Source organism: Rhineura floridana, chromosome 4 (genome assembly GCF_030035675.1).
Source record: "Rhineura floridana isolate rRhiFlo1 chromosome 4, rRhiFlo1.hap2, whole genome shotgun sequence".
Classification (NCBI taxonomy): domain Eukaryota; kingdom Metazoa; phylum Chordata; class Lepidosauria; order Squamata; family Rhineuridae; genus Rhineura; species Rhineura floridana.
In genome coordinates, this window is record NC_084483.1 from 182,844,716 (window position 1) to 182,916,804 (window position 72,089).

General features: G+C 43.1%; 1 long non-coding RNA gene across 1 annotated transcript; it reads left to right on the forward strand.

The window, feature by feature from the left end:
• Positions 1 to 20,103: 20,103 nt before the first annotated feature.
• LOC133384511 (uncharacterized) lies at positions 20,104 to 28,640 on the forward strand. Its single transcript, XR_009762594.1, has 3 exons — positions 20,104 to 20,217; positions 24,475 to 24,552; positions 27,568 to 28,640. It is a non-coding gene; the product is annotated as an uncharacterized LOC133384511 (long non-coding RNA).
• The last annotated feature ends 43,449 nt before the right edge of the window (positions 28,641 to 72,089 follow it).

Here is a 72,089-nt window from a genome sequence, read left to right on the forward strand (position 1 = left end):
CATGCTTTACCTTCTAGCTCAGCCATTGGCAGACTTTGTTTCAAAAAAAGAAGGCTTAAAAACATATTAAAAGCAATTCCAACACAGATGCAGACTGGGGTAAGGTCTCAACTTAAAAGGCTTGTTGAAAGAGGAAGGTCTTCAGTAGGTGCCGAAAAGAGAAATGAGATGGCACCTGTCTAAAATATTAGGGGAGGGAATTCCAAAAGGTAGGTTCCACTACACTAAAGGTTTGTTTCCTATATTGTGCAGAATGGACCTTCTGATAAGATGGTATCTACTTGCTGAATAAGTAATGCACACTGCCTTGCCTCTGGGAGTTCCTCAGTATGAATGGCTAGCACGTTAAGTATCAAACATTCTAATCCAAGAGGTAAATGGAATCACAGATTCACCGGGGTTTGAAGGAAAGGTGGTGGCAGACACAAAGGCAAAAGTGCCATCCCACTTTCATTGCCAAATTGTTGTTTGTAGGAAATTCAAAAAGGCCAGAGAGAAATACGTGAATCTTCTTTATTCCAGCAGCTCACCCAGAACTGAAAGTACCAAAATTCCACCCTTTTTCAAAATACTCCTACCCCACCCTTCCTGTTCTTTTCCTCCCAGGACTTTTTCATGGCTTTTACTACAAATCCCAATATGCAACTGTCATAAGAATGACTTATGGTCCTTCCAGGCGGAGACAATAACCACTTTACACGGGTATTTCGAGTCCAAGGCACTCTGAGTTTTATTGCAATAAAGGCACACCATGCCTCACACAAGGGGTGAGGTAAGATGGAGCACGCTCACCCCTTCAAGCAGAAGGTTTTTTATACCTTTCACAGTTACACAAGTTAATTTCGTTAGAGCCCCTCTCCCTTTCGCATTGCTTCACTACCCCTGCTTTATTGGTTCCCCTTTTTCCCAACTGTTAACATTTCTACTTCTTAGCACAGTATTAGATTCTTTTGCCTTGCTAACCACACTGTTTCTCAAACACATCATGGTTTTGCATCACAAGCTTTAAGACAAACGGTTTCCAGGCAGTTAAACATCTTAAGCAAGTTCCCTTAGGTCATTAGGACTTTGCACAATCCTAAAGCATTTGACTTTTATTCTTGCAAATAATATTCATAAGCAGGTACTTTGGACTACCAAGGGCTAAATCTTTTCTTATTTCTTATTTTTCTTAACACAACTCACCTAGCACAATATCACACCTGGTCACAGTGACCTTTGCTGGGCCGCCTCCTCTGTTAGTGGGCTCCCTTGCCCCCAGTCTTAACTGGCTGAGGCAGGCAGCAGCATTCTGAGCACAACCACAAGACTTAAACTGGTTTAGCAATTAATCCCTTTTACCAGGGAATTCTGGGAATTGTAGTTCTATGAAGGGGATAGGAGCCTCCTAACGATTCCCAGAACACTTAATAAACTACAGGTAGACAGGATCTGGGGCGGGGGAGGGGGGAAATCATGACTGTTAAAGTGGTATAAAATTGATATCAATGTATTGTGTGGATGGGGTCCAAGTGGTGACTGAGTTTAGCTGCCATTGGTATTTCCCACAATGCTTAGGATGGCAAACTAAAAAGAAGAAACGCATCACCAAAAAGGAAGATAAAAGAAAGTATAGATTTGCATAACATTTGCATATGATAATATGTAAGTACAGTGCCAAACTGAAATTGAAATACAGTATAACTCACAGTAGTGGGGAAGATCAGATGACTTTCATGCAGACTCAGGTTGCTGTCCAGGTGAGAATTGTTAACAGGCAACTTCAAGGCCCTTCCTCTCCCTTCTTAGGGACCTTTCTCTTTGAACCAGGTTTCTGACCAAGCTTCATTTCAAGTAGAGGGCTCCTTTTTTTATTTGCAAATTTAACAATGAAAGGAAAGAAAAAGAAAACAAGATAAAAGTAATGAAGTTAAACAAAGTAAATAAAAAGATGAAAGATACAAAAAAGAACAAAGAAAAAGAAATTATATATGAATACTACTAACAACAACAATGAATCACCATCCGTTTACACTGTGGATACAATAGATCAATACATGCATCTTGAGCTAAGTGTATAAATTAATATAAGCCCTCCAGATATCCAAATAGGTATCCACTCAAAACTGACGACTGTATGAAATATTTTCAAATGTAGTGAGGGCAGTAAGGTCCTCAGTCCATTGAGTAATAGATGGTGGGTATTTATCCTTCCAGGCTCAAAATATAAGTCTCTTAGCTACCAGGACTCCTTCTGACAGTTCTTCAAATAGAGGATTGTCCACTGTAAAGTAGGGCACATGGCCACCTTCATGATGCTATGGCAGGGGAATTGTGAAGAATTAATATGGCAGTTAGCCAGAGATTCACAGTGCTGTTTTAAGCATTGGGCCATAACATTTTAAGGGGGTGGGTGTCCTGGAACAGGTATCATCAGTAGGTCCTGTTGGGACACTGGGGCCCTAGCTGCTTCCCAAGGATGCCAAGTACTGACACCAGTCTAGGAGATAGAGAGTTAAGGGAGGGGTTGTATCTCAGTGGTAGAACGTATGTTTCATGTACACAAGGGCCCAGGTTCAATCCCTAGAATCTTCACTTAAAAGGTTACATGGTAAGAGGGTTTGGAATGAGGAATGGCTCTGGCTTTCAGGGCTCTCTCAGCAAAGTGCTCTCTGGTGGCTCATCTTCAGCTTACCAGGTGGCTGGATTCAAGAGCCACCAATTAAATTTACAACCACGCCCCCAATGTAGTGTTGCTCCAGGACGCTGGGGGAAATTTAATCAGCACTGTCTTTCTAAAGGAAGGCCCAGGACAGACTGTGGTGCTCTGCCCTTCTGTGGCAGAGAAGCCTCAGCAGTTGCCCAAGGATGTTGAGCGCTGACACCAGGTCTGCTTAGAATGGTGTCTGCCTAAAGTGTTGGAGAGCAGCTGTCAGCAGAAATAGAGAGTGTACAGACAGTCTTGGCCTCAAACAGGGATAGAGAACCCATTTCAGACTGAGGGCCGCATTCCTTTCATGACAACCTTATGGGGGAGGTGAAGTTCCTGTAGCACGTGCTAGTGGTGGGTGGAGCCAGAAGCAAAAGTAGGTGGTGCAAGCCAGGCAAGCAAGAGATGCTATCAGAGCTCAGGAAACATTCCGGCCAATCAAAAACACTCAAGGAGGGAGTGAAGTAGGACCAAGAGGGGTGTGGCCTGTGCTGAGGGGTCGTGCCTGAGGAGATGTGGGCCGTGTACACATCATACATTTACAGCGCATTATTTCTCCCAAAGAATCCTGGGAACTCTAGTTTGTTAAGGGTGCCAGGAATTATAGCTGTGTGAGGGGTAAACTTCAATTGCCAGTATTCTTTGGGGGAAATAATGTGCTTTAAATGTATACTGTATACATAGCTGTGACCTGGGAAGAGCCCCAAAGGCCAGATACACAGACCTGGAGGGTTGCATTCAGCCCCCGGACTTGTGATTTCCCACCTTTGGTCTAAGTGAACATGACACATCCATGTTGCTGAAGGATAGGTCTTGTCAGCACCTGACTCAGAATCTGTTGCCAACCCTGTTTGTTCCACCCTGGAGTCTGATGATCAAAGAAAGGAGAAAGGAAATAAATGTAATTAAAGATGGAAATGGACCAATGGTCTGGCTCAGTATGGATCAGGTTTATATGCCTGTCCTAAAATAGTGTCCTGGCTTATATGGTAAGAAGGGTTCCCTGACTATTAACCAGGGCTCAGGACACGATTGACACAAGTAGCTGTTTGAATTTGTCCTTAGTCAGGACACCACTTACTCTCTGCAAAATGTTTCAGCAGACCACAGTCATATAGATGACTTTGCACATTGGTATAGAAAGTAAATGGCATGGAAGTGATAACTGGACACAAGTGGAAGTCCCCAAATAGTCTTCTTGATCTTAGACAGGAACTGAACTGCTGTATGTCCAAGGCTAAGAATAGTGAATGAGAGCATCCTTAGTGATAACTGGACACAAGTGGAAGTCCCCAAATAGTCTTCTTGATCTTAGACAGGAACTGAACTGCTGTATGTCCAAGGCTAAGAATAGTGAATGAGAGCATCCTTAATGCTTAATTCCTGGAGGAATCTTTCCATGGAAGTTAACTTGTTGCAGGCTTGTTTAGTTTTGTTTATACCTCACCAGAAGTCTATTGTTTTTATGGTGAATGGCAGAAATATTTTGATGTATAGAGGAAAATGTAATTCACAAATTATGATGATGGAACTTAGGCTGAAATCCTAAAACACTTTCCTGGGAGAAAGTCCCACTGAACTCGGTGGGGCTTACTGCTGACTGAGTAGACAAGATTGATGATTTATAATCTAAATCACTATGTATCACAAGCAGAGCTGAGACTCAGTTTCAGAATCAGTCTTCAGTGCCAACTCTTGCTGCACACAAACCTTCATGGCCTATTATTCAGTTTTAATTTATGCACAATAACACCCTGATTCAAAATTCACCGTCATATTGTTAGGCATCCCCAGTTCCAATCTTTGTTTAGAATATTTATATATCACTTTTTAACCAGACGTTCTCACAGCTGTTTACATGGTAAAACTGGGCAACAATTTATCACATACAAAACATCTTTTACTCTAAAAGTTTCCACTACAGTTGTTCTTGTTCTCGAACAGGATGTTCACCGAGTCTCATTGGTTTCCCTGGGCAGAAGGTTTTGCATTTTCCTGACCCTTGGAACTCTTAGAAGAGGGATGTAGAAAGTCCTCTATGCAGCTCTCTTTAAGGAATATTTTTTCTTTTTTCTTCTCTGGAAATATTTGCCTTCCTGTCTCAAAAGTAATACCTTTTTTAACCATTTCTGTTGGCTTCATTCCATTGTCACTTGAAGGGTTGTGATTCGCCCTTAGCTCACATGATGGGTCGAGTAAGAAATAACACAAGAATAAATAAAAGCTCTTACTCATTGATGCTGAAGTCATACGTAGGAGTTGAATGCTGTTTTTTCCTTAGGTTTCTCCAGCTTTGTCATGGTGACTAATGTAATGACATCAAAAACCAAGATCAGGGTAGCCACCACAGTGGTTCCTTCCAGGTGTTGTGGACCCCGGGTCTCATCAGCTGCAACCAGAATGGGCAACGATCAGGGATGATGGGAGCTGTAATACATAAAAGCTGGAGGGCACCACATTGGCTGTCCCAATCAAGATTATAACCGTTGGAGGGAATCTTCAGAGGCCTGTGGTTGCCATCTCTTTGTTGCTCCATCCCAGGCTGCTCCTGAAGTGATATTGAAGAAGTTGATTTGAGGAATGTACAGCTAAAGACTGTCTTTCCTTCCTTGGGCTAGACCAGGTGTGGGGAATCTTTGGCCCTCCCAACGTTGCTGAACTACAACTCCCACCATCCCTGGCTATTGGCCATGCTTGCTAGAGCTGATGGGAGTTGTAGCTAAGTAATATCTAACAGGGCAAAGGTTTCCCATCCCTGAGCTAGATGAATAGTTGGCCTGATCCACACTGATGAGGAATTATAGTCTTCTGGGGGACAGAGGGCCTGGTAGATCATAAAATCATAAAAATGAGCTGGAAAAAATGGGCAAATGCCCCTCCTTTATTTTTCTTTAGCCCATCTTATTGGCTAAAGTGACTGGCTGTAATGGTCACTTGGGTTATCTTCATATAACTCTGGCAGAGAGATGGAATCATTGTCAACCAGTGGCAGGATTGCAACCTAAAGTTACTGATTTTTTAATTGTGTAATGCACCACTGGAAGAATTACCTCATACTTCCCCCTGTGCACAAAATTGCCAACCAGAACTCCTGCCTGATCAACTGGTTCAACAAAGCAGGCATCCCAGTGCTTCAGATCATAAGAAGAGTCTGCTGGATTAGGCCAGTGGCCTATCTCATCCAGCATCCTGTTCTCACAGTGGCCAACCAGATGCCCACGGGAAGCCCACAAGCAGGACCTAAGCACAAGAGCTCTCTCCCCCTTGTTGTTTCCAGCAGCTGGTATTCAGAAGCACACTGCCTCCAACTATGGAGGCAGAGCATGGCCATCATGGCCAGTAGCCACTGCTAGCCTCAGCCTTCGTGAATTTTTCTAATCCTCTTGTAATCCTCAAAATTGGTGGCCATCACTGCCTCTTGTGGGAGCGAAGTCTATAGTTTATGCATTGGGTGAAAAATTACTTTCTTTTGGCTTCCTGAATCTTCCCACATTCAGCTGCGTTGGATGTTCACGAGTTCTAGTGTTATGACAGAGGGAGGAAAACTTTTCTCTACCACTTTCTCCATACCTTGCATAATTTTATACACCTCTATCATGGCTCCCCTTTCTCTCCTTTTCTCTAAACTAAAAAGCTCCAAGTATTATTATTGTTTTCATTAGGGGGGAAAAAGGGGGGGAGAGGAAAAAAACACTCCGCCAGCTCACATTAACAGTACATTTAAACATCTATTCATCCATTTAGTTTACATATGTAGATCAGCATATGCCATCCAAATGTCCGAATAAGTATCCAGATGAAGCTGGTATTTATAGAAAGTACACTCAAATGCAGCAAGGGCGTTTAGGTTGTCAAACTCTTGCCTAATAGTTGGTGGGTATTTGTCCTTCCAGGCTTGAAGTATAACAGGAATATAATTTAAAAGTACATGGACACCCACAAAATTCAAAGATTTCACCAATACAAAGTAATATGGACAACTTCAGACCAACAAGAACATATCACTGAACATGCCCACATCATGTGCCTCAACAAAACATTTCCAGCATTGCACTTCCAGCATCCATCTGAATTAGACGATGCCTTCCTATAAATACATTGTTGAGTCCAGTATACCTGAAATACCGATTTTTGATGAATCAATCTCTGTTTTAAATCTATAGAAACATTTTGTATATATGCTAAAGCTCCAAGCACTGTAATCTTTTCTCACTGGGGAGTTCATTATATTCTGTGCCATTATCTGTTCTTTTTAACAACTCTGTTTTAAGCTAGCTCATTGTGCATTAAAAATTGACACTTCTGAAGCCTGCTGTCTTGATTTATCAAGGGGAAAGTACAGTACATCCTAAGGAACATCAGCAGCTTGCTGATTCAGTAGTGCTCTACAGTTTTGCCCTGAGAAGACGCTCTGATGGGAGACGTTTGCTAAAAAATTCTCCTGTGCCCTTTTCATGCTAAAGGCTGTTGGAGACCCTTCAACAAAGTGCTCTTGGGGAGAAAAGTTTCTCTCCTGTTAATCAGAAGTGGGGAATGCTTTACAACCTGTGGGCTGCCTTTCCTTCTGAGCAACCTCCCAGGGGCCACATGCCCGTGGTGGGTGGAGCCAGAGGCAAAAGTGGATGGAGCAACACATGTAAATTTTATCTTTGCACAGTTGGCCTGTTTGTACACGCCCCTTGCTGTCTTGACAAGCAAGAGGCATTGACAGAGTTCAAGGATGCACTCCAGCCAGGCAAAAAACCAGGGAGGACGTAAAGCAGGGTCAGTGAAAGGTATGACCTGGGGAGGGGGGTGGCCTAGGGAGAGTGCCAAGGACCACATAGAGAGTACCAGAGGGATGCATTTGGCCCCCAGGTCTGAGGTTCCTCACCCCTGAGACAGATAATTAAGAAGCCGCAAATAAACAAACATGTAGTTTATAGTTTATTTATATACCACTTTTTGGCCAAAGGACCCCCAAAGTGGTGAACAACTTATTAAAACAAATTACCAAAAAAAAAATTACATAAGAAATAACCAGTAAAAATACAATGCAAACACAAGAACAATGCAACAAGAATAAAGTAAAAAAAATTGCAACAAAAGCAATGTTTTCCTTGTTTTCAAATGATGCACAGTTACCACAGCATGTAGGTGAAATTGTGTTTTGATTTGGTCAACGATTTAAAAAAAATCGACTAAGGCCATACCTTGGGGTTACCTAAGCTCCAACTAGGGTCCTACGCGACCTCTGGGGGATGCCTCATGTGATGAGACTGCAGGTCAGAGCAATTGCCTGAACTCCCAAGGTAAGAGGATGCAATTGCCCTCTTGCACTGGCACTGCCTACATAGGAAGTTGCCTTATACTGATTGATCTGTCTAGCTCAGTATTGTCCACATTGACTGGCAGCAGCTCTCCAGGGCTTCAAACTGAGGACATTCCCAGTCCTACCTGGAGATGCTGGGGACTGAACCTGGGACCCTCTGCATGGAAAGCAGATGCTCTGCCACTGAGCTACAGCCTTCCTCCTCTTTCTGGCCATTGTACCCTCCTAGGATGGAAGGACTATAAGGCTTTCTTGTGTGAATTAACCCTCACCTAAGCAAGAAGGCCTGCCTGAACTCTGGTGCTTTGCACTTGCTGGCATTTCTTGATGCTTTAGCAGCCATCAAATAGGAAATCCCACAAGTGGTCTGCCATTGCATGTCATCCATTAAATGCCATCAGATAATAAATACCAGCGGAAATTGACTGTCAAATGTCGTCATTATTACTGCATACAAACCAATCATTAAATAATTTCAGATGCTAAGTACTGCTGCACGCAAGCTATCAAAACACATTCAAATATGAAATGCGGAGGTAAGGTATCAAATGTAAATAGTAAACATTCAGCAAATGGTATAGAATAACCAGAAAATACTATTGATGGATAATTTTGAGGAGAATTTGTGGTTTGCCTCTATGGCTTTGCCTTTGAGGTTATTCACATAACAATTTTCTGACCAGACAGCTCTTAATCCTCTGCGATTACTGTACTGTAGGGCTAATTGGTGAGGTTCTGGGGAAGATCCAAATTAGACCAATTGGGGTCTTGAATTCTGGATCTAACCATAAGGCATGTATGAATATCAGGTCTCCAACTGCTGCTGAGCACTATCCATGCTCTGTAGCATGCCCTCCTCCTGCAGCACTGACACCATGCAGCCCAGTGGTGGCTGGTGCTCACTGTCAGTGAGGCAGTGGAATCTGCTCTGTGTTTTAGTCTGAACTGACCATACCCACTGCTACCCACCACCATTGTTCATAGTATTAGGGTTGGAAAAATCAGCCTTTTTTGTATTTCTCAGTGTCTCATTGTTCTCATCTAAAGTCCAGGTCATCCCGTTTCTCCATTAATTTACAATTAAAAAAAAATCTTTTAAAAAAATCATCTTTAAAAACATCTTAAAAAACAATTCCAACACAGATACAGACTGGGATACGGTCTCTACTTAAAAGGCTTGTTGAAAGAGGAAGGTCTTCAGTAGGCACTGAAAAGATAACAGAGATGGTGCCTGTCTAATATTTAAGGGGAGGGAATTCCAAAGGGTCGGTTCCACTATACTAAAGGTCCATTTCCTATGTTGTGCAGAACGGACCTCCTGATAAGATTATATCTGCAGGAGGCCCTCACCTGCAGAGCTCAGTGATCAACTGGGTATATAAGGGGCAAGATGATCTTTCAGGTATCCTGGTCCCAAGCTGGATAGGGCTTTGTATGCCAGAACCAGAACCTTGAACTTGGCCTGGTAGTAATGGGCAGCCAGTGCAATTCTTTCAGCAGGGAGTAATACTCTGCCTCAGTGAGCAATCGTGCCGCCACATTTTGCACCAGCTGCAGTTTCTGGTTGAGCAACTGCATCACAAAATTCAGAGATGCATCAATTTTGAAGGATTCAAACTTCATGTGTTGGTTGGGGAAGTGTGAATTCAGTGGGTTTGCATTAAAATGTGAACCAAAATAAATTTATCTCCCATCCCTGCACCATGCTCACCAGAAAAGGCCAACCAGAATGATCAAGGTTTTCACTTTAGAGAAAAGGCAAGTCAGAGGTGACATGATAGAAGTGTATGAAATTATGCAGGGCATGGAGAAAGTGGATAGAGAAAAGGTTTTCTCCCTCTCTCATAACACTAGAACTTGTGGACATTCAGTGAAGCTTAATGTTAGAAGGTTAAGGTTCAGGAGTGACAAAATAAAGTACTTCTTCACGCAGCACTTAGTTAAACGGTGGAATTTGCTCCCACAAGAGGCAGTGATTGCAACCAACTTGGATGTTTTAAAAGAAGATTAGACAAATTCATGGAGGACGAGGCCATCAGTGGCTACTTGTGCTCTGACACCATAGTCAGAGGCAGTATGCTTCTGAAACCCAGTTGCCAGAAGCCGCAGGAGAAGAGAGTGCTCTTGTACTCAGGTCCTGCTTGTGGGCTTCCCACAGGTTTGTGTTTGGCCACTGTGAAAACATGATGCTGGATTAGATGGGCCACTGGCTTGATCCAGTAGGATCTTCTTATGTTCTGATGATGATGATGATGACATTTTTAGCCTGCCCTTCTTCCAAGGAGCTTAGGGCTGCACATATACAGTAGGGCCCCGCTTTACGGCGCTTCGCTTTATGGCGCTTCGCTAATACAGAGGTCTCAATTAGACGCAATTAGACTAAAGCCCCACTCATACGGTGCTTGTTCCACTTTTACGGTGGTTTTCGGGCATCTTGCACCATTCTATTCAATAAGTTCCACTTTACAGCGGTTTTCGCTTTACAGTGTGAGTCCGGAACGTAACCCGCCATATGAGTGGGGCCCTACTGTAGTTTCCCTCCTGGTGAGACATGTTAATAGACACAGGGACAGAGGGTAGGGGACCATTGGCCATAGCCCAGACAGAGTGGGGTTTGGAAGCAGGAAGGGTAGGAGGGACAATGGGCACTTTGGCTCCTAAATCCCCACATCCCAGTGGAGGCTGGTACATTAGGGCAAATGGGGCCCTGCCTCACTATCCTCAGTCTGCCCTCGCCAGCCCTCACCTGCCTGCCTCTTACTTGCAACCAGTCAGGGAGTGGCTCTGCCTGTCATTTTATTTATTTATTTATTTATTTTAAAATATTTCTATCCCGCCCTTCTACCCTATAATAGGGCACACAGGGCGGCTTACAAAAATAAAACCAGACACGTACATTATAAAATTGTAAACAATAAAATCACAAAAACATTAAAATACATAAAATACAATTAAAATACATAAAATCTTATACACACACACACACACACGTTCTGTTTGTTGCTTTCAAAACTGTCTATATATACACACATATATACATATCTACATATATATAGGGAGTGGTACTAAAGGGACTATAAAGGTGAAATTTAATGTAGAAGGCATAAAATCAGTGTCAGGCTCTACCTTCAGTCCGTCCCAAAGGCTCTCCAGAACAAAATCATTTTCAGAAGTCTCCGGAAAACCAACAGGGAGGGAGCAGAGCGGACTTTTGGGGTAGGGTATTCCAAAGCTTGGGGGCCACAGCTGAAAAAGCTCTCTCCCGCGTGCCTGTCAGTCTAACATCTTTTATTCCAGGCATGCAGAGGAGCCCAGAGGCAGATGATCATTGGCTCTGGTTCTACCTATCACTGACAGCATCTATGCTCCTCCCATGCATAGCTATCATGCTGAAAGACAGCTTCTAAGATTGCCTATGGAGAAATGCAGGGAAGGAAACCAACCCGCCCTACTCAAGAGGATACATGTGTGTGGTGTACGAAAGAATATCTTTAACATCTTGAATTAATTTATTATCATGAGTGATTTTAACAAACTGCAGCTCTCTTGAGTTTATCCATCCTTTTACATCTTTCAATCAAAGCAAATGGGTAACTGAGCGAGATGGATATTGTTAACCTGGTCATTACTGTCATTTTCAAATAACAGCCAGTCACTGCGAGGCACAGTTATTAACACATTTGTGATGGGTTTTCAGAAATAACCTTCTGCTGAGGGAAAAGGGTATATTTAGTTTCAAATTGGGTCTGCGTGATAACAGCAGAAAATCAAGGCCACAGAGAATTTGAGGTTTTAAAAGGGGCATAATTTGGATAAGAGGGTTAAATCTCCCCCCTCTAGAGAAAAATGTCTTGGGATTTTATTAGCAATAAGAATGCAGACAGGACCTCTCATTTTCATCACATTCAATATAGTTTCTGACAGATACCCTAAAGCACTTCCAGTGATGAAATCAAAACTTACAAGTACTCATTAGTGAAAACTTACTGGAAGCCAGAGCCAAAAAGCTGGGATTTGATCTCAGTTTGATCACAATCCATCAGGGTGTTTGATATCATGTTCAAAAGTTACCAGGACTAATAGATAACTATGAAATCTGCAGTACAGCCTATTACACAGATAGAACATGGAGATTTTTTTCTAAAAAGAGGTTCAGTTCATGCTGAGGATACGTTCTTAACATGTTTCCTGCAAAAACAGCACTTGGGAAGGTTTCCAATCACATCAGAACAGGCTTTCCAAGGTCTGATGTGAGAAGAAGGCTTGGGTTCCATTAACGCCCCTGGTTAGCATTTTCTTTTTAATAGTGATGGATGACACCTCAGTCTCAACTCATGTTGGATTAGCTCAGGAAAAAGCCATCTCCCAAAGCAAGGAAATGTCTCAGCACATTTCTGAGATGAAGCAAACTCAGCCTGGCCTAACCCACCTAGGCTGGCACTAACAGAGTGAGGTGGATGCCTCAGGCAGCTGATTTTGGGTGTCCTGAAAAGAGCAGCAAGTTATTACCGATTTAATTTTTTGTTGTTTTACTGCCGGGGGGGGGGGAGGTGCTTGTAGACTTTTTTTTTTTGCTTCAGGAGCCAAAATAACATAGGGGAAGCGCCATGGCTCAGTGGTAGAGCATGTGCTTTGCATGCACAAGCTCCCAGATTCAATTCCTGGCATCTCCAGGTAGGGCTGGTAAGATTCCTATCTGGAATCATGGAGAGCCGCTGCCAGTCAGTGTAGACTATACAGAGCTAGATTGACCAACGTTCTGACCTGGTATAAGGCAGCTCCCTATCTCCCCATGTTCCTAACATGGCTGGCCTTGGGTACTATGTACCTTGGCTGGGGGTGGAGGTTTTGTTTGCTGCTCCATCACATGCAGTAAAATGGCTTGGGCCAGCCCTACCAACCATTCAGGGCGAGTCACTATTTTTTAGTCTAACCTAACCTATAAGGTTGTAGTGAGGACAGAATGAGAGGGAGAGAGCCATGTACGCTGCCTCAAGGGACCGGAGGCCATTCAAGAGGGAATGATTGGGTTTTGTTTCCCCCACAGCAGCGTGCCTAACATTTTACTTTTTACCACTGGACTGAATATTAGTCGCTCACTTACACGAGAGAAAGTAAAGCTGCTCATTGAGAGACTTACAGATAGCTTATCATAATTGAAAACAGCAGCCCTAGAATCATAGAATAGTATGGAAGGGGGATATAAGGCCATCAAGTCCAACCCCCTGCTCAATGCAGGAATCCAAATCAAAGCATTCCTGACAGATGGCTGTCCAGCTGCCTCTTGAATGCCTCCAGTGTCAGAGAGCCCACTTCCTCTCTAGGTAATTGGTTCCATTGTCGTATGGCTCTAATAGTTAGGAAGTTTTTCCTGATGTCCAGTCGAAATTTGGCTTCCTGCAACTTGAGTCCATTATTCCGTGTCCCGCACTCTGGGACAATCAAGAAGAAATCCCAGCCCTCCTCTGTGTGGCAACTTTTCAAGTACTTGAAGAGTGCTATCACAACTCCCCTCAGTCTTGTCTTCTCCAGGCTAAACATGCCCAGTTCTTCCAGTCTCTCCTCATAGGGCTTTGTTTCCATTCCCCTGATAACCTTTGTTGTCCTCCTCTGAACCCGTTCCAGTTTGTCTGCATCTTTCTTGAAGTGTGGAGACCAGAACTGGATGCAGTATTCAAGATGAGGCCTAACCAGTGATGAATACAGGGAAACTAATACTTCACGCAATTTGGAAACTATACTTCTGTTAATGCAGCCTAATATAGCATTTGCCTTTTTTGCAGCCACCTCATACTGTTGGCTCATATTCAGTTTGTGATCAACAACAATTCCAAGATCCTTCTCACATGTCGTATTGCTGAGCCAAGTATTCCCCATCTTATCTGTGCATTTGGTTTCTTTTTCCTAAGTGTAGAACTTTGCATTTATCCCTGTTGAATTTCATTCTGTTGTTTTCAGCCCTACAGCAAGGCAGAGAGGACAGGCAATCTCTAGCTCCCAAAATGTTTCTTATGCTATGGAGAAGTCTCTTGACTGAGGGCAAGGGTATATGAGGAGCTTCTGAATGGGCAACATGCCAGGCAAGCATATGGTGATAGAAAAATGCAAGAGGCTGTGCGTATGAATCTATGTGGATGCCAAGAACATTTAAACTGATTTATCTACATTAAAGAAGCAGAGGTGTGCTTTGGGGATATGAGACAGATTGTGCTTTGGGCTCAAGGGAGGAAGCAGAGAGCCAGACCGCGATGGAGGGCAAAGACGAAGGAGGGGAAGTCAGCAGCAGCAGCAGCAGAATGGAGAGTGGCTGGAGTGCCAGCGGGAATGGCGTCTATGGGCAGGACTCACCTGTGCAGTGGTTTGCTGGCATGCTGGTGCTGCCGGAGGGGCTCAACGCTGTCAACGCCTGCAACCCCCTCACCAACTTCAGTGTCTTGGCTGTCGTCACCGCAGGTATGCTGTGGTTCGCCCTCATCCAGCGGGGCAGCGGGTGCACCTTCTCTGAGAAGATCTACATGGCTGCCAAGTGGGGGGCTGCCGCCGCCATCTACAACTACGCCAGCAGGATGGGGAACAATATCCAGGCCATGACCCACCCTGCTTCTGCAGGACCACCTGGTATTTTGCCATCAGAGAAGCTGATCAGAAGTTCAACTGAAGGTGCCGGACTTGCAAGGATAAAAGGAAAGAGAGAGAACCAACTCACAGCTTTGTTGGGGGCAACCTGAGATGTTTCTGCCGCTGCAGGCGCCTGCACCACCCTGTATTTTCACTGGAAGTTGTAATTGCTGTTTTTTAAATAATGTTATTTGTTATTTAATTTTTGTAAACTGTATTGTTTTATTGATGTATTTCTGTATTTGTGTTTTTCTTGTAAGCTGCCTTGAGGGCCTTTTGGCCATAAGGCGGGGTATAAATAAACTAATAATAATAATAATAATAATAAATGTTCCAGTCTATCAAGGTCCCTTTGAATTTTCTTTCTGTCTTCCACGGTATTAGCTGTGCCCCCCAATTTTGTATCATCTGCAAATTTGATAAGCATGCTCTGTACCTCCTCATCCAAGTCGTTAACGTTGAAGAGAACTGGGCCCAGGACCGAGCCCTGTGATACCCCACTCGTTACTTCCGCCCAGTTTGAGAAGGAACCGTTGAGAAGCACTCTTTGAGTACGATTCTGGAGCCAACTGTGGATCCACCTGATAGTTGTTCCATCCAGCCCACATTTAGCTAGCTTGCTAATCAGAATATCATGAAACAGATTCTATCATCAGAACTCCACAATGATACGTGTATCTACAGAAATACATTACTACTTTTTCTTAGCAATACACTAATATCTATTAGTGAACAATACACTTAGGGCCAGCCCTACCATTAGTCAGTGTGAAATGAAAGTTTTTCTATTGGAAAACAGAGCTGTGTATATGTCACACAATCTGCCCTGGGCCCTGTAAACTGGCCTGCTGCCTCAGGTGCGGTGGAACATGCTATCCCATTGCCAGAGCGGAAGTAAAATTAAACTGTCCATCTAGTTGACTTCTGTATGTGGAATGGAGAGGAGATGCCATCTTCTTCCCCTCAGGCAGCAAAATGTCTTGAGCTGGCCCTGAATTCAGTGCATATCTTTCATTTGAGTGGGTGCTCTGGAAGGAATCTTTCTTCCCAAACTTGCCTGTTATTGCTACCCATGTGCATAACTGCATTCACAGACTGTGTACATGGTACTGCACAAAATAGTCTTGAGGAAAATCAGCTTAGGTGTCTCAAAATGATGGCTGCTGTTGCTAGCACTCCTACTCGTATTTAGCATTTGTTCATTCTGTTGGTGTGCTATTTGCTGCCTGGAACAATTGACATCACTATTCTACAAAGTGTTAGGCATGATCCAGCCCAGCTTAAGCGCTTTTAACTCTGAATAGTGTCAATAGGAGGATTAAGTATATACTGAACACAGTGCTTCATTCTGGCTGAATCATGTCCCCCTTCTCTGCATTCTGAGGGGATGCAGGGAGTCTTCCACAGAGACTTAGCACTTGGAGTTGAAAACAATACTGTCCAACTTTAAAAGATTTAAGAATTAATGGCATAGGAAATCAGGCTATAATAAGCTTTAGATCAGCAGTTCATGTAGTATCAAGGGATTGATAACCCCTCCAGGAGAAAGAGTTCCTAATATATACTGTAGCCCGCAGTTTTCTCCCTTGAAATGTCTTAGTTCCACAAGGCAATAAAACAGTCAGGACAAAGTTACTGAAGTTCTTTGAAGTACTGGAGAGACCAATAAATAAGGTGAGTAGTTCGGGGGTGGGGGGTCCTCTTTCGGTGGTATACATATACAACAAGTTCATAGTCACATTGATTTGTTGCTGTCTGTAAGTCATTTTCCTGGGGGCTATAAATCTTTATTCAAGTAAAACTCAAATGCCATCAATATTTATTTGATACGTTTTTTACACCCTTGCAAAGGAGAAACAAAAAGGGGGGGGGATAAAATGTCAGCATCCATGTAAAACTGTATTACGTGCTACTTGCAGCTCGGCCTTTTGTAGATTCATAAAAAATGTTTCATACTGAGTTGTAAACACTGGCTAGCCAATGTTCCATTTCATGACCAGAAAGAGTGGTAACTGTCAATGGTGAAATAAAACTGAGTGATTGTTTCCAGTTTCAAAAGAACAAGCAACAAGTCTAAAAAACTATATGTGATCTTTGTCCTTCCCCTGTGCCCCCCCCAGACACCTGCACCCTTCTAACATTTCACTGAGTCCTGAAAAATAAGTGCATAACTCCACTCTTCTAATCCATGTGGCTCCAGAGACCACTGTTACATGAGAACTTAAACTGATGGTGCTGGGCGTCGTAGGGGCAGCTTAATCTTTTTTAATTCAAATCAACTGAGTCCCATGTGGCGCTAGGATGATACTCTATATGCCACAATCAGACTGACCTAGACTTCTTGTGCTCTAAATGATTAATGAAACTGCCTCCTCATTTGTTTCTATGGTGATCTGAAACTCAACACGATGTAGGAATCTGCCATTCACACCAAATAAACTGAGAAAGAGGTAGCTAGAGACAAAAAAAAAAAAAACTACCCGCCTGTGGTTCAGAACATTTCAAATTGTTCACTCATTTTGGGATTGTTAACCCTAAAATATATGAGTGGGGCAGGTCCGTGTTGGGCGGATTTTATTGCATAATATAATGCTTAGGGCCTTGGACTGATGGGTACATGATGAAACAGAGTTCAGGGGCTTACAGAAACACTTTAGGTATAGTTGTGCCACAGATAAAAATGGCAGAATATGGATGTGCAGTTTGAAACAAGGAAACATTGAATTGAATGGGTCCCATTCGGGTTGGTTTTCATTCATTACAAAACGAATGGCATCAAGGAAAGAGCTGGTATGAATCATTTAAGCGCCAATTCCTGCCTTCAGGACTGGTTCCAGGGCTGGGTGAGCGCGTATGCCCTTCGGCAACAGAGTATCAGGCTGTGTACACACCATGCATTTATAAAGCACATTTCCAACTCTCCCTCCAAGAATCCCAGGAGCCTTAAATCCTGGGATTGTGCTTTAATTGTGTTTTTGATGTATGGCGCCTCGATGGGTTTTCTTTGGCTACACCAAAGAAACCACCATGCCCCTCCCACTTTGGCCCCTCCCTTTCAGCTAGGCTGGAGGTGGGCTTGGCTGCTGATCTTCCAGGGTTCTAAATCATGCGGGAGACCTCCACAAATAGAACAGGTTTCTCGCTGCAGACAAACAGAATACTGTTTTATTTCCCTCCAACTCATAGAGGGCGGTGAGGATGGTGAGGGCTGGCAGTGCAGCTGGTGCATTCCTCTCCACTCCATCACATGTTTCTAACCACATGAGGGATTAGGCTGCCCAGATAAATAGATTTGTGAATATGGAATTTCCCAATAGGAATAGATGCTCATCTGCTTCCCTCTGCACATCCCCAGAATATGACGTTATTCCGTTATGAACAAATAAGTGTTCCCTTTTGTTGTGTAACAATGCAAAACATGATCAAAGCAGAATAGGTTTTTCCCTGATTCACTGAAATTTCTCCCATCCTTTTTTTGGTGTGTTTTAACCCTGAGACCAGAAGGTTAGCCCAACTCCTAGCAGCTAGGCTGGAGAATGCAAAAGAGCCCCAGGATTTTTCCAAATGTACTTCTCAGCACTTGGGATGCAAACTGAGCAGGAAAAAACCCCAACCTGCCTAGTTGTCCCTCCCCCTTTCTTACCTACCATTGTTGCCCAACAAGGGAAGGGGAAATATGGGCTTTATCTCAACTAGTTTTCCTGCTGTCTTCATCAACTGATGTATTTTCCAAACATTTTTTATTTCTGCCCATTGTACAGGCAAATGGCTGTTTTGCACATAGTGGGCCTGCAAAATACAACATGGCTGCCTGTGCCATGTACCATTAGCAAGGACCGAAGGCAGTCTAAGGCAATCAGCAGCAGGGTCTGGCATGTGTGTATGTTGGGAGGGGCCATGGCTCAGTGGTGGAGCATTTGCCAGGTTTAATTCCCAGCATCTCCAGGCAAGGCCAGGAGAGAATCCTGTCTGAAACCATGGAGAGCCACTGTCAGTCAGTGTAGACAAGACTGAGCTAGATGGACCAATGGTCTGACTCAGGATAAGGAAACTCCCTAGGTTCTTCCTAGGTTCCTATGAGAGATGGAGAGACCAGAGGCTATTCTGCATATTTCATCTGGGTCTGATTTATCTTGGCCTGTTTCTCAAATGCATGATTAGAGAATAACATTGTTGTGTGTTTCTTACATCAGCATGTGCATGGTTGTGTCCAGGGGAAGGGCCGTAGCTCAGTGGTAGAGCTCATTACCATGGATTTCCCTGATTATCTTTGGGACCAGTCTCAAGCCTCAGTGTTCCCTTTCTATAAAATGGGTGTTTTTTAGATGCTAAACTCCATAACTCATACATTGCATGTGCACAGATTGATCTGTAATCTATGGATTGGCTCAGTTTGACTTATCTGCTCCTGATGTAGGTAGTTCTTCATGCACTGCCGTAGCTTGGATGGTGTTGTAATCTGGTATTGCTTAGCAGCAGGGATTTGTAGGCATGTACAATAGATGTATCCCTTAGCTGAACAAGGAATTTTCTGAGATCCGCACTTGTGAGTGCATATAGGCATTGCCTGGGCTCTATCCAGGTACTAGATTTTTTTTAAAAAAATCAATAATTAACAATGCTACTCAGTACTCAGATAGGCACACATCTAACTATTCTGAAGTGATGATGGTGATGGTGGTAAAATTAATCTCCTTCCATCTGCAGTATACACTGTAACAAGCTTATCTTTTCTATATTTTATTAAAGCGGTAAACAGTGTTTTATTTGTTTCTGCACAAAGGCGGTTCCCATATTATCGCTATCATCACAGCATCTTTTGGAAAGCCGTAAGACCTTTTTGTTTGGACTGGCTCAGCTTGTGAGGCCAGGGTGAAGGGAGGACTGCATTATTATTGTGTTTTTAAATGATCGGCTTTCATTCTGAGGTACGCTAATTCATTTTGTTAATTCATTGTCATCCACCCTTAGCTGATGGGATGGACTATAAGAAATCAATAAATCAGTTCTGAGGGATGTCCCAGAGTATGGTCTGAAAACACATGAGGCCACTGCCTTGCTGAAGCCAAGCAGGTCTGGGCCTGGCCTAGACTGCCTAGGAACCACATGTACATCGCTTTGGGTTCCTTAATGGAGGAAATGTGGAATACAAATGTAATAAAATAAAATGAAAATAATTTTAACTAGATATGGGATAAGCAGTATGTTGCTCTCCAGAGTAGCCAATGATCAGGTATAATGGTGGTTGTAGTTAGGGTTGCCAGGTCTCCGGTTTTCTGCCGGAGTCTCAGGGAAAATGGGGCCGTCTCCAGCCTCCGGCCATATGTCAGTCAAACTGGTGGATCTCCGGCTTTGTAGCGGCCCCCTCAGCCACGCATGCGTGAAGAGGCGGTGGCTGTGGAGGCCAGGCTGGGCTGGCTCCTCCTTAGGCAGTTCCCCTGCTCCGGAAAGGAAAAGAACTCTTTCCGGTGGCAGCTCAAGCTTAGCAGACCCGCAGAGCTGGCTCGCCCGGTGGAGACAAGGCAGCGACTCTCGCCTGGATTCAGACACCCCAATTGCTTCAGCTAGCGGAGCCCAAATGCACAGGAAACTGTTCAAGGTGAGGCTGCCTTGATTTAGCCCTGTCCACATTGGAACCCGTTTCCTCGCTTTTGTGTTATGTCTGGCTCCGAGATCTCCCTCCCCTCCCCCGTCGCTTCTCCCTTTCTCTCTCTGCCCACCCCCTTTCCCTGGTAATAATGACATGTATGCCCTCCTGCCCACATTCTAGCAACCGGGAATGTGCCAAGTGCCGCAGCAGGCAGCTGCTGCCACCCACTCGCCTTGCCTTGCCTTGCCTTGCCTTGCCCTGACCCCTCGCGCAATGCAACGGACTCCCACCCCGGAATCCTGCGCCCCCTCCTCTTTCCCTTGGGAAGAGGAAGGGGGCTCTCTTTCAGCCTCCCCCCTCAATTCAGGGCTCCCAAAGGCTCCCGGTCTCCTCTCCCCGCCCGCCAAGTCCCCGATCGGGGGGGCAAGGCTGGCATCGGCTGGCCTCCCTTCCCTTCCCCTCGCCTGCTGGTCCCCGGCCGGCCCGTGCGGTGCCTGGGGTGCGCGCCTCCGCCGCTGCGATGCAGCCACTTGCGGCTGTCAACTTCTCGCTCAGCCCCTCCCTGCCGATTGCAGCTCTCACACACTCACACGCACCCGCTCTCACACACACGGTGCCGGGAGGGAGCGCGGCGGCACAGTCAGGGCTCCCAAAGGCTCCCGGTCTCCTCTCCCCACCCGCCAAGCCCCCGATCGGGGGGGCAAGGCTGGCATCGGCCGGCCAGCCAGCAAGCTACCCACCCCACCCTCCCAGAGCATGCTGCTCGGAGAAGCTGCAGCTGCAGCTCCCGCTCAGACTATAGCAGCGGCTCGGGCTGCCTCGCTCGGTGTGTGGGCACGCACGCACGCACGGTGGCAGCTCCGGGCGTGAGTGTTCGCCCGCCAGCTTCGCCGAGTCCAGCTCCGCCTGTCTGACTGTGCCACCGCGCTCCCTCCCGGCACCGTGTGTGTGACAGCGGGTGTGTGTGAGTGTGTGAGAGCTGCAATCGGCAGGGAGGGGCTGAGCGAGAGGTTGACAGCTGCAAGTGGCTGCATCGCAGCGGTGGAGGCGCGCACCCCAGGCACCGCACGGGCCGGCCGGGGACCAGCAGGCGAGGGGAAGGGAGGCCGGCCGATGCCAGCCTTGCCCCCCCGATCGGGGGCTTGGTGGGCGGGGAGAGGAGACCGGGAGCCTTTGGGAGCCCTGACTGTGCCGCCGCGCTCCCTCCCGGCACCGTGTGTGTGAGAGCGGGTGCGTGTGAGTGTGTGAGAGCTGCAATCGGCAGGGATGGGCTGAGCGAGAGGTTGACAGCCGCAAGTGGCTGCATCACAGCAGCGGAGGTGTGCACCCCAGGCACCGCACGGGCCGGCCGGGGACCAGCAGGCGAGGGGAAGGGAAGGGAGGCCGGCCGATGCCAACCTTGCCCCCCCGATCGGGGACTTGGCGGGCGGGGAGAGGAGACCGGGAGCCTTTGGGAGCCCTGAATTGAGGGGGGGAGGCTGAAAGAGAGCCCCCTTCCTCGCCGGCTCACCCCTTTTTCCCAAGGGAAAGAGGAGGGGGCGCAGGATTCCGGGGTGGGGGTCCGTTGCATTGCGCGAGGGGGCAGGGCAAGGCAAGGCAAGGCAAGGCAAGTGGGTGGCATCAGCTGCCTGCTGCGGCGCTTGGCACATTCCCGGTTGCTAGAATGTGGGCAGGAGGGCATACATGTCGTTATTACCAGGGAAAGGGGGCGGGCGGAGAGAGAAAGGGAGAAGCGACGGGGGAGGGGAGGGAGATCTCGGGGCCAGACATAACACGAAAGCGAGGAAACGGGTTCCAATGTGGACAGGGAAGGACACACTGTTCACTGTGGACTTTCACCGTTAAAACCATTTGGAACAGAAAAAAGATCAGAAGAGCTCTGTATTGCTAATTATAATAAGGAGTTTTGTAAAGACTGCACTAAAGAGTATCAGAGAAGCTATTGTATAGTGACCAGCACTATGGAAGCCCCAAGAGTGTTGACATCAAAAGTGAAGGAAAACCTCTACATAATAACAAAGAAAAACAACAAATTTTGTGGAGGCATGTTGGGAATGCTAGTGAAATGGACAATGGAAAGGAGGACAGTGGATACTCCTCTTTGTTGGCCAGTCAGCACGAGCCCACAGATAATGACGATAGTATGCTACTGGCAGAAAACATAAGTGATACACATATATGCATATTCTTTATCTTTTAAGGAGGCAAGTCCTAAATGGGGGGTGGGGGAGAGAGAACACACACCTCTGCATTATTTTAGAACAATGAAATGGTATATAAATAGTCCCCTGAAAATATATGTAGGTGACATTGTGTACTTTGTAAAGCCAGAAGCGAGTAAGCTAGGTTAAATGTTCCCTAAAAGTGTTGGACTGTGACCTGGGAGACCAGGGTTCGAATCCCCACCCAGCCATGAAGCTCCCTGGGTGACCTTGGGCCAGTCACTGCCTCTCAGACTCAGAGGAAGGCAATAGTAAACCACCTCTGTCTGAATACTGCTTACCATGAAGATCCTATCTGGGATCAACTTGAAGGCAGTCCATTTCCATTTTGCATCACCCTAAGCTTGTGAGAAAGAATGACCTTGTCACTTCAGATGGACCTAGGAACACCCTATTTTAGATAAGATTTCTATTTTAATCTCCAGAGAATTTTTTTTTGAATGGTATGCTCCAAGCAACTGTGGTTGATACAATGTATCATGCTTAATGATGTCACTAGGGCCTGCCCCGTGACATCACTAGGGCCCGCCCTGTGACTAGGGCCCACCCCGTGACATCATTAGGGCCCGCCCCATGATGTCAATAGGGCCCACCCCGTGACGTCACTAGGGCCTGCCCCATGACATCACTAGGGCCCACCCCGTGATGTCACTAGGGCCCGCCCCATGACGTCACTAGGGCCCGCCCCATTTTCTCAGGTTTTTGGATGGTTCCGACCTGGCAACCCTAGTTGTAGTCCACTGACATCTGTAGGGCACTATATTGAGCAGGGGGTTGGCCTTGATAGCCTTATAGGCCCCTTGCAACTAAACTGTGCTATGATTCTATATCCCTGAACTAGACAAATACATACATTTCCTATTAGTATTAAAAGGGTAGTGAGTGCAAAGGAGAGAATAATTAATATGTTATTATTAGGAATGTAACTTTTAGTTGATCAGTTGATGCCAATTTATTTTGTTTTTGTTTTTTAAAAAACTGAGCCTCAGCTTTAAAAAGTGTGGGCAGCAGATTTTTATTTTGTATTTGAAATGCCACTCTTCTCTCAAAAGCCTTACTCAAGGATGGGGAAGCTGTGGTCCCCCAGATGTTGTTGGACTACAACTCTCAGCGCCTCTGAGCACTGGCTATGCTGACTGGGGCAGATGGGGACTGGAGTCCAACAATATCTGGAGGGCTACAAGCTCCTTAGCCATGCCTTAGATTGTCACTAGAAATCTCTCCTCACGTACTAAGCTTATTACTCCAATAATTAATAAATTTCCCCACAAATCAGATAAATATTTACTTGCTTTCCTACTATATGGTTCTAGTAAAGATATAACTTTACCGGCAGCTAAATTCATTTTTATCACCCAACAAATTCGTAGAGGTTGTTCTTCTACTGTTCTTTCGGATGATTAGAAGTATTTCCTATCTTATTGTAATGCATTTGGTAACTGTTCTATATTTTAACCTTTGATCTCCCATGTATCTTTGTTTTAATATATGTATCATTTCCTTTTCTGTATATGGGTCTATGACCGTAATAAAGTGGATTGATTGAAGAAATCTCTCCTCTAACCAGTGATGATGATTAGGAAAACTCACTCAAGGCTAAATTTAGAATTAGGATTGGCAAAACAAGCTATGCTCTCCATCAACAAAACAAAACCCTGATTTCTTCTGAGTAGGGCTGGCAGAGTGAGTTGATTGTCTCAGGTGGCACATGCTGGGTGGAAGCAGAGGCAGTCCCCAGCTGTTTTTCTTGAGCCTCCTGGCCATACCCTTCTGTTGGAAAACAGACAGTGAGTGCCAAGTGGCCTGTCCTGTACACCCATAACTAGCCTGCTGCCATCAGGGGTGATGAAGTACATTACCTGGTTGCCTGTACTGAAATAACATTCAACTGCCAGTGCAGCTGATTTCTATATGCGGAATTGGGGGCATTTTGCCTTTCATTTTAGGCAGTGAAAGGTCCTTTGCCAGCCTTGATTCTGAGCTTAAATGTGAACCCAATTCACATACCATTTTACTCATGTTAGTATCCATACCTGAATCTCAGGTGCCCTGGGAAACAACTTTCTGCAAGACAGTTGGGACCTGGGATACAACAGCATTTCAGCAACCATCAAGGAGGAAGGTAAGTGGGAGGAAGAACGGCAGGCAGGGATGGGAATTCTTTCCTGGCTTGGATTATAATCCAATGAATTTCATGTGTGCAACAATATTGCCAGGGCAACCCATTACGCATGTACACTCCTTATGTATTTATCTGTTGGTGTGTTGCATGTCCAAATTCCATGTACAGTAGTTACCAGCTAGTAAATCATACCTGCTAAACTAGACATGTTGCTATTTTACTACAATTAGTAATTGTGTGAATGGCTTTTTAAAAGTAACTTGCAGGCATGGGGGAAGGATGATCTGGACTGGGCCCTTGGTGTGGAGGAGAGTGGTCTTTAACTCTTTGTTGTTGTCCGTCCCCCCCACTCTGGTCCCAGTCCAGATTAGAGTAGAGGTACCTATTATTTGCACTGGGAGAAAAGTTCCCATTGGAGTGAATGAGAACATTTATTCGAATGTAAAAAGCAGGTTGCTGGGGGGGACAGGGGTTGGGATCACAGCAGGCGGCAAAGGGTTAAAATTGCTCCTCTCCATGCAAGAGTCTCAATCTGGATCACACACACCCACACAGACACCTCTGCAGTCTAAAAGCCATTTTAAAAGCCAATCACGTAATTTGTATGAATAGCATTGCATCTTGTTCAGGTCTTTAAAAATGTGCTGAACAACCTGTTGAGCCTGCAATTTAAATTGCTGCCCTATGAATGAACCCCAAACCTGAATCTCTGGATCAAAGCCTCAGACCTAAGGTTGTTGAACACATCCACTAATATGATAAGACAATAGCAAATGTGTTTTTTCCCTTTTTTAAAAAAATCGGTGATAACGTAAGTAAACACACCAGGATAGAACGGCACAAGTTTTGCAAGGTGCAGGCAGGCATGTGTCTCATATGTACTTGCCTAGCACCACAGATCTTCCACAGTACAAGGCCTTTTGGATGTTGCACATCATAAATAGACAAAAATAGCATGGAAGGATGGTAGGAAACAGAAAGAACCTATAAAGCCTTACACGGCTTGGGACCACGATACTTGATGGAACGCCTCTCCTGATATGAACCTACCCGTACACTGCGCTCAACATCGAAGGCCCTTCTCCGGGTGCCTACGCAGAGGGAAGCCCGGAGGATGGTAACAAGAAAAAGGGCCTTCTCAGTGGTGGCCCCCGAATAATGGAACAATCTCCCTGATGAGGTACGCCTGGCGTCAACATTGTTGTCTTTTCGGCGCCAGGCTAAGACCTACCTCTTCTCCCAGGCATTCTAGCATTTTAGCATTTTAGCATTTCAGTATTGTAGCATTTAGCATTTTAGTATTTTTAGTATTTCAGTATTTTAGTTTAGTATAGGTTTATTTGGAAATTTAATGAGTTATGTTTTAAATTGATTAATGTGTGGTTTTAAATTGTATGTTGATATTTTGATGTTGTGAACTGCCCAGACAGCTTCGGCTATGGGGCGGTATAAAAATTTAATACATAATAATAATAATAAATAAGAAGGATGCATGGATTACAAGGCTGAACAGTCTGAATGTGGATCAACAATGCAGCAAGGTGGCAAAGTTAGATAAATGCTCCAGAGTCAGTTATATTAATAGGAATGTCACATATAACACAAATGAGGTGATTATTCTGCTCTACTTCACCAGATAAGCCTCATTTACAACACTGCAGGTGGTTATGAATAGCTTTTTTTTAAAAAAAAAAGATACATGCTAATTGGTAGTCTGATTGCAGGGAGAGCAAGCAAAATGAGCCCTACAGGGAAATCTAATGTATAAAAAGGAGAGATACATTGCAGTGTAATGTACTGGGGAAGATTCTCAAAGGATGGATTAGCCTTCCCCACCTGGTGCCCTCCAGATGTTTTGCACTACATCTCCCATCAGCCCTAGCTAGCATGGCCTTGCTGGCTGGGGCTGATGGGAACTATAGTCCAAAACATCTGGAAGGCACCAGGGTGGGGAAGACTGAGATACTGTAAAACTGGAAAAGGAGGCAAGAATTGAATGATGGGCTTTTCAGCTTAGAGCCCATCCTTAACTATGATGTCACATCAAGCTATGGTTCAGTTCTTCCAAAGATGTAGCAAATATAGGATGCAAGTTGTAATTCATTTTATTGGTAGAGCAATCAATTAAAGTGTGACTTGGGGCTGTATCCAAGGTAGCACTAAGTAAGTGTTCTGTCAGTGTAAGGATTACCACTAGAGCAAAAGGACTTCCCCCCTCTCTTCCCTCCACACTTCCGCTAAATCCATTCTAGGGGTTCCCTCACCTCTCCGGAGCAGATTTAGCAAAGGTGCAGGGGTATGCAAGGGGTGGGGAGTCTTATTGTACCAGCAGTAATCCTTGCACTGATGGGATGTCTTCATTGAATGCTACCCAACATTAACTGTGGGGGTCCTATTTTAATTGGTAGAGATAGATTTTAATCAATAGGACTTCACGTTCCAGGTACACTTCTCTGTTTTTGGAAACTCTATTGGAAATAGAGAATATTGAAGAAAACATTAAAGATAAGTGGGAACTGTATCAAAATGTTGTAGTGTAGAGTGATCCGGTTCAGGATTCCAGCCAGCCAACCATGCCATTCTGTTCCCCCTGGAACTGACACTCAATATTCTGTGGCCACTAAACATGATCAGTCCTCATTGGGTTGTTTCTTCGGAGGGGGGGAGTTAATGGTTTTAATCTATGAAAAGTTAAATGATTCATTACAATTTTTTTAATTGGCCAACAGCCCAATGCATGTATTATGTATATATAATTTTAGGAAGATAGCTGGATTTTCAATCATGGTCCTAAAATGCTCACTTCCTGATGTGAGAAAGTCACCTTAGCAAATTGCCTGTCAGTTTTCAAAGCTTGGTGCTTAAGACTCGTAGCCGTGGGGATATCAGTAACACAAAGATTGCCTCTTGAAAGCCAGAGTGACCTGCTCCCCACAGCTCCATCTATCACATACAAAAATATACTTTTCTGCTATTGTCGCTTCTCACGGCCTAATCTTGATATCTCTTTTTCAGATTTCCTGCTGACCGGCAATGTCAGTTACAACGCTTCACACCATTTTTCTTCCCTGTGTGTGAAATTACAAATGCATGAACTGTGGGAGGAAAAAGTCAGTAGGATTCAGCTCTTGTTTCTCTGTATGCTATCGGAGTAAACCACTGTTCGGTGCTGGAAGCAGAACTGGCAATTATTGCAAACTAGTCTCTGTGAATATGTTTTCATCCAACCACCTCCTCTCTAGTGCAGTCTTTAGAATTTGTTTAAATTCCTTTGATGAAGACAGAGAGGAGAATCTGGTACGTGATGGGTCCCTCTGAAATGTGCCATACAAAGAAATTCACAACTTTATAGGCATGAGCCTTTCCATTATATGTAGTCCATTGTGGCTTGAGCTGTGGCTGTTAAAGACGTACCAGATGTTAAGACCAGGGCTAGGAAATCTGTGGCCCTCCAGATGTTGTTGGACTCCAGCTTCCGTCAGTCTCGGCCTTCATGGCCAATGGTCAGGGATGATGGGAGCTATAGTCCAGCAACAGCTGAGGGTCACAGGCTCCCCATGCTGGTCTTGGGCTATGGGAAATTCATGTCATCCCACCTCTAGCCTTGTGTACTCCTGGGACATCATGAGTGAGCAACATTGTGATTGGTGGGTGGAGTTGCAGGGAATGCTATCAGAGTGGATGTCATATTGCAATGTTAGCTTCTTCTTCTCTCTCTTTTGCTTTCTGCTTGGCTATATAGCAAAGTGCTGTGCTGGATACTTTGCTGTATAGCAAAGTACATAGAATCACTGACTGTTATTCGCAAACACTGATATTTGATGAATGGGACAATTCCAAAATTTGTTTTGAAACTTTCATTTGTGATGAGAATCCAGGTTTATCTGTTGTCAGCTACCCTTTTAACAGGATGAAAAAAGAGAGTTCAAGATGCATAGCGTTTTTTTAATGGACAGATCAGGGTGTCAATCTTCATCCCATGTAGACTAAGCAAGTTACTTTTAGCCACAAAGATTGTGAAAATACTTTTGAAAAAAAAATTAAATGGGGAAGAAAAGAAAGAAATATGAAAATATTTCGATTTAGTTCCCATGGCTGCAGACGTGAGGATTGTTTCTACACCATATAAGAAAATATTTTGTGGGTGGGTCTGAAGCCAACATGAACCTTTATGAGAGAAAAAATACCACTTTGTGGCCATGGAATGTTACCCACTTTGACCACTGTAATGCAGAATGAATGGAAATGAAATCTGGAAGCAAATGCCTGGCCTGAATCTGTTATTCACAATTGCACATCATCCAACTTTTCATAGATGGAAATAGGGAGACACTTGTGTGGCCCCGATTTTCATAGCAAGGGTCACAACTTGAGATGCCTGCATTATTACATACTGATGAAGACTCCACTGTGTATTAGGTGAACTGAAAATGCCTGTGTATCCCCTGCCCCCCCACCCAATTTAAAAGCAAAGAGACTATTTTTCTTTGGGTTAAAGCAGGGGTGACCAACTTTTGGAGCACATTTGCAAAACAGAGAAACTGTAGTGGGCACAACACACACACACATACTGCAACCAAACACATACTACAGTCTCTTCTGTCAAGACTAATTTCTGCAGAGGGAGGGGAAGGTGTGAGTGCCAGGGAAGAGTGCTATGGGTGCATTTTTGAAAAACAAAAATAATAATGTACAAGCAAGTATACACACCACTTGATCATCTCTTATTTATTTTAAGGTAAGGAAGCGCCAAGAGAGAAACCCTGCTCCCCACCTCTCAAAAATATGAAAAGTATGAATTTCTGGCATTTTAGTTGCCCTAAGAAAGATACTGCCCCAATATGAATTATGGAGGAAAGAGAATCCTGTTTTCTTGCCCCACAAAATCTGGTGGATCTATTTGTCTGAAATTTGGTGGGCGTAATCTGCTGTGGAAGTGCTCCTGTGCCTGTAACTGTCATCCACTTTGGCCAAAAATGGAAAAAGTTATACCCCTTGTTTAGATTCTTCATTTTAGTGACTGGGGCACATAGAGCTTTTTTTATATAGATCAGCTCAGAACCTACAGCACAGATTGAAGGGGAGAAAACACAGAGTGACTCAGAAACATTGGATTTTTTGAAAAAATTCACAGATACGGATACAAGGTGACTCTTGAGGTGCTGCACAGCCTAGTATTTGATGTTCTGCTACCCATCCTACATAAGAAACACTGTCCAGGGTCTGAGGCCTACTTCCCTATTATAATCAGTAGTGTAGTGGCAAATTCAGAAATGCAGGGTTCCTTCATGAGAGTCACAGCCTTGCCCCCACCTTTTTGCTGCTGGGTTGAGAATGAGATCCTTGTTAATGCCTTCTCCCACAATAACTGCCCTAGGAGCCAATAAACATGAAAGAGAAGGGACTGTTAGCAGGGTTGCCAGGTCAGAAGCATCCCAAAACCTGAGATTTGAGGGGCGGGCCCTAGTGATGTCATGGGGCGGGCCCCAGTGATGTCATGGGGTGGGCCCCAGTGATGTCATTAAGCATGATACATTAAGCATCAATCACAGTTGCTTGGAGCATACAATTAAAAAAAATCTGATTGGAAATTAAGATAGAAATCTTAGCTAAAAGGTGGAGCCTGGGTAGGGAACATTTAATCTAGCCTACTTGCTTTTAGCAAGAAGGATTAAGTGCCTTCAGGCCAGGCCAGTCACCAGAAGGCCACTGTAGGGACAAAGGAGCTAGTGTTGTGGAGATCTTAGATGGGAGCATTGGGGAGTAAAGATGGATGCTCCTGAAGGCTACAATTCTAAACACACTTACTAAGGGATTAAGCCCCATAGAACTCAACAGGACTGACTTCTAAGTAGATATAGTTTGGACTGTGCTGTTGGTAAACCTTGACTAGGGTTCTTCTGCAAAGACATCCATATCCAAGCAGGGTTGGCAACCCCCTGCCTGGAATACCCTGCCCTTATCTTTTAACGTGGCTGCTCCAAACTTTCTTTACAGATTTGACCCTTTACTTCAGAAAGAGGTCTGAGAAATGAGTAAGAGTAAGAAGTATCTTTTAAAATTGTTCTTTTCAATTCACTCTTGAATGCACATCATACCTAGGGCAGATCCACACCATTCATTTAAAGCACATTCGACACCCATTTGAAGCACATGAATCCCACCACAGAATCATGGGAACTGCGGTTTGTTAAGAGTGGTGAGAACTATAACTTTGAGGGGGAAATGACACTTCCCAGAATTCTTTAGGGGAAGTCGTGCACTTTAAATGCGAGTTGGATGTGCTTTAAACATACTGTGTGAATCCACTTAATAAATTTTGCCTGCATGTAAACTGTCTTAATTAATTTTTCAAAATGGAAACCAGCTATAGACTGTAGTGGGTGACCATGGGCTACTCACCATCTCTCAGCCTATCTGCCCCCAGGATGAAAACAATGGAGAACCGTGACTACCCCAAGTCATACTTAAAATGTAAAGAAAGTATTGTACAACCATAGTGTGAAATCGGATACTTATAGGGACACAGTATGACAAAACTGGGTGGAAGTAATGAGTGGGGTACCACAGGGCTCGGTCCTGGGCCCAGTGCTCTTCAACATTTTTATTAACTACTTGGATGAGGAGGTACAGAGCATGCTTATCAAATTTGCAGATGATACAAAATTGGGAGCATAGCTAATACCATGGAAGACAGTAACAAAATTCAAAAGGACCTTGATAGGCTGGAGCATTGGGCTGAAAACAACAGAATGAAATTCAACAGGGATAAATGCAAAGTTCTACACTTAGGAAAAAGAAACCAAATGCACAGTTATAAGATGGGGGATACTTGGCTCAGCAATATGACATGTGAGAAGGATCTTGGAATTGTCGTTGATCACAAGCTGAATATGAGCCAACAGTATGAGGTGGCTGCAAAAAAGGCAAATGCTATATTCGGCTGCATTAACAGAAGTATAGTTTCCAAATCACGTGAAGTATTAGTTCCCCTGTATTCAGCACTGGTTAGGTCTTGAGTGCTGTGTCCAGTTCTGGTCTCTGCACGTCAAGAATGATGCAGCAAACTGGAACAGGTTCAGAGAAGGGCAACAAGGATGATCAGGGGACTGGAAACAAAGCCCTATGAGGAGAGACTGAAGGAACTGGGCATGTTTAGCCTGGAGAAGAGAAGACCAAGGGGAGATATGATAACACTGTTCAAGTGCTTGAAAGGTTGCCACACAGAGGAGGGCCGGGATCTCTTCTCGATTGTCCCAGAGTGCAGGACATGGAATAATGGGCTCAAGTTGCACGAAACCAGATTTCGACAATGGAACCAATTACTAGAGAGGTAGTGGGCTCTCCAACACTGGAGGCATTCAAGAGGCAGCTGGACAGCCAAATGTCAGGAATGCTTTGATTTGGATTCCTGCATTGAGCAGGGGGTTGGACTTGATGGCCTTATAGGCCCCTTCCAACTCTACTATTCTATGATTCTATGAAAATATTTATATAAGCATGACTATCAAATATGTTTATTATTATTACAACCTGTAAATATATTTATAGTGCAATCCTATGTTTGTTTACTCAGAAGCAAGTCACCATGTATTCAATGGGGCTTACTCAACCAAGGAAAACTGTATCCTGAAGTGATAAGGAACTTGTTCTTTTAGCAAGTCTTTTAAGTTGAAACCTTATCCCTGTCTGTGTTGGAATTGCTTTTTAATATGTTTTTAAAACTTTTCTTTAAAAAATGTTTTTAAAACTTTTAAAAATGTTTTTAAAGATGTTTTGTTTTAATACATTATAAAGTCTGTTTTTATGATTTTTAAAGTGTTTTTAGTGCTTTTGTTTGCCGCCCTGGGCTCCTACTGGGAGGAAGGGCGGGATATAAATCAAATAATAAATAAATAAAAATAAATAAATAAATAAACTTCATTCACCCAACCCAAAATTTGGAATCATGCCACTTTAAGCTGTTTTCCAACTGTTTATACTTTTTATGGTTATTGTTTTTTTAAGTGATTTATTTCTTGTTGTGAGCTGCCTTGGTTTCCAATTACCAACCCTACACACACACACATATATGCACATGTAAAAATACACCCCATATAATAGTTTATTGTCAAACCAGTTGGTCATTGAGGAACATTTTTTAAAAAAATCAGTATTAGTTTCCTACATAATAAAAACTGTGATAAACCCTGCCTAATTTCTTTAAAAATAGGGTTGGAGAGGGAGAGAAAAATTTACAACACAAACACAAGTCTGCGCTATGTTTACTCAAAAGTCCCATTAATTTACAGCACAATCCTAACCATGTCTACTCAAAAGTAAGTCTTAATGGAGTTCAATGGGGTTTACTCCAGGTACATGGCATTAGAATTGCTTTACTCCCAGAAAAGCAGATATTGGATTAAATACTTTCATATTTCATAGCCCAGGGTCTGACTCTTGGACAGAAGAGGAAAAAAACCATTAAGCCATATTACTTACGCAAACTGCAAAAATCTTAAAGCTACCATTTTCTGACGTTGAAATTAAGACTAGGCATGCCTGGATCAACAAGTCACAACCCTGGCTTCATTGGCTACAATCCTGAAAGGGTAGGGTTACAGCCAGAGCTTTGAAAAGTTACTTTTTAAAACTACAACTCCCATCAGCCCCAGCCAGCATGGGCACTGGATTGGGCTGATGGGAGCTGTAGCTAGAGCAAGGCATTGTTCTTGAGATCTGTAAAAAACAGTCGCGCAGGGGGGCGGTTGACGTTTTGGTGTATATCTCAGGAACCAGACCACCTAGAAACGTAATTATTTTAAAACATTGAAGCTGAGAGTCTGGAGATTAATAGTGCTAGCCAGAGAGCCGGAGGGCCCCCGCAAAAAACAGAGACTCCAGCTGAAAACCGGAGACCTGGTAACTCTAACTGTTAGGTACTGAAAAAAATCTTCTCAGTGGCTGGCTCGCCTCCTTTCACTCTGACTGGCTCCAATCAGCAGGAAAGGACAAGGAAGCATGTTAGAAGTTTCTTCTCAGTGGCTAACACACTCCCCTTTTATTGGCTCATAGGATGCTGGAGACATAGGTACCCTGCTACCAAAAAGGTAAGGGGTCTAAGACCCCCTGAGACCCTGGACAACTACATCCCAAGTAATTGTCTATTACGTTGCATTTTACAATACCAAGATTTGTCTCTGTACTAGAAAAAAGTATTACACACAGTCATAAATGACCAATAAACTGTATCAGAGAAAGTTAAAAAAAAATCACTCCAAGAGCCTACAATCCCCAAACCATTAAAAAAAGGCAACAAGGATGATCAGGGGACTGGAAACAAAGCCCTGTGAGGAGAGACTGAAAGAACTGGGCATGTTTAGCCTGGAGAAGAGAAGACTGGGGGGAGATATGATAACAGTCCTCAAGTACTTGAAAGGTTGCCACACAGAGGAGGGCCAGGATCTCTTCTCAACCATCCCAGTATGCAGGACACGTAATAATGTGCTCAAGTTGCAGGAAGCCAGCATGAGGAAAACCGTTAGAACAGTACGACAATGAAACCAATTTCCTTGGGAGGTGGTGGACTCTCCAACATTGGAGGCATTCAAGAGGCAGCTAGACAGCTACCTGTAAGGTACGCTTTAACTTGGATTTCTGCTTTGAGCAGTGGGTTGGACTTGATGGCCTTATAGGCCCCTTCCAACTCTACTGTTCTTTGATTCCATGACAAACCAATGTAAAGAAAAAACTATAAAGCATACTAACATCACAATGAAAAGCATTCAAAGATCATTCCAAACAAAGAAATAAAAGCCACAAGCTGAAATTAAGTTAAAATCAGAACTCAAAGCAGCTGAAACAGTTCCTCAATTCTGGCAGAACATGACAAGTGTATGTGGCTGATGGCACTGAAACGTTTTCTACTGTGAAAAGTTCCCTGTGCTGGAAAAGGTAACTTATAAACTGGAGCGGTTTATAGAAAAGATGCCTGTTGAAGTCTCTTAAGAGACGGGCCAGGTCTGAGTGACAGAATGTTTTGCATGCAGAAGGTTCCAAGAACAATTGCCTAATTTTTTGTTTGCTTGCTTTTAAACCAGGCAGCCAGCAAATAATGGGAAAGCGAGACTGTGATGTTCCTATATTAATGTATATATGGTAAGTGTTGGTTGTTTAGAAGATATATGGTAAGTAGTGAAAGAGGAGGGGGAGTGAATGGGCAGTAGAATGCTAGACGATTGGCTGAGTGTTTAAAATGGCTGAACGTATAAAAGGAAGAGTGAGAGTGGAATCAGGGGGGGAGAAGAGAACTGAGTGGGTTGCTTGGTGGGGTTTAGAGAGTTGTTTGACATGAGAGAGTGGAGAAGGAGGGAGGTGGAGTTCGGATTAGTATAGAGTAAAACCATATGTTTATGTGCTTTAAGAAGAAATCTTGTTAATCTTGTTAGCTTTGTTATCTTTAATAAATACTTAATTTAGTTTACCAAAGGCCTGATCCTTGACTGGGGTTTCACAGACCAGAAGGGAGGGTAAGGTAATGACCAAGGCTGAAGGGGAACTGTAACAAATGGTGGCAGCGGTGAAGAGAATAACAATACCAGTATTCAGAGTCTCTGGGAATACTAGTATTAGGACGTGACTGGTGGTTGCCTAGCAGGGGGATCTGTTGAGATCTATGCTAGAGCGGGGAGAGAAAAAATAAAATAAAGGACAGTCCGGACTGGTGGAGTCCCTGGTGGTGCCTAGAGACAGGCAGTAACCACGAGCAGGTAGGAACCTGACAGGGAGAGCCAGGGAAGGACGCCTCACAGAGACCTCTGCCTACAATCCTGGAGCAGCGTGGCGTTTTGCCCTACTTTACAGAAGACATGTTTGGTTCAAATCCTATTTAAAGCTAACGAAAAATCCTAAGGGAGAGCAGGACAGGCCTTGAAGTTGCCCATCAACAGTTAGGAGCTGGGCCGCAGACTGAGCAAGCACTCACTACTCTGGTGAGATGTATTATATTGCTATTGAAATGATAGTTATTTCCCCCCTAATTTGCATCAATATGTTTACATTAGCAGCAATTTTATTCAGATCTGTGTCCCCTTTTGTCCTCTTTTCTGGCAGTGCATAAGTGGACACCCTTTCCTGGAGAGTCATTTCCAATATGGGGGCTAGTTAAGGCAGCTGCCCATTCTCTCTCTCTCTCTCTCTCTCTCTCTCTCTGTCTCACACACACATACACACACACACACACACACACACACACACAGAAAATTTGGGTTGTGGAACACTGGGTAACCTCAGTCAAACCTGACTTGATGCGGTTAGTTAAGTAGTTCCCCATTTGTAATGTGGGGTTCATAACAGGGTAATTAAGTGTAAAGGATAATGGAGAATGTATGCAACAGCGGGTGTGTAGTGGTCCAGGGTCCCAGGGGGTCTTAGACCCTTTACATTTTTGGAAGCAGGGTCCCAGCAGGGTCCCTATGTCTCCAGAGTCCTATGAGCCAATCAGCATGAAAGGGGAGTGTGTTGGCCACTGAGAAGAGTCTTCTAACATGCTTCCTTGTCCTTTACTACTAATTGGAGCTAATCAGATTGAAAGGAGGTGAGTCGGCCACTGAGAATACTCTTCTCAGTACCTAACACACTCCCCTTTCATGCTGATTGGCTCCTAGGGATGTCTGTTATTATGGGAGAAGTTGCACATGGGAAAAACTGCAGAGTGTGGAAATGACAAGCGAGTGAGCGAGGGGACCTACCTGTGAGGGGACGTGGCATGACTATCATGAAGGGACCCTGCACTTCTGAATTTGTCACTACACTACTGTGCAATAGTTTGAACGCTTATGAAGGATGGGTGGAAACAGTATATAAAAGTGAAGGGTTTTTGTTAGTATAAGGGCATAGCTAAGGATGAGGAACAAATCCAGTTTAAGGCAAACCTACCTAATTCACACTTTATGACACAATACAAGAACTGCAACACAGCCATCCTTTGAAATTCACAGTTCTACGAAGTTTGCAGTGCAGTTTTCCAGCCACATAATGCATACCAAATGCATATATTGAGGCAAAGTGTGCATGAACATGCAAATAACATACAAAAATGCATTATATTAGGGGACAATTCTCTGCAAACAATGTGTATATTAGGCAAGTTTGAAATCAAATATGTGTATTTGAGAAGAAATTTGCATTAAAATGCTGATGAATTTTCATGAGGCTAAAAAAAAAAACAAAGTCCACCAACTGATGTGGGAAAAAAGGGAACTGAATTTAAGATGAAAATGAGAAGACTAAGACAACCCGAAACTGACAGATTCACCCTTCCCTAGGCTTCCCTTTGGCCGGAGTTCAGCATGAATGATTGTGGTTGAACACATCTCTGGTACTTTAAAAGAGCAGAACTGGATAAAAGTGTGTGTATTCCCATGTCCTAATTTTCATGCTGTCCAATCCCATTCATTTTTATTGTGTTATTTGAGCATGTGGGGATGCTGGACAGGAACAAACCTACACAAACATCCCAGACCCCAACTACAGAATTGCCAAATCAGAATGAAGATGTCCATTATTTGTTGAAATATACATGAAGTTTAATTATAGGATCCTGTTCCTACATTGCGTTGCAGATGGTTCCTGTCAGCACTGGGCCATAGGCATAGCATAGGGGACTACCATTCTAAGCCAGATACGGTTCTTCTTCATCTAGAAAAGGCCTAGCCTGACCTAGAAGCTTTTATAGTCTTCCAGGCAAGGGGAACCAATGGGGAGCAGAGGTAGGCATAATCACTGGAGAGCCTGCAAACACTCCCACAAGTGGTTTACCAAACAGGGCAGCAGCACGCAGACCTGTGGATTCCTGGTTCTAGTCCCAGGTAACATTTGTTATGAGGAATCTTGTGAGCTTTCAAGGAAGGATTTGGAGGCAGGCATCTAGGGCCCACTCAACAGAATGAGCAAGAAGGCCCTCCAGTACAGCAGGGTTGGCTCGCCACATTTTGAAGTACGGGGAGTGAAACACATGGCCATCAGGAGCCCTCGCCCCCCCCCTTCAATAAAGCAGAAGGCTCCCAAACTAGTGTTGTGCTAGGAAAAAAGCACAAAGACTAGGCTGGATGTTGAAACCTTGTGGTCTTGTGTGTTTGGGTTTTTTCCCCTCATCCCCCAGTCCCCGACCTCTGCCTTGTGTAACATGTAGGGGCGCTTTTATTGCAGGTGTATTCTGCTGCATGCTCTTGACACAACAATAGTGCATTAGTGCTAGATTTATTCTGCTTTATTAGGGGTTCTGAGATGCTTCCCCGATATGACCACATTATTGCTGTTTGGAGGGGCTATAGCTCAACAAAAGCAGGACCCCCTCCAAAAAACCCAGAACATTTGTGGTATGAAAAGTTATGGGATTTCAGCTGTAAGTTACAGGATGGGCACTGATAGGAAATAATAATCATTATGATTATTAAATTTATTAGTCATCCTTCACCAGCAGATCCCAGGGTGGCTTACAACAATTTAAAATTCAGCATCAAAATTACAGTCACTGGAATAGGGTGGAATTACAGTCACTGGAATAGGGTGGGTCCTGGAAACATATATCTTCTCAATGAAGCAGAATGACTTCTCTAAAACTTTTTCAGGCTCAAATAGTATCAAAACCATGATCATGTATGCCTGCCATGAAAGCATCATGGGCATAAATCATGAATGTGCTATAACAAGGAAGTCTGGAGGGGCACCCAGTCTGATGAAGAGTTCTGGAAAACTCAAAACCTTCCTCATTATTTTGTGACATTTTGGCTAGTCCTAACAAAGGTGTTGCCCCGCTGTGGGTTTCAGAGAGTTGTTGTTTTAAAAAATGGACCAACACAGCTGCCTTTGCGTAACATAAATTCCATAGACAATGGAGCATTTTAAGCTATGCAAATGGTTTTTAAAAACATTCAGATGCTTCATAAGTACCAGCAGTTTATCAGAGATCACTATTTTTAGCTGAAAATGTGGAGCCCCAATCATGCAAAGCCTTGAAAAGAAAATCAGCCGATATACCAAGCGTAGAATCTTTCAAGATAGCATTGCCTTAAACAACTGTGCAGGATTTTAGCTTGTAGACACGACCCCCTACTGTGCCGTGCATAAGTACCCATTCATAATTACCAAGATGTCTAATTGAATTATTCTTATCTGAAAGCCATCTGAACCTAACAAAGCAGATTATAAGTTCCAGAAACTGATACAGCGTGTGGGGCCAATGTGATTTTACTCCCAAACACTGAGAACTTCAAATCAGTGAAGTCTGAGAAACTGCACATGATCTGCCCTTACACGAATTCCAGACTTGCACTGAAGGAGTGGGTCTCAAACTGTGAGTTACACCTCCTAAGAAAGGGGGGAAAGGTTTTAGAAGAAATGGGCCAGGAAATAGTGGAGTAAGGTGTTATCAGTATGTAGATGATGGCACCCACCTCTGTTCTCCTTGTCAGCTCATTCAGGCAAGGCTATGAAAGTGCTAAATCAGTCCTTGGATGCAGAAATAGACTGGAAGAGGGAGAGGTAACTGAAACCTAATTCGTTCTGCCTTCTTCTGTTGCTGTTTTCCAAGCAACTGGTATTCAGAAGCTTCTGATCATTGATGTAGCAAAGTGGAAGAGCATCTGCTTATGCAGAAGGTTCCAGGTCCAATCCTCAAGATAGGGCTGGGAGAGATGCCTGTCTGAAACCCTGGAGAGCCACTGCCAGTCAGTGCAGACAATACTAAGCAGTGCTTCTAGTTTTGGACTAGGTTGCACTCCCCTGGAAGGACCAGGTTCACAGACTGTGATGCTCTATGATCAGCCTTCATCATTAGAGACCCAAGTGGCCTCTGTGGCATTTGTCTTCTTAAGCTGTGATCTTATCTAGACGGAGATAGCCTGTCCTCAGTTGTCCATGATCTGGTAAATTCCAGATTAGATTACTGTAATTCTTATACTCTGTAATGTCTGTCTTTGAAAATGATTTGTAATCACAGTTAGTTAAGAATGTAGCTGGAAAGTTGCTAACTGGGTCCAGCCATTATGATCATACTATTATTTATTTATTTATTGCATTTATCCCACATTTCCTCCAAAGAGCTCGATGTGCATGCATAGTTCTCCCCCGCTCCCAATTCTATCCTCACAATAACCCTGTGAAGTAGGTCAGGCTGAGAGGCTGTGGGCAGTATTCAACTAAATAGCTGTGCTCATGTGCAAGGATTATCACTAGCGCAATGGGACTTTTTACCTCATGTGTGCCTGCACCACCCCCAAATCTGCTCCAGACGGTTGGAGGAACTCCCACAACTGATTTATGGGCATACGGTGGGAGGAGAGGGGGAGAATGTTCAGTTGTGCAAGGAGAAATCCTTCCACTGACAAAATATTCACCTTAGTGCTATGTTGGATACAACCCTGCGACTGTCTCAACATTACCCAGCGAGTTTTATGGCTCAGTAAGGATTTGAACTCTGGTCTTCCAGGTCCTGGTCCAACACTATGCCAATGCTTCATTGACTGCACTGGCTCCTGGTCTATTTCCAAGTTCAATTCAAAGTGCCAGTTTGACTTTTCATAAAATCATAGAATAGTAGATTTGGAAGGGGCCTATAAGGCCATCAAGTCCAACCCCTTGAGCAATGCAGGAATCCAAATCAAAGCATTCCTGACAGATGGCTGTCCAGCTGCCTCCTGAATACCTCTTGAATGCCTCCAGTCTCGGAGAGCCCACTACCTCTCTAGGTAATTGATTCCATTGTTGTATGTTAGGAAGTTTTTTCCTGATGTCCAGTCGAAATCTGGCTTCCTGCAACTTGAGCCCATTATTCCATGTCCTGCACTCTGGGACGATCGAGAAGAGATCCCAGCCCTCCTCTGTGTGACAACCTTTCATGTACTTGAAGAGTGCTATCATATTTCCCCTCACTCTTCTCCAGGCTAAACATGCCCAGTTCTTTCAGTCTCTCCTCATAGGGCTTTGTGTTAAAGCCATAGTTTTTCGAGTTTTGTTTTGGAGAATTTTCTGTGGAAATTTATGACCCCTACATCCCTGGTCCTAACCCTCCAACTACTTTATCACATTGGCTCTCTCTGATGATCACCTGGCTTACTGACAGCGGATGCATGATCTCTGTTGGATGCTTAGAGATGGTGGTTTGATTGCTGTTCAGCAACTAATACCCTGTTGCCCTTGCCAAAAAGGCATGCACCACAATGCCCGAACTGTTCCTTAAACTCAGTGGGCCCGCTACCTACAGCAGTCTGGGGAAAGGTTGATCAGGATTGGCAAGTGATGGGTAGCCATCAATTGCCAATCGCTCAGAGCTAGATCCACAGGAAGAAATGTATAGCTTGCCTATGCATCTAAAACTGCTGGCTCCCTGCCCTGAATTGACAATTTCAAGGCTTTCTGCTTAATAACCCCAGGAGGAGCATCACTGGCAGTAGCTTTCTGCCGCCCAGGCAATATTGGGACCTCTGCCATGGTGGATTCCTCCAACTGGTGAAGGCTGGTAGAGAGGAGACTACACACTATCTGAACTACCCCTCCCATAAAAAACAGGAGATTAGGGGAGGTTAGGCTCTAAGTGTACGCAGAGTGTAGCAATCTCTAAGTCTGCAATCCTATGACATGTAAGAGTTGCTTACTATTTTAGGAACATGCAAAGAATTACTACAATATGATAAGAGATAAGCATCTCTCTCTGTGTGTGTATTCCAGACATGAATAATAGCAGGTTTCCTACAGCCACAGTTTCATTGGAACAATATGTATCAGGCTGTGGTTAATCATGCAACCACGTGTTTTAAAAACAATAAGAAAAGCATTTTATTTTCTCTTTTGAAATGAAAAGATGACAAAGATGTGATCAGGCTATTCCATTTTTATTATATATATGATTTTCTTATTGTTTTTAAAACACATGGTGGCATGATTAACCACAGTGATATATATATATATATATATATATATATATATATATATATATATATATATATATATATATATATATATATATATATATATATAAACACATCTCATCTTTCTATCTTTAGAAAGACGCTTACAGATAGTAAACAATTCTTACTAAAAAAAAATTAAGACCGGATCAAAAGTATACAATAAGCGTGATCAAACAACAGAAGCAGATAAAATAAGCAAGATAAACATACCACTGCATTACTGCACTCCTGCTGAAAGCTCCATGAAAGAGGCACACATGTATTTAAGGCACAGTGGGAGGCCAGGGGTGATGGGGCTAGATGGTCCCCGCTGTGGAAAGCATTCCATGACTGTGGCACTGCATTCCAAAGGCTCTATCCCGCATACCACATTGGATAGGTACATATTGGTGGAGATGGTCCTTAATCATAAAACTGTCCAAAAAAGAGCCACAGAGACGTGGATGTTCAAAAAGAAAAAAATGGTACCAGCCAACCTTATCTATGGATATGCAGAGATTTCTGAGAATCATAAGGCACAATCCATGAAGTTCCTCTGGGACAGATGTAGCCAATGTGGTGCCAGCCAGCTGTAGCCCAGTTGTTGCATTACATCTCTTGTAATCCCTGACCTTGGCTGTGCTGTCTGGGGCTGATGGAACTTGTAGTTCAAAAAGATGCGGAAGGTGCCATGTCGGCTTCCTCTTCCCTAAGGTCTAGGCCTCCATTTCCCTCCCCTCCCTCTTTTATCTTCCCTGTGTGTAGACATTTAAAACAATAAGCTCTGCAGAGCAGGGACTTGTCCTCTTATATTTTGTAAAATGCCATGCAGCTTAAAAACACTATATAAATTCACTAATAGGCAAAAAACCTTGCGATTTAAGAATGTACCTATAGCCCACAGCTATTTCTACCAAACTTTAAAAAGCAGGGAAACTGGGCAGCTATAGTGAATGCACCAGGGGAGCAGGAGACCTGAACTCCTCTCTGAGATATTGTACTGCCCTACAAATTGGTCAAAATGCAAACACCATTTGGGTTGGTGTTTCACAGTCCAATCCACTTCCTGTGTAGCTTGGAAGAATTTGGTAACATGTGCCTCTGAGCATATGGTGAGTGGTGGCATTGTTACCAACAAAATGCCCCAGTCCCTTTTAGGGATCCTGGTGGCTTGAGTTCGCTCCCCAATACTCACCCAATAGAGTTCAGAAAACGAACGAAACAAGATGAAGTAGGAGTATATTTATTTCTATCACGTGCACGTGGAGAAGTAGCCAAGCCAGTTCTGGCAAAATCAAGCATTGCTGGCCTTTTTATCAGCTTTGTTATGTTAATTACATTAGCATCATTATCATCATAACTACATCACTTTCATTTTCCTTACATCACTTTAACCATGCCCACTGGTACCTTCCCCTCTCTTCCTAGTTCCATATTTAGAGTTGCTTTTCACAACTTGTTTTTCCCATTTTCACTTTGGACGTCGCAACAAAGTTTGATACTTTTCTTTAGCACAGCTGGATATTGCAACTAAGCCTGATTTTCCCAGCTATTTTGCAAACGCAGCTTTATACAAACAATACCAGTCAGCAATTTAGCATTTCTGTTAAACACACACACAAGTAAATTAACTGTAAGTTTACTGTGCAAGCCAGAGTAAATTAAAATGCATTTTAACTTAAACAAATAAAGTCCAGTATCACAGCATCTGAGATCCTTCTGCAGATTCTCCTCCTTTCAAAGGTCAGGTGGGTGTATGGTTGCCAGGTCAGAAGCATCCCAAACCCTGAGATTTTTTGGGGGGGTGCCCAAGTGATGTCACAGGGCAGGTCCAAGTCATGTCATTCAGCGTGATACATTAAGCATCAATCACAGTTGCCTGGCGCATACAATTCCTACAAAAACATTTCTCAGACTGGAAATTATGATAGAAATCTTAGCTAAAAGATAGAGCATGGGTAGGGAACATTTAATCTAGCCTATTTGATTCTGGCAAGAAGGATTTTAGTGCCCTAAGGCCAGGCCAGTCACCAGAAGGCCACTGTAGGAAGAAAGGAGCCTAGTGTTGTGAGATGTTAGATGGGAGCACTCAGGAGTAAAGAGGGATGCCTCCAAAGAGCTGCAATTCTAACACACTTACTAAGGGACTAAGCCCCATAGAACTCAATAGGACTTACTTCTCAGTAGATATGGTTTGGATTGTGTTGTTGGTAAAGCTTGACTTGGGATCGTCTGCAAAGATACCCAAATCCACGTACGGTTGGCAACCCCTTGCCTGGAATGCCCTGTCCATACCTTTTAACATCCAAATTCTTTACAGATTTGACTCTTCACTTCAGAAAGAGGTCTGAGAAATGAGTAAGAAGATTCTCTACCCTTTTCTGTTTCTCCTGTGGGCTGCTGTAAACTCACTTCCTCAACCAACCCAAGTGGAGTGAGTAATAGTTGACAGAAAAAATACACATGGTTTGGTCTACTTTCACAGACAGCAGCTTGGGAACAACAGCTATTGCAGCCGCACTTCCCAAATTCTCTTTTACCACTATTGAGCAAGAAACAAACCATCATGCAACCAACAAAGTGCTTCATCAGTGGGTTTAAGGGGGTTGAGCTGAGCGCATGTTGTTTCTATGGATGAAAGGGAGTCAGGATAGAGGTAAATGAAATGCAAATAGAAAAAGAAAAACAAGACAGTGATAATTTCTTAAATGCAATACCACACCAACCACAACAAGATTCCTACGAGTAAGGAAGAAACCTAAGCATTCCACAACTAGTCAGGATTCCTAACCAAAAACCCAAACTAAAAAAATCCCAGCAGCCTGTCAGCCAAGGTCACAGAAATCTGGAGGCTGCAGTTAGTACGGAATGCTGTGGCATGATTGCTGACATGAATGAGACCCTATCAGCACATAATACCTCTGCCCTGAAATCTGTACTGGTTGCTGATTTGCTACCAGGACAAGTTCAAGGTGTGCTTTCCATGTTACAGGTGCCACATAGTACTTGTTCTGCTCTTGTAAGAAACCAATCCTTTAGTGTGGCAGCACCTACGCTTTGGAACTCCCTGCCTATTGACATTAGCAGGTGCCTTCATTGTTTTTAACTCGTTACTGGTTTTATTATTTTGAATATTTCCAAATACCTGTCTTTAACTGTTTTTGCAAAAAAAATTGTTTTAGTGCTTTCTGTAAACTGCTTTAAGATTTTTTTTTTTACAATAAAGTGGTATATAAATGTAATTAAAATACATCAATTAAATTTAGTCACTATGGCCATTGGGTCTCTTTCCATTTTTAAGAACAAAGGAATCTGCCTTATACCGCTGAAGCTATTTGGTGCCATCTAGCTGAGTACTGATGACATGGACCAGCATTGGCTCTCCAAGGTTCCCGGCAACAGTCTTTTTCAGAAATTGAATTTTGTACCTTTGCATGCAAAGACTATGCCCTACCACTGAGCTACAACCCTTCCCCTGTTTAAAAAAAATCTGCCTTGGTTTCCTCACAGGGTTGTTTGAAAGATTCCCATATACACACACACACTGGAGATGTAAAAATACATACACCCGATATAATTGTTTATTATCAAAACCAGTTGATCATTACAGAACATTTTTTAAAAATAAAATCAGTATTAGTTTCCTACGTAATATAAACAGAGATAGCTAAGTAAGCCCTGCCTAATTGCTTTAAAATATGATTGGAGGGGGAGAGAAAAATATACAACACAAACACAATTCTTTGCTATGTTCACTCAAAAGTCCCATCAATTTACAGCACAATTCTAACCATGTGTACTCAAAAGGAAGTCCTATTGCATTCAATGGGGTTTACTCTGGGTATGTTTACTCTGGAAAAGCAAGTACTAGATTAAATCTTCATATTGGGAAGGCATGCAAAACACTACCCTCTTCAAAATTTAAACCTGTTTGACTCCTACACACAAGAGACAAAAAGACTGAAAGCTTACTTCAATTTGTGAGATTTTCAGAAAAGCATGAAAAAGCACTTTTTCTGCATTGCAAGGAAAAAGCAAGTTTTGTGACTATCGTTTTTTGGCTCTATAGTTATGTCCTTGTCAATCACAACACTGACTTCTTATTGGCTAAAAACCTGAAAAAGCAGGGATTAGAGCAGAATTTAGAGCAACTAAAAGAAGTTGTGGGGGCGGCTGACGTTTTGGTGTATATCTTGGAAACCAGACAACTTAGAAACTTTTTTTTTTTAAATGAAAGCTGAAAGTCCGGAGATTAAGTTGAGTCACCCAGAGACCTGGGGAGGACCCCCAAAAACTGGAGTCTCCTGCTGAAAAACAGAGATCTGATAACCCTAGGTGAGTGGCTACTGGAAAGAGGATCTTTCCATTGGTGGCACTCCATCTGTCCAACTCACCAGCCTAGGATATATTCTCAAGCTGTTCTATATTTTATTTTAGATGCTAGGTGGGCAGAGCAATCCTAACCAGCGATATAAACGGCTGGCAGGGGTTAGGATTACCCACAGAGTTTTCTCTGTTGGGCTGCACCACTGGGGGCTGGGGGTTCCATGCCACGGAAGCCTCCATTGTGCCTGCCAAAAGTGTGACATGGTGCATGCTTTCATTGCTGATATTCCCACTGGCAGTTGCCAGTGCAAGGCCCAGTACTGTGGCGGCAAATTCAGAGGTGCAGGGTCCCTTCATGTTAGTCACAGCCCCTCCCCCTCCCCTTTTTTGCTGCAGGGTTGACAATAAGATCCTTGTTAATGCCTTCTCCCACAACAACAGACATCCCTAAGAGCCAACAAGCATGAAAGAGGAGAGTGTTAGCTACTGAGAAGAGTCTTCTCAGTGGCTCAATAGCCTCCTTTCACTCTGATTGGCTCCAATCAGTAGGAAAAGACAAGGAAGCATGTTAGAAGACACTTCTCAGTGGCCAACACACTGCCCTTCCATGCTGATTGGCTTGTAGGATGCTGGAGACAAATGGGCCCTGCTCCCAAAAAAGTAAGTGGTCTAAGACACACACACCCGAAGATCCTGGACAACTACACCCCTGGTAAGGCCTCCAAAAGGGGGCATTTTGTGGGTGAAGCAAGGGGAGAGCAGAAGCGGCAATAGATATACTGGATCTAAACTTTCAGTGTGAGGGGCCCACGTGCCATCCTGAGATCAAGCACAACCAAAGAGAAAAATAAACTGCCTCCCCACTAGGGATGGGGGGAAAATCTGATTCAGTTCACATTTAAAGCCCAATCTATCAAATTTGCACTAATCTACATTTTGCAATGCAGTTCTCCAACCAAGCAATGTTTACAAAAATGCATATATTGTGGGAAAGTGTGCATAGAAGTGAATATATTAGTGAAGATAACATAAAAGCATGCATTGCATTAGGATAAACTGCTTACAAAAATGTGTACATCAGTCAAAACTGCATACAAAAATGTGTTTATTAGGAGAGTTCTCACTAAAATGCAGAAGAATTTTCATGAGGATTTTTTTAAAAAAATCACAAATTGCTGCAGAAATGTGGAGAACTGAATTTAAGATTGGAAAAATGAGACACAGAGATCTGAAACTGACAGATCTTTCCATCCCCACTCCTCACCTTCTGTTCTGACTGGCAGGAGCCGCCAAGTCTGCGGCTGTGGTGGGGAATCTGCCATCTGCACCTCCTACCACAGTTAAGATTCCTAAATCTGTCCTGTACATCTGTGCTTTTAAGTAACAACAAATGTTTATTAACTCCTATTGGTTTCTTGTTGATATAATTTATGTCTTTTAAAAAAATCGGTGTGGTGGTGCTGGTTTAGTTCTTTTTTATTTATTGTGATATTTTTAGATTGCTTTTATTGACTTATGAGCCACCCTGAGGTCTTTTGTAGTGCAAAGGCATGGTGCATGTTTCTTAAATCAGTGATCTAAAGTTTGTAATGATTAACTATGTTAATCCACCATGAAGTTCTACAATGGATTTGAGTACATAGTTGCATTTTAGGCAGATATTATGCATCACCACACCGGTTGTGATGTATACCTTAGAGTAAGTTTTAAAAGCATATAAAGCACTTGAATTGTTAAGCCTTCCTCAAACCTGCATGTGTGGGTATCATCACTAAAAGCAGGTATGATGGATAAAAATGAATGATGGCCCTTTGCACTATAAATGATGGAGTCCTTCTTCCATTGTTTATAAACAGAAGGTGGTTGATTGGCTTAGGAGTTGCTGGGCATCTTAGTCCATTTAGATAACAAGAACATTTTTTAACATAGCTATTAGTCACTGGGTCAAGAGGTTGCGATTAATCAACCACTGTTTGGGTTGAGGCCAATATCCATCTCGTTTTTTGTACTTGGGAATTGAATGAAGATGGCTGTGACAGATTATAGAATGAACTGGGATGATATTATACATTAGACTAAAACTGCTTCAAAAGGAATCAGTCTTTAACCACGCCATCTCCATAACAATGTATTGATGTGACTTGTAAAGTAAATAAAAATCTCCTTGGAAACAGTAGGCAAAATCTTCCAAGTGCATGGCAAGTATTTGTTTTCAAGCACTGATACTGGGACTTCACTTAACACACCTCTGGCTTTCCTCCATATTCAGACTGCACAAGGGATTAGGAATTAGGGTTTCCACGTCTCTGGTTTTCACCGGGAGACTCCAGTTTTGGGGAGTCCTCTCCAGGTAAGTCAGCTTAATTTCTGGACTCTTAGCTTTCATTAAAAAAAATTAAGTTTCTAGGTGGTCTGGTTCAAAAGATATAACCAAAATGTCAGCTGCAGCCCCCAGAACTTCTGTTAGTACTGGCTGCTCTAATCCCCGTCCTTTCAGGTTTTTAGCCAATAAGTGAAGTCAGGGTTGTGATTGACAACAGCAATAGCTAAACCCCATTTCAAGTTCTGAAAACAGTTTGCTTTTCCTGCTTGTCTCACATCAGGAATTCAGTAAATATATAGCTTTCAGCAGCATAAAGAATACTCTCTCTGTACAGGATTGGGACTTGCTTCTGAGTAAACATGCATAGGATTGCACTACAACAGAAGATCACAGCAGGATCTTGGTAGGCATAAAAGTGTACATAAGAACATAAGAAGAGCCTGCTGGATCAGGCCAGTGGCCCATCTAGTCCAGCATCCTGTTCTCATAGTGGCCAACCAGGTGCCTGGGGGAAGCCCGCAAGCAGGACCCAAGTGCAAGAACACTCTCCCCTCCTGAGGCTTCCGGCAACTGGTTTTCAGAAGCATGCTGCCTCTGACTAGGGTGGCAGAGCACAGCCATCATGGCTAGTAGCCATTGATAGCCCTGTCCTCCATGAATTTGTCTAATCTTCTTTTAAAGCCATCCAAGCTGGTGGCCATTACTGCATCTTGTGGGAGCAAATTCCATAGTTTAACTATGCGCTGAGTAAAGAAGTACTTCCTTTTGTCTGTCCTGAATCTTCCAACATTCAGCTTCTTTGAATGTCCACGAGTTCTAGTATTGTGAGAGAGGGAGAAGAACTTTTCTCTATCCACTTTCTCAATGCCATGCATAATTTTATACACCTCTATCATGTCTCCTCTGACCCACCTTTTCTCTAAACTAAAAAGCCCCAAATGCTGCAACCTTTCCTCGTAAGGGAGTCGCTCCATCCCCTTGATCATTCTGGTTGCCCTCTTCTGAACCTTTTCCAACTCTATAATATCCTTTTTGAGATGAGGCGACAAGAACTGTACACAGTATTCCAAATGCGGCCGCACCATAGATTTATACAACGGCATTATGATATCGGCTGTTTTATTTTCAATACCTTTCCTAATTATCGCTAGCATGGAATTTGCCTTTTTCACAGCTGCCGCACACTGGGTCGACATTTTCATCGTGCTGTCCACTACAACCCCGAGGTCTCTCTCCTGGTCGGTCACCGCCAGTTCAGACCCCATGAGCGTATATGTGAAATTCAGATTTTTTGCTCCAATATGCATAATTTTACACTTGTTTATATTGAATTGCATTTGCCATTTTTCTGCCCATTCACTCAGTTTGGAGAGGTCTTTTTGGAGCTCTTCGCAATCCCTTTTTGTTTTAACAACCCTGAACAATTTAGTGTCGTCAGCAAACTTGGCCACTTCACTGCTCACTCCTAATTCTAGGTCATTAATGAACAAGTTGAAAAGTACAGGTCCCAATACCGATCCTTGAGGGACTCCACTTTCTACAGCCCTCCATTGGGAGAACTGTCCGTTTATTCCTACTCTCTGCTTTCTGCTTCTTAACCAATTCCTTATCCACAAGAGGACCTCTCCTCTTATTCCATGACTGCTAAGCTTCCTCAGAAGCCTTTGGTGAGGTACCTTGTCAAACGCTTTTTGAAAGTCTAAGTACACTATGTCCACTGGATCACCTCTATCTATATGCTTGTTGACACTCTCAAAGAATTCTAATAGGTTACTGAGACAGGACTTTCTCTTGCAGAAGCCATGCTGGCTCTGCTTCAGCAAGGCTTGTTCTTCTATGTGCTTAGTTAATCTAGCTTTAATAATACTTTCTACCAGTTTTCCAGGGACAGAAGTTAAGCTAACTGGCCTGTAATTTCCGGGATCCCCTCTGGATCCCTTTTTGAAGATTGGCGTTACATTTGCCACTTTCCAGTCCTCAGGCACGGAGGAGGACCCAAGGGACAAGTTACATATTTTAGTTAGCAGATCAGCAATTTCACCTTTGAGTTCTTTGAGAACTCTCGGGTGGATGCCATCCGGACCCGGTGATTTGTCAGTTTTTATATTGTCCATTAAGCTTAGAACTTCCTCTCTCGTTACCACTATTTGTCTCAGTTCCTCAGAATCCCTTCCTGCAAATGTTAGTTCAGGTTCAGGGATCTGCCCTATATCTTCCACTGTGAAGACAGATGCAAAGAATTCATTTCGCTTCTCTGCAATCTCCTTATCGTTCTTTAGTACACCTTTGACTCCCTTATCATCCAAGGGTCCAATTGTCTCCCTAGATGGTCTCCTGCTTTGAATGTATTTATAGAATTTTTTGTTGTTGGTTTTTATGTTCTTAGCAATGTGCTCCTCAAATTCTTTTTTAGCATCCCTTATTGTCTTCTTGCATTTCTTTTGCCAGAGTTTGTGTTCTTTTTTATTTTCTTCATTCGGACAAGACTTTCATTTTCTGAAGGAAGACTTTTTGCCTCTAAGAGCTTCCTTGACTTTGCTCGTTAACCATGCTGGCGTCTTCTTGGTCCTGGTGGTACCTTTTCTGATCTGCGGTATGCACTCCAGTTGAGCTTCTAATATAGTGTTTTTAAACAACTTCCAAGCATTTTCGAGTGATGTGACCCTCTGGACTTTGTTTTTCAGCTTTCTTTTTACCAATCCCCTCATTTTTGTGAAGTTTCCTCTTTTGAAGTCAAATGTGACCGTGTTGGATTTTCTTGGCAATTGGCCAGTTACATGTATGTTTAATTTAATAGCACTGTGGTCACTGCTCCCAATCGGTTCAACAACACTTACATCTCGCACCAGGTCCCGGTCCCCACTGAGGATTAAGTCCAGGGTTGCCGTCCCTCTGGTTGGTTCCATGACCAACTGATCTAGGGCATAGTCATTTAGAATATCTAGAAACTTTGCTTCTTTGTCATGACTGGAACACATATGCAGCCAGTCTATGTCCGGGTAGTTGAAGTCACCCATTACTACCACATTTCCTAGTTTGGATGCTTCCTCAATTTCATATCTCATCTCAAGGTCTCCCTGAGCATTTTGATCAGGGGGATGATAGATCGTTCCCAGTATTAAGTCCCTCCTGGGGCACGGTATCACCACCCACAACGATTCTGTGGAGGAGTCTACCTCTTTTGGGGTTTCGAGCTTGCTGGATTCAATGCCTTCTTTCACGTATAGAGCGACTCCGCCACCAATACGTCCTTCCCTGTCCTTCCGATATAGTTTATATCCAGGGATAACCGTATCCCACTGGTTTTCTCCATTCCACCAGGTCTCCGTTATGCTCACTATATCAATGCTCTCCTCTAAGACCAAGCACTCCAGTTCTATGAAGGTGTACATGAAGGTTTTTTTTAATTACTTTCAGAACATGACATATTATACATTTTATCTTTCAAATAATTTTGAACACACATTTAAAGAAGTGTACATGCTGCAATGTTATACTTTTCTACTTAAGGAGTCAAACAAGTTTAAATTTTACTGGACTGCTGAAGAGGGCAGTTTATTTGTCTTGTTCAGAACCTGTTTTGAAAACCTTCCCAATATGAAGTATTTTTGGAAGTAAAGCTGCAATGCTAGTTCTATATACCTGGGAGCTAACCACAATGAATTCAGAAGGACTTACTTTTCAGTAGACATGGTTAGGATTGTGCTGAAAATCAGTGGGACTTTTGAGTGAACATAGAAAAAGATAGTGTTGTAAATCTTTATCTCCCCCTCCGATCTTTTTTTTTTAAAGCAGTTAGGCAGGGCTTACTTAGGTATCACTGCTTTTATTTGGCAGGAAAGTAATACTTATTTTTTTTATATGGGGTGTATGTGTTTCTCCAGTGTATTTATATATGTAACATTTCCAATAACCCTGTGAGGTAGGGTTGGAAACCAAGGCAACTCACAACAAGAAATAAAGCCATTTAAAATCCAATAACTATAAAACAAATATAAAACAGGTTCAAAACACCTTAAAGTGGCATGATACTGAATTTTGGATTCGGTGAGTAAAGTTCCTTATCATTGAATTGCAGTCCCGTGCATGCTTCCCTGTCTGAGTAAGCCCTATTGAATACATTGGGACTTGCTTCTGAATAAACATGCATAGGATTGCACTATAAATATATCTACAAGTTGTGTAAATAATAAACATATTTGACATTCATGCTTATATAAATATTTCTTCATACTATGTCTTGATATGTATCTGATTTCACACTATGGTTGTAAATTATTATTTATAAATGATTATTTCCTCTACGTGTAAGTGTGCCCTTCTTCCTTGGGGTGGTCATGGTCCCCCTCTGTTCTTTTCACCCTGAGAGGCAGATTAAACTGAGAGATGATGCATAGCCCATGGTCACCAAGTAAAGTTTGTAGCTTATTTCCATTTTAAATTTGAATATAAATGATTTATATGCAGGCAAAGTTTATGACGTAATGCAGATCCACACAATACATTTAAAGCACATCCAACCTGCATTTAAAGTGCATTATTTCTCCTAAAGGATCCTGGGAAGTGTAGTTTCCCCCTCACAGTTACAGTTCCCACCACCCTTAACAAACTACAGTTCCCAGGATTCTGTGGTGGGATTCATGTGCTTCGAATGTGTGTTGAATGTGCTTTAAATGAATAGTGTGGATCCACCCTAGTATGCTGTGTATTCATTAGTGAATTGAAAATAACAATTTGTAAAGATACTTTTTTTAAACAGGGCTGTAGCTCAGTGGTAGGGCACATGCTTTGCATGCAAAGGTCCAAAATCAATTTCTGGAAAAGACTATTGCCTGGAATCCTGGAGAGCCAATGCTAGTCCATGTCATCAGTACTGAGCTAGATTGTACCAAATGGCCTGACTTGGTACAAAAGAAGAAAGAGACCCATGGGCCACAGTGACTCCAAAATGTATTTATGCATTTTATGTACAACATTTATATACTGCTTTATTGTAAAAAAACCCCTCAAAGCAGTTTATAGAAGGAATTAAAACAATATTTTTTTTGGCAAAAACAGTTAAAGACAGGTATTTAAAAACATTCAAAATAATAAAACCAACAATGAGTTAAAAACAGATTAAAACATAATAGCTTCTACAGGTACTGTCACACTAAAGGATCAATTTCTTACAAGAGCAGAACAAGTGCTATGTGGAACCCATAACATGGAAAGCATGCCTTGAACTTGGCCTGGTAGCAAATCAACAACCAGTACAGATTTCAGGGCAGAGGTATTATGTGCTGATAGGGTCTCACTCATGTCAGCAATCACGCCACTGCATTCTGCACTAACTGCAGCCCCCAGGTCAGGTTGTGCTGCATGGGGATTTCTGTGACCTTGGCTGACTGGCTGCTAGGATTTTTTTAGTTTTGGTTAGGAACCCTGACTGGTTGTGGGATGCTGAGTTTTCTGCCTTACTCATACTAATCTTGCGGTTGATATGGTGTTGCATTTAGGAAATCATCACAGTCTTTTCTTTTTCTTTTTCTATTTGCACTTCATTTACTGCTGACCTTAGTCCCTTACATGCGTAGAAGCAACAACTGTGGTTTCATGTGGTCAGCTCAACCCCCTTAAACCCACTGATGATACACCTTGTTATTTGCATGATGGTTTGTTTCTTGCCCGCTAGTCATAAAAGAGAATTAACATACTGGGAAGTGTGGTTTCAATCGTTGTTCCCAAGCTGCGGCCCGTGAAGGTAGACCAAACCATGTGTGTTTTCTTAATGGTTGCCAAATGTTCCCCCTCTACAGACTACTTGAAAATTGCTGAAGGTCTTAGTGGACCACTTAATGATTTTTCTGCCTATTGTAGAAATTGTAAAACAATGTGGTAGATGGTGTATGATTTTGAAATGTATTTTTATTGCTTCTTTTATTTCTTCTATATTTTATTGTCTTACAATTTGCATTCTACAGAACTCAAACTAATACAATAAAATACAATATATAAGAAAAAGGAAGCAATAAAATGCAATTCAACATCAATACAAATATTTAATGCAATGGATGTGCTGTCTTCTGTCTTAAAACTGCAAATCCACAAACATGACGCAAAAAATTTGAATGATGCTCATAGACAACGGGTGCTCCACACACTACGTTGTGGAAACCCCTACAATAGATCAAGTAGTCTACTAACTTCCAGGACTATCCAAGCATGAAAGCCTTGTGGCTGTGTTGCAAACTCTAGACGATGCAGTACTGTCATTAGTGGAGGCAGACCTGGAGCCAGGGTTTTGTTTTGTTTTGCCAACCTTCCCAAGTATTTATGAATTGCCTTCTACATATATGTCTCAAGGTGATTTACACTCATATCATAAAAACAGCTAAAATAGTTCTGTCGTGGAATTTACGACTGAGTTCTTTTTGAGGAGACTTAATAATGAAGCCAAAGCCTGTTTTAAGGTTGTTTATTTAGCTAAGCGCTTAGCCAGAGTAGAGTACAGGACTCAACTCTCTTCCTCAAAATGGTGGTTAGTTACAGACAGTTATATACCTTTACCTCCGTCACAATCATGGCAACAGTTACATTGCTTTATTCTATGTTACAATGCTACAATGATGCTCTGCCCCCTGTTCCATCCGTCCTCCCTTCATTCCTGCAATATCAGTGTCCTTGGCACATTTTCACTACAACAGCACTATTCTCTATTGTCTACGTGACCCCCTGTCTAGGGAAAATGGCAGTCAGACTTGTTCAGTATTGATCGAAATCCACCTCTGTTCTAAAAGCAGTACCAAAAATTGAACATACTTTTAAAAAAATACAAAATAAAAACCTAAGACAGAGACCATTTAATCCAGATGGGAAAGCATGTCAAAATGAAAATTGTACACAGAGTTGTACGGTAGGCTAAATTCTACACACACTCACTCACCCATCTCTATCCTCCATTATTATAGTTCAAGGAAACATTTCAGCCAGGCTAAAATGTTTGGGGTGCAAAGCAGGGCCAAAGAGGGGTGTCATTTATGGAGATTTCTGGGGGCCAAACAGAGAGGCCTGGGGGACCATATTCAGCCCCCAGGCCTACGGTTCCCCATCCCCAATCTAGGGGGTAGTTGCCTTCTTTTCTGTATGTGTCCATGGGAGCTCTGAAAGGGATATATCCATTCTACAAGAAATCTGAGTTGAGCAGCAGCATGCTGTGATTCCTGAACTGACACCAGAAGCAGTTTGCCAGGTGGGTCGGAGACACCATACTACCTTCCCAGCAAGGCTGGTCACAGTACTTACCGGGAGTGAGAGTGGGGAGTCAATGGGGCGATTGGTGTGCTGCAAACGCACTGGCAAGAGTGCTGGATTGCCGCAGCCAGTGCATTTACACCTGGCCACCCTCCCCACCGCTCTCTTCCAGTAAGCAACAGCAACTCACCTACTGGGATCTGCCCCACCTGGTGAGCTGCTTCTGTTTGGCACTGCCAGGCCTCCTTTGGACTGGGATCTGCTCTAAGTCCCTCACTTCAGCCTCAGCTTCAGTTGAGACCAGATAAAATTTGACCAAGTTTGAAGAATTGTTTGGAACAAGAAGAGGATTCTAGGCAAGCTGTTCCTCTGTACTCTAGCTAACCATGCTGTGTTAACCTTACTCCATTTTTTGAATGCTGAATTATTATTTTTTATATACTGCTGACAGCTGAATGTACGTATCTAGTGTGTGTGTATATGTTTTTAAAAGAAAACTGAAATCCTCAGTATTCTTAGTTCTCCACTATCAGAGCTTGGAAGAGTTACTTTTTTTGAACTACAACTCCCATCAGCCCAATCCAGTGCCCATGCTGGCTGGGGCTGCTGGGAGTTGTAGTTCAAAAAAGTAACGTTTTCCAAGCTCTGTTTAGATACATAACTACATATAGCAAAATGAGCCACATGGCAAGCTGCCTTATACTGGGGCATGCTATCAGCCTATCTAATCCAGTATTGTCTATTCCTCCTGTCAGTCATTCCCCAGGGTCTCAGGCCAAGAGAGAGTTCTTTTCCACGTCTTGCTCCCTGATTCTTTTTAGTTTGAACTTTCAGGGGCCGAAACTGAGACCTTCTCCATTCAAAGCATGTGCTTGACCACTGAGATATGGTCCTTCCTCCATGAATGTTACAAAGCTTTAAGTGGGCCCAAATTACTTAAATATACCTTCCTAGAAAACTGCAAGGCACAACTTTGTTTTTTAGAGTGCCTGCCCTAAGCCAATTATCGCTCCTGCACATAACAGATGGGCTATTGGTTGTGTCCTGGTGCTAGGGTTGCCAGGTCAGAAGCATCCCACAACCTGAGATTTTAGGGGCGGGCCCAAGTGATGTCATGGAGCGGGCCCAAGTGATGTCAAGGGGTGGGCCCAAGTGATGTCATTAAGCATGATACATTAAGCATCAATCACAGTTGCTTGGAGCGTACAATTAAAAAAAAATCTGACTGGAAATTAAGCTAGACATCTTAGCTAAAAGATGGAGCCTGGGGAGGGAACATTTATTCTAGTCTACTTGCTTTCAGCAAGAAGGATTAAGTGCCTTCAGGCCAGGCCAGTCACCAGAAGGTCACTGTAGGAAGAAAGGAGCCTAGTGTTGTGGAGATGTTAGATGGGAGCATTTGGGAGTAAAGATGGATGCCCCTGAAGGCTACAATTCTAAACACACGTACTAAGTGTTGTGATCTATGCGATCTAAGTGATCTATGCGTCCCTTGAATTTCTTCTTTGTATGATCTCTATATGCACACACCGACACTAAGGGACTAAGCCCCCATAGAACTCAAAAGGACTTACTTCTGGGTAGATATAGTTTGGATTGTGCTGTTGGTAAAGCTTGACTAGGGATCCTCTGCAAAGACATCCATATCCAAGCAGGGTTGGCAACCCCCTGCCTGGAATGCCCTGCCCTTATCTTTTAATGTGGCTGCTCCAAACTTCTTTACAGATTTGACCCTTCACTTCAGAAAGAGGTCTGAGAAATGAGTAAGAGTAAGAAGGTTCTCTACCCTTTCTGTCTGCATAGATGCCCTCATCCTTCCCCTGCGCCCAGCAGAAGCTCTGGGCCAGGCGGGACGCAGTGACATCTCATAAAGGACACCCTCCTCTTTCATGGGGTGTATGATTTGTCCTGGCCCAGAGCAGATTTTGGGGTGGGCACCCCCAATTACTTATTTTTCCTGTATGTCTTTTTCTGCTTTGATTTTGTATAGATGCCCTCCTCTGTGCCCTGCGCCCAGCAGAAGCTCTGGGCCAGGTGGGACTCAGTGGCATCTCATAGAGGACACCCTCCCCTTTCCTGGGGTATATGATTTGTCCTGACCCAGAGCAGATTGTGGGGTGGGCACCCCCAATTACTTATTTTTTTCTATGTGTTATTGTCCATTTTGATTTTGCATAGATGCCCTCCTCCATGCCCTGCGCCCAGCAGAAGCTCTGGGCCAGGTGGGACGCAGTGGCATCTCATAGAGGACACCCTCCTCTTTCCTGGGGTATATGATTTGTCCTGTCCCAGAGCAGAGTTTGGAGTGGGCACCCCCAGCTACTTATTTTTTATGATTTTATGACATCATTATGTATTTATGATAATATCAGAAGCCTGATATTTTGATTGCATAAATGTATTGTTATTCTTGACGGGGAGAGTCCCCCGATCACAGTGATATATCATACAGGGTACCCCAACATATATTTTGGGGTTCAAAGACATGTTAAGTTTGGTTTGAAGTTGCTGTAGTTGTCAACTCTTCTTTTTTAGTGTTTTGAACTTTCAAGCAAACAAGGAACTGGGAACTAGGAACCATCTTCAGCGTCGTATCAGTTAAATAGATTAAACAGTCACGGGGGGGCTGACATTTTGGTGTATATCTCAGGAACCAGACCACCTAGAAACTTAATTTTTTTAAAATTGAAGCTGAGAGTCTGGGCCCCCCAAAACCAGAGACTCCGGCCAAAAACCGGAGACCTGGTAACTCTACCTGGTGCATATCTGCATGTTTTTGTTTTTCCCATGCATTCATTTTGGAGCCATTAGAGTGGTCAGTGTGATTCTTCCATTGTCTTCTGAAGTTTCGTAACATAAAATCTTCCAGTCTCTGGGCTAAGCCATTGAGACAGATTGCTTTACAAAAACTACATAGAAGCATGTTTTTTATTAATAAGATCAGAAGACGAAACTTCCGGATGCATTAGAACCTTTGCTTTATCTGCAAATAGAACACTCATGAAAGCATACTAATAGCATGCTAAATTATAAAATGCATTAATTGGTTAATAAGATAAAACAGACATTAATCCACCAAGCATATGTAATGTACCCTTTGATGTATCTCTCTTAATGTCTTTTGGGTTGTCCAGAGCTACTTTTTCCAGAAGAATGTAGGGGTTATAAAAATAGTTAATGCATGTACTGTGCTTTGTGTGTGTGTGTGTGCGTGTACATGTTTTTTTTTTTAATACCAAGCTTCTGTAGCTCCAGGAGAATGAGCTTCTGCTTCGTTAGAAGTCAGGTTTGGGGGTATTCACAGGCTACATTCAAAGAGTGAACAAGTTCAGTCCATGTACACAAAAAAGTTGAGCTGTGTGCTACAGTAATTCACATGCAATGTTCAATGAGTATACAGTGTGTGCATAATACCTGAGCTGTATGAATGAACAAGTATACAATCTTTCACACAAATGCAAACAGTTTCGATCTGTGTTCAGTGTAACACATGAATAACCCTTAGAAGAACCAATTTCTAATCAACAGCCAATCCATTGTACTCAAATAAAGAATAACAACTACGCCTTCCTTGATGTAACTTCTTAACTGCACAGTCCTATGTAGGAAGTAGGGATGGAAGGATCTGTCAAGTTTCAGTTCTCTCATTCTCATTTTTCTAGTCTTAAATTCAGTTCTCCACATTTCTGTAGGAAATCACTATTTTTAAAAAAAGCCTCATGAAAATTCTTCAGCAATTGAACATGAACTTCTCCTAATTAACACATTTTTGCCTGCAGTTTCGACTAATGCACACATTTTTGCAAGCAATGTCTGCTAATATAATGCATTTTTGTATGTTATTTTCATGAGCATATTCATTTATTTGCACACTTTCCACTACTATATGGATTTTTGCAAACATTGGTTGATTGGAGAACTTCACCTCAAAATTCAGATATTGTGTGAATTTCAAAGGATGGCTTTGTTTCGGTCCTCATATTGTTTCAGAAACTAAAACAAAAGACAATGATGGTTTCCAAAATGCAATACCATACAACCACATAAAGATTCCTATGAGTAAGACAGAAAACTCAGCATCCCACAACTAGTCAGGGTTCCTAACCAAAGAAATCTCTGCATATTGACATTTGGCAGGCACCTTCATTGTACTCCTTTTGGGGCCTGCTAAAAACATTTTTGTTTAGGCAAGCCTGCCCAGGCATGTAGAAGCTATTATGTTTTAATCTGTTTTAACTCATTGTTGGTTTTATTATTTTGAATGTTTTTAAATACCTGTCTTTAACTGTTTCCGCCAATAATTTTATTGTTTTAATTCCTTCTGTAAACTGCTTTGAGGTTTTTTTTACAATGAAGCAGTATATAAACATTGTAAATAACATACATAAATAAATTTTGGAGCCACTGTGGCTCTTGGGTCCCTTTCCTCTTTCAGGCACAAAGGAATCTACTTTACGCTGACTCAGGCCATTTTGGTACCATCTAGCTCAGTACTGATGACATGGACTAGCATTGGCTGTCCAGGATTCCAGGCAATAGTCTCTTCCAGAGAATGAATTTTGGACCGTTGCATGCAAAGCATGTGCCCTACCACTGAGCTACAGCCCTTCCTGTTTTAAAAAAATGTTCTTTTCAGTTCACCAATGAATGCACAGCATACTAGGGCAGATCCACACCATGCATTTAAAGCACATTCAACATACATTTGAAGCACATGAATCCCACCACAGAATCCTGGGAATTCTAGTTTGTTAAGGGAACTGTAACTATGAGGGGAAAACTACAGAATTCCCAGAATTCTTTGGGGGAAGTCATGGGCTTTAAATGCGAGTTAGATGTGCTTTAAATGTATTATGTGGATCTGTGTTACTTCATAAACTTTGCCTGCATATAAATCATTTTAATTAAATTTTAAAATGGAAATAAGCTTCTAAGTTTACTGGGTGACCATGGGCTACTCACCATCTCTCAGCCTAATCTGCCCCTCAGGGTGGAAACAATAGAGGGGGACCATGACCACTGCAAGCAAGAAGGGCACACTTAAAATTTGGAGAAAATAATAATGTACAACCATAGTGTGAAACCAGATACACATTGAGACATAGTAACAAAAAATATTTACATAAGCATAAATGTCAAATATGTTTATTATTTACACAACCTATAAAGGTATTTATAGTGCAATCCTATGCATGTTTACTCAGAAGCAAGTCCCAATGTATTCAATGAGGCTTACTCAGACAGGGAAGCATGCACAGGACTCCAATCTCAAATGATAAGGAACATCACTCACCCAATCCAAAATTCAGAATCATGCCATGTTAAGCTGTTTTGCAACTGTTTTATACTTATTTTCTGGTTATAGGATTTAAAAAGGATTTATTTCTTGTGAGATGCCATTTTTTAAAAAAAAATCAGTATGTTTCCTGCCAGATAAAAGCAGTGACATCTAAGTAAGCCCTGCCTAATTGTTTTTTTTAAAGGATCAGAAGGGGAGAGAAAGATTTACAACACAATCCTTTGCTATGTTTACTCAAAAGTCCCACTGATTTTCAGCACAATTCTAACCATGTCTACTCAAAAGTAAGTCCTACTGAATTCCTTGGGGTTTACTCACAGGTATGTGGAATTAGCATTGCAGCTTTACTCCCAGAAAAGCTTCATATTGGGAAGGTTTTCAAAACAGGTTATAAATAAGACAAATAAACAGTAAAATTTAAATGTGGTTGACTCCTTAGTTAGAAACGTATGTGGTGTTATCACAAGCTGCAGCATGTATACTTTTTTCTGTTGAGAAATTATTTGAAAGATAAAATGTATATGTCATTTTTGCAAGTAATTAAAAAAACCTGCATATACACTTTTATTGTAATTATGATTACAATTTGTACTGTGTATGCCTAACAAGATCCTGCTGTAATCTGCTGTTCTAATGCAATCATATGCATGTTTACTCAGAAGCAAGTCCCAATGGATTCAGATCGCCTGTAGAGAGAAAGCACTCTTAATGCTGCTGAAAACTATATATTTACTGAATTCCTGATGTGAGACAAGCAGGAAAAAGAAACTGTTTTCAGAACTTGAAATGGTGTTTAGCTATTGCCTAGGGATCAGCAAATCCCTTGTCAATCACAACCCTGACTTCACTTATTGGTTAAAAACCTGAAAGGGCAGGGATTAGAGCAGCCAGTACTAACAGAAGTTGTGGGGGGAGGTGGCTGACATTTTGGTATATATCTTTTGAACCAGACCACATAGAAACTTTTTTTTTTAAAGAAAGCTAAGAGTCCAGAGATTGGGGTGACTCACCCAGAGACCCAGAAAACTGGAGTCTTGGGGCAAAACCAGAGACCTGGTAACCCTACTTGGACAGTTATCGCCAGTTGGAGTAAATAATACTGAGCCTCAGAAGTAAAAGGAATTATAGACAAAGGTTTGGGTTTCATCCCTCCTCTCTTCTTCATCCACCAATATGAGGAAGGGCTATACTCAGTGGTAGAGCACCTGCCTTGCCTGCAGAAGTTCCCAGATTCAGTCCCCAGCATCTCCAAGTAGAGCTGGAGATATCCCCTGTCTGAAAGCCTGGAGAGCTGCTGCCAGTCAGAGTAGACAATACTGAGCTGAATGGACCAATCATCTGACTCAGTATAAGGCAGCTTCCTATGTTCCTGATATTAGGCGAAACACTAGAAGTAATGATAAGATGGTATCATGCCCTAGTAAATTATACATTATTGGGGGGGCAGAGCCTCCCAATTGCCGACCCCTCACCCTTGAACACACACACACAAGATACCCCCATACACACACAAACCCCAGGCACCCCCAAACACATGCGGACACATACACACACACAGGGAGACACAGCCTAGGCTGCTCCAAACACACAGACACACCCCAAGTACCCCCAAGCATTCCTCCGGGGGGGGTGCACACACACTCTCAAAAACAGCCACCCCTCCCCCTTGCCACCACCACCAGGCACCTACGCTCCCCACTCCACCTTCTTGCCACTGCTGTTGTGGTGCCACTGGCCTCTAGCCCACCCACCCAGGGTGGTGCTGCCACCTCTGCTGTGCAGCCTGCCTGCCTGCTTGCTCACTCGCTCACTTCCCTCCACCACCTCCCCAGGCACCCATGCTCCCCAACCCAACTCAAACCACTAGCTTGCCTCAGCTGTGCAGCTGCTGCCTCCTGCTGACCTGGTGACCCTGCTGCTGCCTAGGCTGCAGCCACCACTGCTGACCTCCCACCAGCCCTGTGACTTGCTGTGGCTGCTGCCTCTGAGGCTGCAGCTGCTTCTGCCTCTGCTGCTGGCCTTTCGACAACCCCCTGACCTGTTCAGGCTGCCACTGCCAAGTAGGCCACGCAGTCAGCCATCTTTGCTGCTGCACCTTGCCCCACCCCCAGTGTCATGCTGCATTATGTCATGATGTTGTGATGGCTTACCTTGTTATTATATAGTAAGATATCAGGGTGGGAAACCTCAGGCCTGGCGGCAGAATGCAGCCTTCCGGGCCTCATGATTCTCTCCAGGCCGAGCCCCTCCCCAGCCACACTCCTCACTACTTGCCATCCTTCTTGGATGCTTTTGCCTGGCTGGAAGGTGTCCTTGAACTATGATAATGACTCTTGCTAGCCCTGAAAGACAGAGAGAGATGTGTGAGTGCATGTAGATAGTACCCTACTATGCAAAGGTATAGTAGTATAGTATACAAAGGGCTCCTGCTGAGAGGAAGGATGGGATATAAATCAAATGCTAATAAAAAATAAAGGTAAAATTCACATTCATTGCTGCACCCACTTTTGCCCCTGGCCCCACCTACCACTGGCATGATGCCCCCAGAAAGTTGTCCAGAAGAGAAAATGGCCCTCAAGCTGAACAAGGTGCCCCATCCCTGCATTATATGGATGACCTGGCAAATTATACAGCCACAAGTGTGGCTGTATACTATAGTCAACATGGATTTTTTGCATTCCGCAATATTAAATCGAAAATACCCCCATGACATTCTGATCTTTCCCATAAGCTTATTTCAAAACAAAACCTTACAAAACTTATAGTCTGAACTCAGAAATGCTTGCTTAACAGCCCTCTCAATTTTCATGGGGATACACAAAACAGTCAGAGAGAATAGAGAGTTCAAAGTGTAAAAGAGAGAGGAAAAAACCTGACCCCTTTTGGACTTTTTCTGTCAGAGTTCTCATAATTTGTTGAAATTAATTAAAAATCAGCCATGTTCACAGAGTACCTGTAATCCTATTACTGACCTTGCCCTATACTCTGACCTTCATCTTCTGCAGTTTAAAAGTTAACAAAATGCCTGGCTGGTTTTTAATTAATTTAAGAAATTTTGGCTTGAACTCAATGATAATGTCGGGCATGCTCAGTAAGAACTGTCATTGTTATAAAAGCCAGACTCCCAGCTGCTGGGCTTGCCAAATCAGGGGGCCACACCCACACCAGACTTTGATTTCACATGAGACAGTCATAGCTTCCCCAGAGAATCCTGGGAAGTGTAGTTTGTGACGGGTGCTGAGAGGAGACACCTCCAACGACATGGGGAAATGCAGCCGTGAGGTCCTGGAAGCAAAATTTAGGTTGCTAGGTAGGATGCTGAAAGCCAGGACCTCCAAGGTGGCTTCCTCTGAAATGCTACCAGTTCCACGCGCAGGACCAGCCAGACAGGCCCAGCTTCGCAGTCTCAATGCGTGGATGAGACGATGGTGTCGGGTGGAAGGGTTCGGATTTGTTAGGCACTGGGGAACATTTTGGGACAAGCCGGGCCTGTACAAAAGGGACGGGCTCCACTTGAACCAGAATGGAACCAGACTGCTGGCACTTAAAATTAAAAAGGTAGCAGAGCAGCTTTTAAACTGACTGAGGGGGGAAACCCGACAGGAGCTGAGAAAGGTCCGGTTCGGAATAAACCTCCCCCCTGGGATAAAAACCAAAGAAATGATGAAATTTTAAAAGGGGTAAGCCTAGAAGTAGGCATTGTGAGAGCAGGGGCACAGGATATAAATTCAGAAGAGCAAAATTACCACAGGCCTAACCACAAGTGCCAAAGACACTTGAAGAGAGACACTGCTTACAAGTGCCTGTACGCTAATGCTAGGAGCCTGCAAACCAAGATGGGAGAACTGGAGTGCTTGGTCTTAGAGGAGAGCATTGATATAGTGAGCATAACGGAGACCTGGTGGAATGGAGAAAACCAGTGGGATACGGTTATCCCTGGATATAAACTATATCGGAAGGACAGGGAAGGACGTATTGGTGGCGGAGTCGCTCTATACGTGAAAGAAGGCATTGAATCCAGCAAGCTTGAAACCCCCAAAGAGGTAGACTCCTCCACAGAATCGTTGTGGGTGGTGATACCGTGCCCCAGGAGGGACTTAATACTGGGAACGATCTATCATCCCCCTGATCAAAATGCTCAGGGAGACCTTGAGATGAGATATGAAATTGAGGAAGCATCCAAACTAGGAAATGTGGTAGTAATGGGTGACTTCAACTACCCGGACATAGACTGGCTGCATATGTGTTCCAGTCATGACAAAGAAGCAAAGTTTCTAGATATTCTAAATGACTATGCCCTAGATCAGTTGGTCATGGAACCAACCAGAGGGACGGCAACCCTGGACTTAATCCTCAGTGGGGACCGGGACCTGGTGCGAGATGTAAGTGTTGTTGAACCGATTGGGAGCAGTGACCACAGTGCTATTAAATTAAACATACATGTAACTGGCCAATTGCCAAGAAAATCCAACACGGTCACATTTGACTTCAAAAGAGGAAACTTCACAAAAATGAGGGGATTGGTAAAAAGAAAGCTGAAAAACAAAGTCCAGAGGGTCACATCACTCGAAAATGCTTGGAAGTTGTTTAAAAACACTATATTAGAAGCTCAACTGGAGTGCATACCGCAGATCAGAAAAGGTACCACCAGGACCAAGAAGACGCCAGCATGGTTAACGAGCAAAGTCAAGGAAGCTCTTAGAGGCAAAAAGTCTTCCTTCAGAAAATGGAAGTCTTGTCCAAATGAAGAAAATAAAAAAGAACACAAACTCTGGCAAAAGAAATGCAAGAAGACAATAAGGGATGCTAAAAAAGAATTTGAGGAGCACATTGCTAAGAACATAAAAACCAACAACAAAAAATTCTATAAATACATTCAAAGCAGGAGACCATCTAGGGAGACAATTGGACCCTTGGATGATAAGGGAGTCAAAGGTGTACTAAAGAACGATAAGGAGATTGCAGAGAAGCGAAATGAATTCTTTGCATCTGTCTTCACAGTGGAAGATATAGGGCAGATCCCTGAACCTGAACTAACATTTGCAGGAAGGGATTCTGAGGAACTGAGACAAATAGTGGTAACGAGAGAGGAAGTTCTAAGCTTAATGGACAATATAAAAACTGACAAATCACCGGGCCCGGATGGCATCCACCCGAGAGTTCTCAAAGAACTCAAAGGTGAAATTGCTGATCTGCTAACTAAAATATGTAACTTGTCCCTTGGGTCCTCCTCCGTGCCTGAGGACTGGAAAGTGGCAAATGTAACGCCAATCTTCAAAAAGGGATCCAGAGGGGATCCCGGAAATTACAGGCCAGTTAGCTTAACTTCTGTCCCTGGAAAACTGGTAGAAAGTATTATTAAAGCTAGATTAACTAAGCACATAGAAGAACAAGCCTTGCTGAAGCAGAGCCAGCATGGCTTCTGCAAGAGAAAGTCCTGTCTCAGTAACCTATTAGAATTCTTTGAGAGTGTCAACAAGCATATAGATAGAGGTGATCCAGTGGACATAGTGTACTTAGACTTTCAAAAAGCGTTTGACAAGGTACCTCACCAAAGGCTTCTGAGGAAGCTTAGCAGTCATGGAATAAGAGGAGAGGTCCTCTTGTGGATAAGGAATTGGTTAAGAAGCAGAAAGCAGAGAGTAGGAATAAACGGACAGTTCTCCCAATGGAGGGCTGTAGAAAGTGGAGTCCCTCAAGGATCAGTATTGGGACCTGTACTTTTCAACTTGTTCATTAATGACCTAGAATTAGGAGTGAGCAGTGAAGTGGCCAAGTTTGCTGACGACACTAAATTGTTCAGGGTTGTTAAAACAAAAAGGGATTGCGAAGAGCTCCAAAAAGACCTCTCCAAACTGAGTGAATGGGCGGAAAAATGGCAAATGCAATTCAATATAAACAAGTGTAAAATTATGCATATTGGAGCAAAAAATCTGAATTTCACATATACGCTCATGGGGTCTGAACTGGCGGTGACCGACCAGGAGAGAGACCTCGGGGTTGTAGTGGACAGCACGATGAAAATGTCGACCCAGTGTGCGGCAGCTGTGAAAAAGGCAAATTCCATGCTAGCGATAATTAGGAAAGGTACTGAAAATAAAACAGCCGATATCATAATGCCGTTGTATAAATCTATGGTGCGGCCGCATTTGGAGTACTGTGTACAGTTCTGGTCGCCTCATCTCAAAAAGGATATTCTAGAGTTGGAAAGGGTTCAGAGGGGGGCAACCAGAATGATCAAGGGGATGGAGCGACTCCCTTACGAGGAAAGGTTGCAGCATTTGGGGCTTTTTAGTTTAGAGAAAAGGCGGGTCAGAGGAGACATGATAGAAGTGTATAAAATTATGCATGGCATTGAGAAAGTGGATAGAGAAAAGTTCTTCTCCCTCTCTCATAATACTAGAACTCGTGGACATTCAAAGAAGCTGAATGTTGGAAGATTCAGGACAGACAAAAGGAAGTACTTCTTTACTCAGCGCATAGTTAAACTATGGAATTTGCTCCCACAAGATGCAGTAATGGCCACCAGCTTGGATGGCTTTAAAAGAAGATTAGACAAATTCATGGAGGACAGGGCTATCAATGGCTACTAGCCATGATGGCTGTGCTGTGCCACCCTAGTCAGAGGCAGCATGCTTCTGAAGACCAGTTGCCGGAAGCCTCAGGAGGGGAGAGTGTTCTTGCACTCGGGTCCTGCTTGCGGGCTTCCCCCAGGCACCTGGTTGGCCACTGTGAGAACAGGATGCTGGACTAGATGGGCCACTGGCCTGATCCAGCAGGCTCTTCTTATGTTCTTATGTTCTTATGAGACTCCTATTCCCCTGACAGAGCTGGTTTAAAAGTCAGCTGCTCTGAGTGAAGCTCTGTGAGTGGAACAGGGCATCTCCTAGCAACGCTCAGCGCATGTTACCAAATTCTTCCAAGCTACACAGCAAGTGGATTGGACTGTGAAAGACCAACCCAAATTGGGTTTGCATTTTGACACATTTGTAGGGCAGTACAATATCTCAGAGAGGAGGTCAGGTCTCCTACTCCCCTGGTGCATTCTGTATAGCTGCCCAATTTTCCTGCTTTTTAAAGTTTGATAGAAATATCTGTTGGCTATAAGTACATTCTTAAACCGCAAGGTTTTTTTGCCTATTAGTGAATATTAGTGTTATTGACATTAGCAAACTTTCAGTGAATTTGATATCTGAAAACTCTGAAAAGAGAGTACATATGTGGAAATGGGTTGTTACATTTAAAATGGTTGGTTAATGAAATGATGGTTAACATAACACTCTTTTACCATTTAAAAACAACCTTCAAATAAAAGTAGCTTAAACAAAAAGAACAAAAGCAAATAAAATATATCCTGCTTTTCTTAGTAGAATTTAAAATAGCTCACATAAAATCATAACTACAAATAATAATGCAGTACAAAAACGCAACAAGCTTTTCTTTTTTGAAATCCTTTCCCACAGCAAACACAAATAACTGAGAATGAGTCCCGTTGAGGTCAATAGGATTTTCTTTTGAGTAGTCATGCATAGGATTACACTGTACTTGCACACTCTCTCTCTCACACACACACACAGAGTAGCAGCAACAGCAACAGCAGCAATTAATCAGCAGAATCAAAAGGGAGACAAATTTCTACTAAAGCAACAGAAGAGAAGTTTAACAGCCAGTATCCTCCCTACAGAACCATGTCTTGATAATGGGGTGAGGTAGGATTCTCTGGGGAGAATATTTCATAATGTTGGTGCCATAGCTAAAAAGACTTTGCTGTCCATTGTTGTCAGTCAGCAGGAGAATCCAGAGCAAGACTTTAGGTCTTGCTTGGAGTACACAGGAGGAGTTATATGGAAGAAGACAGTCCTTAAGGACTTCAGGTTCCAAGCTGTTGAAGACCAGCTTGAAATGAACCAGCATATTGAAATGAACCAAGGGTGGTCAGATGCAAAAGAGGACACGGTGATAACTAGAAATGGGAGAGAAATTTCATTAAGTTTGCATTTAAAGGCAAAGCTACCTAATTCGCACTTTCTGAAACAATATGTGAACTGAAACAAAGCTATCCTTCAAAATTCACACTTCTTGAATTTTTTCACAATGCAATTCTCCAGCAAAGTAATGTGTACAAAAATGAATATACTAGGGTACAGGACACATACAAATGTATATATTAGTGAAAGTAGCATCCCAAAAATGCATTACAATAGGGAAAATTGCTCTGCCAAAAATGTGCACAGTAGGAGAAATTTGCACTAAAATGCTGATGAATTTTCATGAGGACTTTTATTTGAATATAAAAAAAATTGCAAACTTGTGTGGAAATGTGGACAACTCTACTTAAGAGTGGAAAAATGAGAAACGGAGAATGATCTAACCGAAATGGATAGATTTGCCCATCCCTAGCTGTTGCACATTTAATGGCTATGCAGTAGGGAGAATTTAAGCAGATGCTGCTCACATGAGACATTAGGTTCAAGAGCCCTGTTCTCTTTTTTACCTGGCCACTGTAACTGAGCTTGGAAATTAGTATAGAAGTTTAAAGTCCTGCTCCCCTGCTCTCATACAGAATTTTTGGTTTGATTTTTGCAGATACTGGGGGGAAAGTGGGGGAAGGAGGAAGGAGGGTCTGAACTCCCCTGGCAAATGATGGTGATGAGGTATTCAACCGACTACCAGCTGCTGGAGTTTGTCTAGGTGGCCTGCTGGTGAACAGACATCATTTTTCTTCTTCCCAAAAGCACTCTGGAGCAACGATACCTTTTCAACAGTTTTGTTCTGATAGGGGCTTTGGGGGGAGGAGGAATGGTGGCCCCTGAGCCACATTTCCTCCAGAAGCCCCAATAAGAATAGCACTATAGTGGTGTTCACACATCACATTCAGTAAGTGTACAATCTGTGCACCTGCATACACAAAGAGTTGAGCTGTACACTTGTGATTCACATGTAACATTCAATGAGTGTATAGTCTGTGTACCTGTGTGTAAGAACATAAGAACAGGCACTGGATCAGGCCAGTGGCCCATTTAGTCCAGCATCCTGTTTGCACAGTGGCCAGCCAGATGCCCATGGGAAGTCCACAAGCAGGACCTGAGTGCAAGAGCACTCTCCCCCCCGTGGCTTCTAGTAACTGGTTTTCAGAAGCATACTGCCTCTGAGTATGGTGGCAGAACACAGCCATCATGGCTAGTGGCCGTTGATAGCCTTCTCTTCCATGAATTTGTCTAATCTTCTTCTAAAGCTATCCAAATTGGTGGCCGTCACTGCCTCTTCTGGGAGCAAATTCAACAGTTTTAACTGTGCACTGCATGAAGTAGTGCTTTCTTTCATTTGTCCCGAATCTTCCAACATCAGCTTCATTCAATGTCCACAAGTTCTAGTGGTATGAGAGAGGGAGAAAAACCTTTCTCTATCCACTTTCTCCATGTCATGCACAATTTTATACACTTCTCTCATGTAGCCTCTGACTCATCTTTACTCTAAACTAAAAACCCCAAATGCTGCAAGCTTTCCTCATAGGGGAGTTGCTCCATCCCCTTGATCATTCTGGTGTACAAACAGTGGATCTGTGCAAATCAACAAGTGCATATTCCTGCATGCTTGTACATGTGTTCAGACAACTTGTACTTGAGTTTAATGTAAGATTAAGCCTTATGTCATAGTGTCACTCCAAGAGGGGGTTGAAATAAAGGTGGCTATTAAGAGAGGTTCCAGCAGTGGCTGGTATGTTCCCCCTCCACCAGCCAAATGGGCATTCCAATTTACCCCCCACAAATGGGGAGATGAAGGTAGGGTAGCATTATGGCTCAGTCCTACTTCTGAAGCAACTGAAGCTTCTGAACCCTTTACAAGGGCAGTTCCATGTATTATTATTATGGTTGCTTATACTAAAGTCAGGGTTATTTAGACATTGTTATTCCCAGTCTCTATGTATGGATGTGAAAGTTGGACAGTGAAAAAAACAAATAAGAGAAAAATCAACTCATTTGAAATGTGGTGTTGGGGGAGAGCTTTGCACATACCATGGACCACAAAAAAGACAAATAATTGGGTGTTAGAACAAATTAAACTAGAACTATCATTAGAAGCTAAAATGATGAAACTGAGCTTATCATACTTTGGACACATAATGAGAAAACATGATTCACTAGAAAAGACAATAATGCTGGGAAAAACAAGAGGGAGTAGAAAAAGAGGAAGACGGAACAAGCGATGGATTGATTCCATAAAGGAAGCCACAGACCTGAACTTAGAAGAACTGAACAGGGTGGTTTATAACAAATGCTCTTGGAGGTAACTGATTCATAGGGTTGCTATAAGTCAAAATCGACTTGAAGGCACATAACAACAACAAATACTGATTAATTGTCTCATCCTAACATCTCTAGGCAATTTACGAAAGCATATCATATATGCAAACATCAAATTCAACCGTTTGAAACACAATTCTGGTGCACATATCAGTGTAACTTGAATAACGCAGCACAGTAATCCAACTTTAGCAAAGTAAGGCCAGCTCTTTACAGAAGGAAGGAATGGAAGGCGCACAAAGTAAGAGAGGACCGATCGACATCCCCATGTTCTCAAGCACCAAGGAAGGGCTGGGTGAGGCAAAGGTAGGGCTCTCTTGGTGGTAGGGCCACAACGCAGAGGCAGAGCGTCTGAGCCCACACAGAAGGTCCCAGGTTCAATCCCCAACATCTTCAGGCTGGGTGAGACCCTGGAGAGTCACTGCCATTCATTGCAGACAACACCTAATGGGCCAGTGGTCTGCCTCCACATAAGGCAAGTCCTTATTCCTACTGAGAGTAATACCAAGGTGATGGCTTGAAGGGAGACTCCCTCAGAAGAGCTGCAAATGATTCCCTTCAGCTAATTATTTCATTAGTCTATCAAATTAAAACTAGGAGCACTGAAGAACTGTAGCTTTCTGGTCCAAATTTATGATTGCAGGAACTATCTGGGTAGCCAAGTCAGTGATTCCAGATATTGTGAACTGCAGGTCCCATAATCTTTGATCAGTGGTCACACTAGTTGGAGCAGATGGGAGTTGTAGTCCAATGACAGCTGGAGGGCACCACTTTGGCTACCCTTGATCTGGGTAGTAAGATCAATTATATAAATGGCAGCAAACTTGTTCCTGCCCAAGAAAATACAGTGGGAGATGGCCTATCCAATGGATAGTCCAACCTATTTCAAAGGGTCTTGTTAATGTTTTGCACATTGGTTTGACCGATGCTGTCTGCTTTCATTTTAGTTTCTCTTCTGCTTCTCAAGCATTTTAGCTCATCCTTTGAATCTCTTGCTGAAGCTTCTCTTCAGCTGTTCTCTGGAACAGCCAACACCTGGCAGCATTTGGATGCTCCATTTGCACAAGTGCCAAATGAACAGAGCTAAGGTTTCTTCAAGCGTGGCAGTGATGGAATGGGATTTC